The following is a 72,089-nucleotide window of genomic DNA, read 5'->3' on the forward strand; positions in this document are numbered from 1 at the left end:
ATGACACCCGGTCACGCCGATCAGAGGTCACTAAAGTTGGTGTTGCTTTGGTGTGTGAGTTTGCTAAAGCAATGTCGGACTCCGTAATTTTCTCTGGTCCCCTGCCTGATCTGACCAGTGATGACATGTTTAGCCGCATGTCATCATTCAACCGCTGGTTGTCTAGGTGGTGTCCTGAAAACGACGTGGGCTACATTGATAACTGGCGAACTTTCTGGGGAAAACCTGGTCTGATCCGGAGAGGCGGCATCCATCCTACTTTGGATGGTGCTGCTCTTCTTTCTAGAAATCTGGCCGGATTTATTAGTTCTCCTAAATAGTGACAACCCAGGGTCCAGACCAGGAAGCAGAGCCGTAGTTTAACACACCTCTCTTCAGCTTCTGTACTCTTACCCATCCATTATCCTATTGAGACGGTGTCTTTACCAAGGCCAAAACTTAACAGATCAAAAACTTATCTAAAAGGAACAAATCATAAAAACCTAATAAAAATCAATACGGTTCACCTTGAACCTAAAAAAAAAAAAAAAAAAACAATTAAATGTGGTCTATTAAATATAAGGTCTCTCCCTCCAAAGACTTTGTTAGTTAATGAATTGATTTCTGATAAACAGATTGATTTATTATTTCTCACAGAAACCTGGCTACAAGAGGACTATGTTAGTATAAACGAGTCAACTCCCTCCAATTATTCAAATTTCCACATTCCCAGACCTGTGGGAAGAGGAGGAGGAGTGGCAACCATCTTTCAGTCTGATTTATTAATTAGTCCCAGGCCAATTAATAACTACAGTTCTTTTGAACATTTAACCCTCAGTTTCCCTAATCCAAACTGCAAAGCAATAAAACCTCCTCTGTTTGTTGTTTTGTATCGTCCACCAGGCCCTTACTCTCAGTTTTTGGATCAGTTGTCAGACTTCTTATCTGATTTGGTGTTAAATACTGATAAGGCTATTATAGTGGGTGATTTTAACATCCATGTTGACACAGAATGTGATAACCTTAGTGTAGCCTTTAAAACTATCCTAGATTCAATTGGTTTTGCTCAAAATGTGCATAAACCGACGCACTCTCGGCTCCATACTTTAGACCTTGTGCTGACATATGGCATTGATTGTGAAGAATTAACAGTATTCTCTCACAACTCTGTCCTGTCTGATCATTTTTTTAATAACATTTGAGTTTAATCTAACTGAGTTCTCCACCCCCAAAAGAGGGTTCCATTATAGTAGATCTTTATCGGACAATGCTGCATCAAACTTTAAAAAGTCTGTCCCCCTCTTAATATCGTCAGTATTGCAGAAATACCCTGCAGATAGCAGCAATGTTGTTTCTTCCAATTCACAAATAGATGTCTTTGTAAACGGTATGACTTCATCATTGCGTTCTGCATTAGACAATGTAGCTCCCTTGAAAAAGAAGGTGATTATTCACAGGAAGCGGTCTCCCTGGTTTAATTCAGAGCTGCGTTCCTTGAAGCACAATGTTAAGAAATTGGAGAGAAAGTGGCGCTCTACACACCAAGAGGAATCCTATCTAATCTGGAGGGACAGTCTATTGTTGTATAACAAGACCCTTCGCAGAGTTAGAGCAGCATATTTTTCTTCATTAATTGAGGGGAATAAGAATAATCCTAGATTTCTCTTCAGTACAGTTGCCAAACTTACACAGAGTCATAGCTCTGTTGATCCATCCATTCCCTTAGCTCTTAGCAGTAATGATTTTATGGGATTCTTCATAAATAAAATTGATTCCATTAAAAATAAAATAATTGGCATCCTCCCAAACATGATTACCTCGTCCTCAGTAAGTGAGGCAGCATTGGAGGAATCTTTAGAACCTGCGCAGTGTCTGAACTGTTTAAAAGCAGTAGAGCTTTCTGAGCTATCTAAAATTTTAGCTTCATCTAAACCTTCTACCTGTATGTTAGACCCAATCCCAACTAAGTTGTTTAAGGAGGTATTCCCTCTGATCAGTGGTCCTATTTTAGACATGATTAATCTATCCTTGGTAAATTGATATAAGATAAGATAAGATAGTCTTTATTGATCTCACAATGGAGAAATTCACTCGCCACATCGGCTCATACAAAAAGGTGCAGAGTAGGGAAGGTGCATTCAGTTATATACAGTGAATCTTCATATATACAATGGATCAACGTGGGCTACCACAGGCTTTTAAAGTAGCTGTTATTAAACCTTTACTTAAGAAACCATCTCTTGATCAAGATGAGTTAGTAAATTACAGACCTATATCTAATCTTCTTTTCTTATCTAAAATTCTTGAGAAAGTAGTTGCTAATCAACTATGTGATTATTTACAAAGTAATGACCTACTTGAGGAGTTTCAGTCATGCTTTAGACCTCATCATAGCACTGAAACAGCTCTGGTGAAGGTCACTAATGACATTCTCATGGCCTCAGATAATGGACCTGTGTCTATACTTGTCATGTTAGATCTCAGTGCTGCATTTGATACAGTTGATCACAATATTCTCCTACAAAGACTTGAGCAAACTGTAGGGATTAAGGGAAAAGCATTAGGCTGGTTTAAATCTTATCTTATTTGTCGGACAGATTTCAGTTTGTTCATGTTAATAATAAATCTTCCTCAAACTCTAGGGTCACTTGTGGAGTACCACAGGGTTCAGTCCTTGGACCAATTCTATTTACTATATATATGCTTCCGATTGGCAAAATTATCAGACAGCATGGGATAAATTTCCACTGTTATGCTGATGACACTCAGCTATATTTATCCATAAATCCTGATGAATCCAATCAGTTACTTCGACTGCAGTCATGTCTTGATGACATCAAAAGCTGGATGACTTTAAATTTCCTGCATTTAAATTCTGACGAGACAGAAGTTGTAATCTTTGGGCCAGAGTCCTCAAAAAATAAAGTTCTTAATCAATCACTTAATCTGGATGGCATTAACTTGGCCTCTGGTAAAAAAGTTAAAAATCTTGGTGTTGTTTTCAACCAAGACATTTAAAGTCTTAAATAATAAAGTCTTTATAGTCATTTAAATCCCATATTAAACAGGTTTCCAGAGTTTCCTTTTTTCACCTCAGGAATATTGCCAAAATTAGAAACATTCTGTCGAGGGGTGATGCTGAAAAACTAGTCCATGCATTTGTTACTTCAAGGCTGGACTATTGTAATTCTTTACTATCAGGAAGTCCACAAAATGCAGTTCAAAGCCTTCAGCTGATCCAAAATGCTGCGACAAGAGTTCTGATGAAAATCAACAAGAGGGATCATATTTCTCCAATTTTAGCTTCCCTTCATTGGCTTCCTGTTAAATCAAGAATAGAATTTAAAGTTCTCCTTCTAACGTATAAAGCCCTTAATGGTCAAGCTCCATCATATATCAGAGCTCTGATTACCCCGTATATTCCTAACAGAGCACTTCGCTCTCAGACTGCAGGTCTGCTGGTGGTTCCTAGAGTCTCTAAAAGTAGAATGGGAGGCAGATCCTTTAGCTATCAGGCTCCTCTCCTGTGGAACCAACTCCCAGTTTTGGTCCGTGAGGCAGACACCCTGTCTATTTTTAAGACTAATCTTAAAACTTTCCTTTTTGACAAAGCTTATAGTTAGAGTGGCTCATGTTACCCTGAGCTACCTCTATAGTTGTGCTGTGATAGGCATAGGCTACTGGAGGACATCAGGGTCTAATTTTCTCACTCTACTGATTTCTACTGTTCTTCAGTCTACTGTTCTCCAGTTTTGCATTGTATTACATTGAAATGACTGTCGTCATTTCAGCTTTTAACTTTTTGCTCTCTCTCTTTTTCTTCATAGTAGGTACACCTGGTCTGGCGTTCTGTTAACTGTGACATCATCCAAGGAAGACCGATCACCCGCTACTACCATCTAATGTAGAACAGATTACTGGATCAATGTGTGCTTCTGTGCTTTTTTGTCTGTCTTGTTGTGTCTCTGCTCTGTCTTCTGTAACCCCCAGTCGGTCGAGGCAGATGACCGTTCATACTGAGCCCAGTTCTGCTGGAGGTTTTCCTCCCTGCTAATGGGTGGTTTTTCTTTCCACTGTCCCTTCATGCTTGCTCAGTATGAAGGATTGCTGCAAAGCCATGGACAATGCAGACGACTCTTCCTGTAGCTCTACGCTTCTTCAGGAGTGAATGCTGCTTGTCGGGACTTTGAAGCAATCAACTGGTTCCCTTATATAGGACATTTTTGACCAATCTGTATAATCTGACTGATTTTGACTTTGTAAAGTGCCTCGAGATGACATGTTTCATGAATTGGCGCTATATAAATAAAATTGAATTGAATATTTTGAAATAGGATATTTGGGTTTCTTAAGCTGTAAGCCATAATCAGCGATATTAAAATAATAAAAGGCTTGCGATATTTCAGTTGATTTGTAATGAATCCAGAATGTATGACATTTCATGTTTTTTAATTGCATTACAGAAAATAAAGAACTTTATCACAATATTCTAATTTTCGGAGACAGTCCTGTATAGTTCTGGCACTTTTAACTGTTGGGCTGAGTGACTGTCTGGCAAATTAAACTTTCTCTGTGGTTTTAGTATTATGTACTTTGTGTAGTAAATTTCTAATTCCATGAAAAATTACCGTAGGTTATGCATTGAGCCAAATTCAGTACGTGTTCGTCAAATCCTATAACAGAGAGAAGCTTACATAATGTGTGCCTCTTCTCACCGCCACCCTGGAATTATTTTAACAAATGTAAGGCAGAGCTTTACTTACTGATTTCCACCCAACGCTTAGTGCTCAAGGTTACTCCGCTCAACGCAGTCTGGGTCTGAATTGGACGTCCACCATCACACAACTTCCATCTGCTGCTCCACCATTTTAACACTAAACTCTGTGGTAAAGTTATGGAGACAAATCTCCTAAACTCCACCAGTTCTGATGGGTCCTACGGTTAGCTCCCCTCATCTCTAAACGCAGACAAATTACAGAACAACAACGACTTTGTTCAACTCACCCCAGCAAAAAACTTTATGCTGTAAATTAATTACTTTCAATATCACGAATTTCCGTGAAGAAACACGGACATACGTGACAGTCAGTTACCACCGCAGGCGCAGGCATCTGTATTTTCAGATTAAAAGCCCTAGTTTAGCTATGAGCGTTTCAAATTCAGTTTGTTACTATATACTTATACAATGCAAAAATGTTAAACCAATATCTGCTTATGATAAGTTATTCTAACTCAAATAAAAGAAATAGAGACACAGACGATTTTTTAAAAATATATAATAGTTACAGTAGGCCTAATTTCTATGATATGAGCTCAGGGTTTATTCCCCTAAAAAAAGGGCTCTGTTACAGATTACTTTATTTTGAAGGTGTGATATAGGAAACGTCCGACTGTTGTTCAGAAGTCGCAGATTTTTTTCTTGTCTTTTTTTGGAGGAACTGTAAATTATTGAAAGAAAACTTCAGACACTAGATCTACCGATAGGATGGCAGAGAGGGAAGGAGGTGGTAAGTTTGTGTGACTTTTTAAGAGTTTGTTGGTGGAAATCTAAAACCAACGCGTTGTGTCTGGGACAACTTTTAAAACAATCAAAGGCGTTAAGATCCTTAGATAGCTTAAAGTAATATAGCGAAAACCTATTTTCCCTAACAATGTTCAGTTTGTTTGGTTATTATAGATTATTATTTGTCCGTTTGGGGATATTTAGATGTGTGACGCAGTTTTAAGTCGCTGACACTTTCACTTTCACTATTCGGTTACTAATATAGCCTTGATTATTATGGTCGAAGATTATTAAAATGAGTTACGATCCATTACTGACAACCAGGGCTGTCGTGTGTATTATGAATTAAAATATTTAAACTATTGTCTAAGTCCACTTCTGCTCGTTTCCTTTCTTTAGGTGCAGCAACGGGAAGAGTCCGAAGACGCAGCATGGATGAACCTCCTAAAGCAGGGATTCCCAAAGTGTGGTTCGCGCAGCTGCCACTAGGGGGTGCGCGAGGCGAAAACTGTAATGGCGTCTCACCGTGTTTTTATCCGCCACACAATGCGTGTAAACAAGCATTTCTTTTGTAAAGCTTAAAAAACTGTTAATTTAATCAATAAATAAAAATGTATTGTAATGATCCTTATTAGACTTTATTGCTAAATGCTGTTGCACACTTACTGTTCCTTTAAATCAGATTACTTTGGGTAGCGGAAGAAATGTGTGGCTTCCGGGGAGAGGAGTCGTTATTCGGGGGACTGGCGGAGTGAAAGCTTTCCCGTCCTGTTCGTCCTAAAATAGTGTTAGCAGCAAAACCTAGGTGCTTGGGTGTCATAACGGAACGATACATTATTAACACGAAAATGTAGAAATCTTCTTCTACGCTTCTAAAATGAAGGTCTCTGCTTCAATATTTCTCGCAAATATGCTCAATCGGCTGAAATCTGGGAAACAGGTGAGACATCTAAGGTGAAAGTTAGTCATTAAAGAGGCGAGGAAGAGAGTGAGAGAGAAATTGGAGGAAACAGAGGAGAGAATCGCAACGGATCCGGGAGAAGAAAACAAGTTCCTGACTTTACGTCGTTTACGTCAGCAGAGGAAACATTTAATTCCGGCCGAAAGTTTTATTTACGAGATTGAATTGAGTGACTCGGTCTCTATGGATCCCGCAGCGCCTACAAACAGCGCCGTGCTGCACATGGGGCCATGACTTTGAACCGGTGACGCGCATGACACACACACCCCGCTCTCGTTACCGCTGGTCCTGGGGGGGATTAGTGGTGATAGACGCGATTTCTTGACTATGCTCACGCACAGATCTGTAATACTTTTCATTGCGATTCGGACAGGCGCAGACTGCACCGGGCAGTTCATTTTAAAGAGGCAGTTTAAGCGCATATTCAGACAGAAATGAGCTGGTGTTGCCGTGGGCGTGTTTACCTGCTGATGGTACGGCTGTGAAACAATCAGAAAAAAATCTCTGATTAATAACATCTTTATGGAGCGCTAGAGTTATTGTTACTCTGTGCTGCTCCACCAGTTCTCTCCCGCTCGCTCGCTCGTCATCGGACACAAAACAAACTACTTCGTGTTTGTATTTTGCGGCGTAAATTGTGCGGCAGGCTCAGATTTAGAAGCTTTGTTACGACATTTGAGTTGTAACCTCTCTCTCTCTCTCTCTCTCTCTCTCTCTCTCTCTCTCTCTCTATCTCTCTCCTCTACTCTCTCTCTCTCTCTATATATATATATATATATATATATATATATATATATATATTATAAAAAATTTAATCACGATTAATCACATAATGTCGATAGTTAACTCGAGATTAATCACATATTTTATCCTTTTATTTCTGAAAGTGTAATAGCCTGTTTGGGCATTTTAATATGCAATTTTGCAATAAATGACACTAATAAAATACATGCTTGTACAAAAAATAATTTTATTTTGTTATTATTCAAGCACTTTTCAGAATTGGAATGAAAACATCCTGGTGCCAAATGTTAAACTCTGGACTATAATGGCTAAATGACTAATCATGACGCCCTGATGTTTTACAACACCAGGTGTAAACAAATGTGTCAAATAAATACCTGTTTTCATGCCGATATATATTTTTTGCCTCTTAATAACAAAGATAGACAGGGTATTATGCATAACATATAATTAGATAAAAATTGTACATTTCAATAAAGTCCATAAGTTTGTTCATTTCCTTCTTCTCTCCTCTCTCTCTCGCTCTCTCTCTCTCTCTTCCTCTCCTCCTCTCTTCTCTCTTCTCACCCTCTCATCTCTCCGCTCCCTATCTCTTCTCTCTCCTCTCTCTCTCTCCTCACACACACACACCACACCGCACACACCACACCACACACAACATCGTAATTCTGAGCTTTCACACAACCACAACAATAATTTCTTTGAATTTTTTGCTTGCTGTTTCTATCCATATTCATACAGTTTAAGCCTGGAAAAAGGTTTTAAATTTCCAGGTCATTCCAGTCTTACACTTTGCTTGCAACTGGGCAGGAGCTTAATACCCTGAATGAAACTGTTTAGGAACTGATTGGTAACTCCAGGTCCTTCGTTTGGCAACGTAATTAGTTTGTCAGTTACAGAGATAACAAATTAATAAGCATGAAAGTTTGGTTTATGGGTTGGGTTTCTGCAATTTTATCAACGTGTAAAAGCTCATCTTCAGAACCAATCTATGCTTAAAATGGTGATCTGCACCAAGTAATCTACTTTCAGCAGTTATCACCGGTTATTGCACCGTAAACTGCAGAAAATACGGGCAGAGTTGCTCTGTCTGCCTTTACTACCGTCGGCTCCTATGGCGGAGGGATATTTCAGCTCGATACACTCAAATGTAGTGCAGGCAGGTCTCATAATAACCGCTGTTTCGTAACTTATTTTAGAGCCCAAATAAGCGATTTCACTTTCAGAAACCTGCCCAAAAAAACCGCAACCCGTGACTCATGAAATTTAGAAGCGCTTTTAGAAAAAAGAAGCCCAAAGTCGAATGTGTCCGAGGGTAAAAGAAACTTCGCGCTCACTGTTGGCAACAGTGAACAGTGAGCGTAGCGCGAGTCTCTTTTGCTACAGTTTTCTAGCACTCTTGAAACTACGGAAAGCGCCGAGGGTAAAAGAAACACAGTCCGGAGAGCGCGGCGGGGGGAAAAACATTAGGGAACGGTCTGTGGTGTGTGTTGACGCGCGATTAATGGCGACAAACAAATTGTCGGCGTTAAAATGGGTTTACGTAACGCCGTTAAAAACGCGGTTTAACTGGACAGCACATTTTAGATATATAGATATAATATATATATATGAAGATATAGATATAGTATATATATATATAGAGATATATATATATATAGTACTATATATATATCATATATATATATATATATATATATATATATATATATATATATATATATATGATGTATGTATATATATGTATGTATATATATATATATATATCTATATAATATATATGTATGTATATATATATATATATATATATGTGTGTATATATATATATGTATGCAGTGTGCGAAATACCTGTCAATATTTGGGGGGGTCCCCATCCCTCGCTTGTTGCGCAATACCAATCTAAATTTTCTCAAAATGCAAGGACTCGACAAGGACATACAAGGACTCGAGAGGACGTTTCTCATTCACCAACAGTGAAACAGATAAAGTGTACAGGCACAACAGATCTAAAATTTAAACATTCAATTTCACAATAAAATGTACAATAATATAAAATATACAATACTTATGCTAGTGCAAAAAGGCAGATGGTAATGCCAGCAGAAAAAATTCATTATCAATTATATAAGATATATTTGTAACAGTAACAGTGCAAAAGAACAGTAAAGTAGTGCAGGGGGGGTCAGCTTCCTGACAGCCTGGAGGATGTGGCTGTGGGGAGAGAGAGGGAAGAGAGTTTAGCTTCCTGACAGCTTGGTAGCCATTTTTAGTATTAATTGTTGTCAACATTACGTCTTTCTTCTGTTTAGGGCACACACGGCTAATTTTCATACGTGAACAGGATTGGCTTGCTCCACTTGGCAAAAAACTGAACATATTTGTGAATAAATGTTTTGAATTTTAAATACTGGACATGTTGAGCTAAAAACATTTTAGTGACCATTAGTGACAAAAAAATATTTAATTTTTAATTATTTTGATACAATTTAAGACCCCCTTTAAATTTTGCATTTGAGGCTTTCAGGGGGTCTCATAGGTTAATCGGGGGGGTCGAGCCCCCCCGGATCCCCCCCCCCCCCGTATTTCGCACTCTGTTTGTATGTATTAATCTTGGGGGTGCGTCAAACCGGCTGGGACATGGCAGGGGGTGCGTGGCTGTCCCTGTCCTAAAGGTTTGACGAGGGCCTCGCCCCGTTTCAGCTTTTATGAATGCTTTAAAATCACATTTTACATTATTGTTGATATACAATGTTGATAATGTATTCTGTCTTTTTTTCCACCATTGAAGAAAATTCTGTACCACAAATAAGAAAAATTTCACAAATAATAAAACAAAAACATTATTGAACACATTATTGAACACATGAACACATGTGATAAATAGAACATGAGGTATGATTTCTGGTATCATTGTGTGTTTTATCCAGTTTTGTTATCAGGTTTAAACAGTATGTCATGCACTTGTCAAGAAAGCCAGACTTGAGAACTGGAAATTCCATATAGATCGAAACAGCAAAAAGCTTTATTAAGGCCTTACAGGTCGCCGTGTCTTTAAAAAAAGGAATATGTTATGGAAGAATTTATCAATATGGAACTGAAGAGAACAGCTTGATCTTTTAATATTGTCAAGGTTGAATCCTGTTTGTCTTAATAACTGAAATCACGCCCCAAAGAATGATTAGTTCTAGAATGTTTCACTGAATCACAACAAGGTAAAGTAAGGCCAAAGGAACTTTAGTTAAACTACTCTTGGCTCTTACTCTGTTTCTGTGTTTTTCTAAAGGTCTGTTTATAAGACTTCCTAGAAATGGAAGAGCACACACACACCATTTCACACACACACCCCTCCAACTAGGGAGGGAGGGCTTTTGGTCCAGAGCAGCCTGTACACAGTAAGATGTCATGTTCCCATCTACGTCATACTGTATCCCTATAAAGGCTGAAAGTTACCCCATATTGTTGGGATTGTTGGGACTGCTGTGAAATGAAGATGATTGTAAGTCCAGAATAAACGAATCCCCCTGCTGGTCACTGAAGAGAAGTTGTGGTGTCTGGTCTCGTCCGTCTGTTTTTTAAGGTTAAATCCTCTCCCACAATGTCCCCCCAAATGGGGGGACATATAAATTATTCACGCCCTGAACCTTTCCACATTTTGTTGCATTACAATCACAAACTTCCGTGTACTTTAGTGCCACTTAAAGTAGCCCACAAAGTACCACAGAGCAGTGAATCAGGAGGGAAGGATAAAGGATTGTTTTCTTAGTGTCCACGCTTTGATCAAAGTGTGACTTTTAGTTGTACTAAGCCTACATTGAAACTTTTTTTGTAGGAAAACTAACAATGTACATCACATGGTGATAGCGATAAAATGATGTGGGAATTGATGGGATGATGTTAGAATACTGGGACAATCCTGCAAGAAAAACATGTTAGAAGCTCATTCAACCTATAGACTGGAGTGGGGGTTTAACTTCTAGCAGGACAATGACTATAAATATACAGACAGAGCTACAATTAACGGTTTAGATCAATGAATAATAGAATACCAAGTCCAGACCTAAATCCAAATCACAGTCTGCGATAACATTTAAAAAAATTATGTTTACAGAAGGTTTTCATTCAAACTGACTGACCTTGGTGTTGTCAGGATGCAGCTTATTGGCTACATGCTGAACCTCTCTCCCTCTCTCTCGTTCCTGCGCAGCCTGATCGGTTTCACCTGGCAGGCTGCAATTAACCCGCAACTGCTTCCACCTGTTTTCCACCGCTTTATAAGACTCACCTCTTTCTGTTCCCGTCGCCGGTCCATAGCGTTCACTCCCGCTCAGTCCCTGCCAGTATTCTTGTCAGCTCCGTTTGTTACCGTCAGCCTGAAGACTCCTTTCACCTGGTCTTGTTACAGTCAGCCCAAAGACTTTCCGACAGTTTGTTTTCTCCAGAACTCGGCTCTGACGTTCAGCCCTCCACTGCATGGCTCTGACGTTCTGCTCTCCAGCGCTCGGCTCTGATGCTCTGCTCTCCAGTGTTCGGCTCCAGAGTTCCTCCCGGTCAGTCTCTCCACACTCCTCCTGCCGGCCAGCTTCTACACCCTTCACCTCCGTCCGTTGAAAGACTCTGGTCACATCATCCATCTTCCACACTATTCAATAAAACTCACTCATAAGAACTGACTCTGTGTGTGCGTGCTGTGTCCGGGTTCATCCCAGAAAAATATATCATAACAGGTGTATTTTGCAAAGAATATTTAAAATTTTAGATGTGCAAACTTGGTAGACAGAATACAAAAGGCATGCCGTGGAATTGTAGCGAAAATTTATTTTATAGTGAATGGATTATACAGGGCTGTTAACTTGTAAAAACAGTTGGGCTTTACATATACCTTGCAATTGACTTCTGCTTTGTTGTTCCAGTTTCAGATGTTTCAGTTCAAGACTTCAGGCTAGTTCTTGTTGGAAAAACTGGTGCAGGAAAAAGCTCCAGTGGAAACACTATATTAGGAAGAGGCGCCTTTAGAGCTGCAACCAAACACTCCTCAGGTAACACATATATAGGAACCAAATAATTATACAGTAATGGAAAATATTATTGGACAATCATTGCTTTCTTCAATTTCTTGTTAATTTTAATCTCTGGTACAACTAAAGGTACATTTGCTTGGACAAACATACTGATAACAAAAGTAGCTCATAATAGTTTAAGAGCTGACATCTGGCCATTATCGATGGTTTTCTTGATAATCACTTTGTTATGCCATTACGGGACGTGACAAAAACGGCATTAATGCGGTACCGCGCACGTGACGTCACCGTCTCAAGAGCAACGCCCCTTTTGCCGCTTAGGTAGGGCATACAGGAGAGAAAGCATACAGGAGAGAACGCACGGATAACAGATATGACCGACTTTACAGCCGTTAAACTTTCCCAAGACGATGTCCCAGGCACACGGTTTACTGGTCGCACTGTCGAAGAACACACCAACCTTCAGCTCAAACGATGGCTTGAGGTTCGAGGGCTTAAAAAGACTGGAAAACTGGCCGAGTTGATGAACGGTAAGCTTTGTTTTTTTTTTTCCTGCGCGGCGATCATGGCAGCGTCGGCCGTTTTTTTTTTTTTTTTTTTTTTTTTGTTTGCAATCACCGTCCGGGAATGGGTATATGTTTAATGTTTGTCTCATTTGAAATGTTTTTGAGTAAGCCTGGTAGCAGGCTATCATGTTAGCGCCTGCTACCATGATAGCCTATATGCTATCATGGTAGCAGGCGCTACTTTATTAACATGTCGGCCACCAAAATACTCTTACCTTGACTTGATGTCGCTGGAATTGGGTCAGGATGTTCTTCGGTTGGGCCCTTTCCTCCGACAAAATGCTTGCTACATATGTACTTGAATTTGGTAACTTTTTCCGGGTTGAACTGTTGTGTAGGCCGACCGCCCCGGTGTTCCAAGCGCACAGATTTCTCCTTGGCAGTCTTGAAGAAAACATCCTTCATATGCGGCCGATCAGCGTAACTCGAGTCGCTGTTGCACGTTCCATAGCAACAATGTTTAAAAACCATGGTCTTAGATTTGGAAAAAGCAGTCGTTTACCGAGTAAAACCTAGGCTAACGCACGTCTCTTACAGCGAAACAACGTCGGCTTTCCGGAGTTTGCCCAACTGCGTACCACGTGATGTGACGTCATCGTGACGTTGTGTTTCTAAAAATAGCTCGCGCGCGGTACCGCATTCGGGATGTGACGGACCGCATTACCCATGATGCAATGTGGTCAAAATGGCCACCAACTCCCGTCATGCAACGCGGCCCAAAATGGCTGCCGCCCTAACAACGGAGCGGAGAGATAACGTTGCTAGGCAAAAGTTGATAAAACTCGGCCACGCAGGACAATCTGCCTTCTTCCCTGGCGCCCTGCCAACCCGAGAAGACACACAGCTGTTTCACTTCGTTGGGGCAATCCCACGCCACGTGCTCGAGTTTCTCGCTGGACCGAGATTTTTCGAAGCAAAACTATTCCCTGTGCAAACACAGGAGGTCGACTAAAAAAGGTACTTTTAATTCCCTCTGATCAAATACTGGAAGCCGCCTTATCTCCCAGTGATCGAAAGAGGACTACGCTTATGCTGGGCCGAGCAAAGCGACTGTTGAGCCCGGAGGAAGAAACGAAGGAGCTTCTTCTCCGCCCCTCTGCAGCCTGGGGACAACTGCGTTCGTCAAGACGCGTCCAGAAAGCCACCTTACTCGGAGCGCTCCGGACCAGCCCCGAGGCACCTCAAAGTAACGGGGTTCTCCCCTTTTATTTCTGTCTCACCAACAGGGTGTTTAGAAGTGCCCGGGCATACGTTAGAACTTTGTAGGTGCAGGTTAATGCTTTTATTCCACAAGTTGGAATTATTTTGCTGAATGTTTTATTTGTATGTGCATGCATTTTACAACTGATTTTGCTGTGTTGATTTGTGATTCATCAATAACCCCGCCGTGGGTCATTGCTTCAGTTCTTTTCCATCTTCTTCCCTGCTTCCCCCTCTCTCTTTTCGCTTCTTCTTATCAGTTTAATCTCTTTGTCCGAGCTCAATTCGCGGGCTTTGCTTAAACTCCCAGTTAGCCGCGCCCTCTCGAAGCGAGGCATTATCCCATCAGCGTAAGCGTGGTTACATCATTAGGACCTCCCCTCACGCATCACGTAAATTGGTAGACCATACGTCATCGTAGCAGCCATCTTGGGAGGGTGACGTGTATCTGAACTGTAGGGAGCTTAACTAAACTAGCTTTGTAAGACATCAAGGCGTCCAGTGAGATTCCCGAAGCTGTTCTGTCTGTCAATGCTGATACGTCAAATGCCGGTGTTTTGAGGGCGGTGTTAAACAACTGTGAGTTGAGTTAAGATCTGCTAACCGCTCATTTTAATCCATTGTTTATTTTTGTTTTGTTCTTTTATTTCCACATATATATTTTGCATGTTTTAGTTTTAGTAGTGAGTAAGAATTCCAAAGTTGTTGAATCAGAGAATTACTGTAACAGGGAATTGCTTTCGGTTCAATAAAACCAACGACTGCGGAATAGACATTGTTTTGTGTTCAATCTAATTCACAGTTACCTGGCTATTCAGAATTCAGAGCTAACCTCCTTTGGAGTTAACATCAGATATTAATACAGAGACATATCATTGGATGGTGATAAGGAATAAGGATTTAAACTCTAATTGTAGTTACATTGGGGTTCTCACAGCTGCCGGATAAACCTCGTTGGTTAAAAGTCCGACCAGATCATTTATTCCAGCATAAATGAGTTCATAACAGCAAATTAACTAATGCATTAATGGTATAAATTCTTACAAGCTTATAGCTAACATCACCACCATTTGAACTATATTGTGTTATTGCGGAATTTTGAGTTGAATGATTTATTATTTAAATTATAATACCAAATTATAATTAATAATAATAATAAGCATATTCAACCAGCTTCTGGCATAACAACTTAGAACTATAGTTTGTAATCCTGTTCAGAAACACTTTTTGTTATACTGGGTAAAATGGTTCTTTCATCCAGAAAGTATTCAATACATTATGTATTCAAAACTCTGACCCCCCCTCAGTTCCTCAAGTTCCAGGGATAACACCTTATCTATTGAATCAGAATCAGAATCAAGTTTAATCGCCAATAGGTTTGCACTTACAAGGATTTTGACTTGGTGTTGATGGTGCAGACAAAAAATAAGAATACAGTAAAATAAAAAGTAAAAAGGATATATATATACAGAAGCTATATACACTCAATAAACAATGCGTTAATGTAATGCAGAAGCTTGTATTGGTTGTCCCAAGTGGCAATAAAACAGGAAGGTGAAAGAAAGAAAAAAGGAGAGAAACAGAAAGGAGAGAAACAGATGACACAAAATGCTAAAATTGAGAAAAGGTGTAACAGAAGTGGAAAGTGAGAAATGCAACATCCTATGGGTCTATAGCTGCAAATAGAGATATAAAAAGAAAAGCAAAAACAACCAATAAGGTATAACAGGTACAAACAACCAACGCCTTGATGCCATTACTGAAGCATATACAGTATTACTTTATATATGTATGAAGTAACAGCTAAAGATAATAATAAGGGTTTTCTGTATAGAAGTGTTTCTGTAAGTAACTGAATCCAAGCACTTATATGTGTTTTTGAGAGTGTGCTTATATATATATATATATATATATATATATATATATATATATATATATATATATATAAGCACACTCTTATATATATATATGGAAAATCCTGGTTTATTCACAGCAGAATGGCTATGTGGAGAGGATGTCATCTGTAGGCCATTCTTAAATACTTTGTTCATGTTGTGGCTCCCTACAACTGCTATTGAAAAATTTTCTTATAGATAAACCTTATATATATATATATATATATATATATATATATATATATATATATATATATATATATATATATATATATATTAGGGCTGGGCAACGATTAAAATATTTAATCGCGATTAATCGCGATTAATCGCATTGTATTTACAAACTCCAAGAATGAATTCAAAAGTAGTGTAAAGAGCACTTTTATTTTAATGTTCTGCTGCCATATGAACAAAAGTGTTGTAACATTTGTAGCACTTATCAGTAACACATATTTAGTGTAAAGCTCAACTTAAACATGTAAAACAAAAAATAGCAATAATAATAAATTAAAGCTTATTGCCACTGACAGGGAATTCTCTTTATGGGGAAAAAATCTACCAAAAACAGGCAATTTCTGAGGTAACCTCAGGGAGCAGCATTACCATTTTATGTTCAATACCAAAGTTTAACTTGGCAGTGGTTACAACTAACTTGTTTCCGTCATATTCGATGCTGGAAGAACTTTAAACTGAAATGCTTGCTAACTCGATGTGCTTGCGTTGCTTGCGTTTATTTGATGTTGACACGCGGTTTTTTGTTGTTGCTTTCTCGCGTGCATATAGTGAATGGGAGGGGAAAAACAGGCAAAAACACATGGATACTTTGAAACGAGAAGCGACTTCACCGACGGCGTCGATGCAGACCCCCCCGCTCCGCACAAAACTTGTTCCGTTCGCCAACTCACTAGCCTGACATGGTCAAACTCAATTCTAGTCAGAATTTGAGTTTGATACTGCTCCATTGAGCTGTGATTGTGGGGCGTGTTTCGAACGAACCCGGAAAAAAAATTCCTCTGCACTCAATTGGATAGACCTACAACCAATAAAAGCAACGGAGTGTGCGCCGTATGTTAAGCGACGCATACCTACTATGTTTACAACATGGGATTCATATCACGACATTGCGAGTTATTTACTAAGTCAGACAGTCAGATGATCTCTTACCATTTGTAAGTTAGATGAACTTCGTCCACGACGATACCCATAACGTTGGCTTGAAAAACATCGCAGCCTAGCATGTCCCTCCACTTGTTGTTCAGCAGCCAGGATTCCGGGCTTCCGAAAAGGAGCTGGCAACGACCGCTGGCTATATCCACCTCGTCATTCACGCCGAGTTGCATCGCCGTGATGCCTATTTCAGTTGCATCTTTCACGAAACGAACTCAGCCCAAGCGCGCTTTGGTGACGTGGTTGATTACGTTACTGTTGATCATCTGTCTATCATCGTATAAAGCCCGCCCTGACAATTTGATTGGCCCGCCAGATATTGGGCGAGCATACTCGCGCTAGTATTGAGCAATGCCAGACCGAACTTCCCGACCAAAAACATTTTGGGCGGGACTAAGTTCGGAATGGCACCCAGGCTACCAACTCACCCCCTCGCCTAAGCAAATTCCTGCGGGAAACACCGCCTTCCGCATGTCGGCTTTGTTTTTTTCCGGCCAGCACCTTTCTTACTCTGAATCCGACGGTTTGGCTGACAGCGCGGTTATTGGCGCAAAAAAAATATGTTACATCCTTCAATCAAACTCAAACCACGCCTATATTTCACACCTGTCAAAAAGTGACAGCCGGAAGTCCCGCCTTCCATTTCCGGCGGAAGTCCCGCCTTCCTTAACCGGATGTTACGTCACATCCTTAACCGGAAACCCCACCTTCTACTGTAACCGGATGTTCCGCTTTCTACCTCCAGGGGTCGCTGTCCCGGCCCTCGGAAACCCCTCCCTTCAACTGCGCTTAAAATATTATTTTTATTTATTATATAAATTATCATTATATGTTTTTTAAATCATTTTAATTATGTAATTAATTTATGCAATATCTCGATGGTCAGGAAATGTGTTTTTCTGGGGTTTTCTTATAACTAAACGGTATGATGGAATGCTTTTTGACAACCCTTGTTTTATCAATGTGTGTGTGTGTGTTTTACTCAGAATATAAAACTTTCACATTGCAGTATTTCATGCTGCAGTTTAGGCACATTTGTCCCTCCATACAGCAAGTCTCCGTTATGGCACATCCAGCTCTCCATACATCCCAGTCTCCACGCCACTCTGCTAATAACAGCAGCAAGATATTTTTTTTTTTTTTTTCTTTACTTTCTCGCTCTAAGCAGTCGGTAAGCTCTTAACTTAAACAAAAACAAGCATTTTACAGAGCGGACCAGATTCTACGCGGCACATCTAAAAGCAGAGAAACCCGATCTTAACTTAAAAGCATTTACAGAGCGGACCAGCTTTTACAAGGCACATCTAAAAAGCAGAGAAACCCGATCTTAACTTAAAAGCATTTACAGAGCGGACCAGATTCTACGCGGCACATCTAAAAAGCAGAGAAATCCGACAGCTCTCCTCGGGACACTAAATTGAATGTGAGCGGTTCAGCTGGTCTGTTAGGGGAGGAGTTTTGCTCCGCTAGCCCGCACCGCTAGTTCCAGACACCGCCGCGCCTTTTGCAATCCACATCAGATCAAAGTTTATTCGATCAGACTTTCGAGACGGCATGGTCAGTTTAAACCCAGCATGATCCTTCCTGTCTGTAGAATTCAAAGGATTGTTTTCCGCCCCACACAGAGTAAGTGTTGTAACAAGCACCGTTTCGGGTGGCGAGACGGGCGGGGACCGTGACGTGAAAGGATTGCGCCTTTTTCAATCAACATTGCCCAGGAAGCGCCTTATGCAGACAATTTTTAAACACAGCGGGACACATCCTGCCGTCTGTAGAATTCAAAGGATGTTTTTCCGCCCTGCGCCGTGCAAGGTGATATTTCAAACACCTATACGGGCGGTCAGACTAGGCGGGGTCGTGACGAAACAATCTGTAAACAATGCTGAGGAGATGGTCAATTATGCTAGTGTACAGCTGTCGCGACATCCAGGCCTAGTAAACATGTCGCTGGCGGGTTTTAACGATCGGACGATGTGGCTATTGTTTCGGCTACCTGGGGGTACCTGCGTGAAGCCCGCCCTCAATTCAAACATTTGCTATAAGGCGTCCAGTGAACACCCCTTTCAGAGACACAGGCGGCTTAAACGTGCATCATGTCCGGAGGTCGTTCTTCATCTGTTGCAGCAGCCCAGGTCCATAATGCGGGATTGACGTCGACCCAGGAGTTCAACGAGATTTTCACAGGTAAGTTACTGCTTTAATTTTATCTTTAGCCGTTTTATAAGGTATTTTTAACGGAGTTTTATTCTCTGCTGGCTAGCTGGGCTTTGTGTGTTTGAAGCGGGCAACTACAGTCCTCTGCTGTTTTAAGGGTTAGCACAAGTTCAGGGGTGAAAGGCTGTGTTTAGCACAAGGGGCTAGCACTTTTATTGTTCAAGTTACCTGTTTTTTATTGCTATGTGTTTCATTCTTTGCTAGCTGGGCTTTGTGTGTTTTAAGCGGGTAACTCCTTGTCTCTCACGTGTTTTAAGGGTTAGCACAAATTCAGGGGTGAAAGGCTGTGTTTAGCACAAGGGGCTAGCAGTTTTATTGTTCAAGTTACCTGTTTTTATTGCTATGTGTTTCATTGTTTGCTAGCTGGGCTTTGTGTGTTTGAAGCGGGCAACTACAGGCCTCTGCTGTTTTAACTTTAATTTTATCTTTAGCCGCTTTATAAGGTATTTTAACTGTTTTATTTCAGCTGGATGGGGGGCTATGGTTGTCTATTCAAGTTACCCAGTGAAGTATTTTTAAGTATTTTAGCATACATCTGGTGGTGAAGCTAAATGTAGCCAGCATGCAACACATGGTTTACAGATATCTGTCAGCTGTAGTCGCCTTATAAGGTATTTTAACTGTTTTTTTTTCTGCTGTAGGGTCTATGGTGGTCTGTTTAAGTCACTTTGTCGACCTAAATCCAAGTTGCGGACTGTTTTTATTACTGTGTTTGGTGCTGGCATCTGCAGGCCTCTGCTGTTTTTAGAGTTTTAGTCTGAATTCTGAGGTAAGGCTATGAATAGCAGTTTCAGTCATTGTGGCCTGCTTGCAGAAGTATATATCTTCTGTTGCTGTTATTACAATATATTTTATTTATTTGTTTCAGCGCCAACAACGGCTGAACTAGCAGACCTAAATTTTACACTAACGGATATTGGTAAGATTTGATTCAGCCTTGTATTAAAGTATATTGTTATTAAAATCACAGTCTTTAAAATACTAATACTATGTTTCAACCATTGTTATTTTTCTGTATTCCAGATCTTACCGAGAAAGGGTTAATTGACGAGCATTACGGTTGTCCGAACCAGCCAAATCAGAATGACTTCCGCAAAGAGCCAGCGGTGATACAGCATGGACCGACCAGAACGCAAACGTCCCGCGCTGAAAGATTGTGTCCGAAGCCAATCAACCCGAGTGTGTTCCGTGGAGAGCTAGCGGTGATACAGCCTGGACCGAGCAGAACGCAAACGCCCAGTGAAGCAAGATTGTGTCCGAAGCCAGTCAAACCGAGTGTGTTCCGCAAAGAGCTAGCGGTGATACAGCATGGACCGAGCAGACCACATACGCCCCGTAAAGGAAGATTGAGTTTGGCTAAAAGGAGGCTCCCAGCAGAAATAGCTGCTCAGAACACATCAACACCGAAGCGGCAGAGGACTGAAGAACAAAACGGGTCAGTTGTTGTAATAAGTTCTCCAGAGACATCAGAGCAACACGTTCGCTTCCCCGAGGAAGCTCCCCGGCTCACCACGTCACACGGCCTCCCTCGAAACGTTAATCAGGGGACAATGCTTCCTGCAGCACGTAAGTTAACTATTATAAGTCTCAAACTAACTCTGATGGTACATTTTCTGAATTAGTCCGGCTCATTTAGTGTATTTATTCATTTACCCACAGTAACAACCCACCGTGACATTCTTGCGCAAGCACTCTTTACAGCAGGAATACAGCCTCATCCCGATACATTTGGCCAGACGGACGGTAAGCCTGCAAGTGTTCTATGCTATATGTTATTATTATTATTTATTTATCATTTCTTCTTCTTCATGTATTACCTTGTTTAAAAAAGGCTGTCTCTCCCTGCTTACTATTTCTACAGTAACAATTCAGTCTGTACACGAGAATATTGACACCGAGCTAGTAGAAGTGGCGGCAGCAGCAGAAGCAGCCGAAGCTGAGGCAGCCGAAGCTGAGGCCGCAGCATCAGCACATGATCGGCCCCGTCCTGCCTCATCTGCTCAGCACCCTGGTGAGTTGACAATGAGTTTGTGGTGCTGCTGGTAACACATTGGCAGTGAAATGGTAGGGTTGCAGTTCTAAACTGCAGCCCTTGTAGCCCTTAGCCTATTTTTATTTATTCTTTTCTGTCATCTTTTTCTTTCCGTGTATTACCCCCTTTTTAAAACTCTGTCACCGTCTGCTTATTTTAATTTGTAGTAGCATCGGTCATCCGCCGTGACGCAGGAAAACCCAAGAAGAGGCGGAGTCTCAGAAGCCTGTGTTCGTCAGTCCTGAGAATTCAGCAAAACTTCAAGCGGTTAACCATCAAAGCGCGTGCGGCTGGTCCATTTATTGATGGTACATCTTAAGTTCAATGCTTTCAAAGAATTTGTTTGTAATATAAAACTTTTTTAATTCAATACTCATTATGTACGATAAATCTAATTATATATTTTTTCATTCTTTTATTACAGCCGCTGCATGGACAGTAAAGCATATGCCAGTTGCTACGGGACGTCAAGCTACCCTCTACCGCCGGAAAACTGCTGCGCTTCTGAATTACTGCGAGACTCTGATGGTTGAGCTGGTTGACCCGTCAATGCCAGTACCGCTAACCAGCTAAGTTGTGACCTCTGTTTAAAAAAAAAAAAAAAAAAAAAAAAAAAAAAAAAAAAAAAAATGGAAAGTCAACAAATCAGAGAGGCTCTGGATGGAATTGTTGAGGCTGTAAATCAACTCCGGAATCTCCCTGTTCAGCATGCAACCGAATCTGTAAATCTTACCCCAGGATCTCCTGTCAGACTTCAGGGGCAGAGTGATCCGGATTGGGATTTTGAGCGGTTTCTATGGTTAGAACAAACCGTTGGCGAGCTAAATGATTCTTTCTCTCAATCAATCACGTCTTTGAACGACTCGCTAGAATTTCAACAACGAGTTACAAATGTTTTAAGTGATATCACGCAAATGGTTAACGACCTCCGGAATATACCCATTCAGCATAGGGTGGGGGTTGCCGATTTAAGCCGGGGTAATTCACCAGATAGACAGCAGGGTCATACGCACTCGGGTTCGAATTATGAGCGTTTATCATCACTAGAACAAGCTATCCATCAATTAAATGTTTCTGTCTCTCAAACATTTACCTCCAATCCTACAAGCCATCAGTTCCCGCAGCAAGGTGGTCAGTTAAATCAAAGTGAAAGAGGTGAAAATGATCGGTCTGGTTCTTCGCATACTGTTTTGCAGAATCCCTCATCCAGTTCCCCTCAACAGCCATGCTCGAGCGCACCTGTCGCTCCCACGTCCAACCCGGAGGATCAGCCAAGCACGAGTCAGTCTCAACCGGCTGTTAACCCTTGCATTGAACGTGAGCGATTTAATGTAACAGAAATAAGACGTCCTTTCAGCGTGACAGCTTCACGACCCGGTGAAATTCCTAACCCCGCCGAGTTTTACACACAGGTTTATCATCTTCTCACAGAGCTGGCAAACTCTGTTACACATTCAGCATCATGCAATGATGTTGTATAGCTTGAATTAAGCGGCGAAGGGTTTTCCCGTCATACAGTGGTTCAGGTAAATGATGACGGATATTCAGTTCTGCCTGCATTTCTGGAATTTTTAGACGAGTTAACACAGTCTAATGAAGAATTGCCAGGACCTGAAAACTTGGAAATAGTACTTCAGATTGTACGAAACCCTCACGGCGGTGCTAAACGTAAGGCGACAAAGACGTTGGACTGTGAGCTGATTCATAAAAAAAGACGTCACCTCTATATTGTTGAAAATGCTTCTAATCAGCTCTGCTTTGCTGCCAGTCTAGCACATCTTTGTAACCCTGCTTTTACAGACGCCCAAGCCATGCATCAAGCCTCGCTGTGGCAGCGGACAGCCGGCCTCACTGAGCAAACTCCTGTGACTTTCAGCGACGTGCATAAATTTGAAGAGATAGTCAATAGGAAAATTGTTGTTTTCTTTAAAGACGACAAGGAGGCAGTGCTTCGTAAATTTCAGACAGGCTTTTCAGATCGTTCAAATCCCCTTTTCCTGCTTTTGTTCAAAAGTCATTATTATGGAATAAAGAGTCTCACAGGTTTCACAGGCTCGAGGCACATTTGTGGGTACTGCTTTAGCGGTTACGACAACATTGGCACGCATAGCTGTAAGGGTCACTGCTCGGTATGCCTCGACTCAAATTGTACTCTCCAGCAATACAGCCCTGTGCAGTGCATAGATTGTAAACAAATCTGTCGTAATTCCATCTGCTTAGCTAAACACAGAGAACCCACACTGAGACCTAAACTCGGTAAGCTCGTAAGTAACTGTGACACGACAAAGTTCTGCCCTGTGTGTAAACAGCTTTATTTTGTAGCCGCAGGTGGACAGAGCAAACCCCACGATTGTTCAACAAAGTGCACGGTCTGTCGTCAGAAAGTGCCTCACGGTGCAGATGTCACGTTAAACCAGGGGTCGGGAACCTATGGCTCGCGAGCCAGTTATGGCTCTTTTGATAATTTCATCTGGCTCGCAGATAAAACAAAATATCACCGCTATTGTTTTCATCCGGGTTTTTCGCGCATGCGCGCCGGACTGGAAGACAGAAGGCGGGCGCAAACAAAGGAAACGACAAGTTCTCGACGTATTTTTCTTCTTTAGATAACGTATCACAAGATCGTTTTAAGAGTAAGTTGATGGTTGATATCGCGACATAGGCACCAGAAACCCCCGCAACCCCATGAGGGATTAAGCGGGTCAGAAAATGGATGGATGTTCACGGACACAGACCGCTCATCAACAGAGAGGAAGACCCGCCCGGTAGGTTAAAAAAAATTGTTCACAAAGGATTATTTAGGTGTTTTTGTCTTATTAAAATGGGTGAAGGTGTCGGCAACGTTGCAGCGGAAACACAGAAGTACTAGCGCGCGTAAACCAGGGCGTAATGCAGCCGCCGGGAGAAGCAGAGCCGCAGACTGCAGCAGGCTGCTGCAGTCTGCGGCTCTGCTTCTCCCGGCCCCGTCTAGCGATCGCCACCTCCCCACGCCGCTATTTCAGTAAAACAATGACTAGTGCAAAATGAAGTTGTATTTACCGGAGATGAAGTGTAGACTGCACATTCTGTCGGGGTGTGATGGCTCCCCCAGTCGACTGGGATCGTGTGCCTGGGTCTTTCTTCATTGAAAATATCCATTTCTTTTGTCTTTCTTCCTCCTTCGGTAAACGACAGAAACGTACATCCAACGAATTGGAATGCCTCTGTGTGCAACCGGGAGCACAACAAGTCGTAGGCATTGTTTACATTTCGAAAATAAACTAACTAAAAGCACGCTCTAATTCACCCGTTTTGTAATGATAGAATGCGAGAACAGTCCTGTGTTTGCCTACAAGCGGGACCCGGAAGTAGCGCGGACGTCGTGACGCGTGACGTCACATGTGACGTCACGCGCGAACTACCCTATTGGCTCTCACTGAAATGAATTTCCAGATTTTTTGCTTTCATGGCTCTCTGAGTCAAAAAGGTTCCCGACCCCTGCGTTAAACGATCATCTGTGCTATATTCAACCGACCCTGACTGATGCGCAACTCCGCGATAAGCTAGTTTTTTATGATTTTAAAACTTTTACAGATCAAACTGGAAAACACATCCCGTATCTTGTAAGCACAAAAACCTTGGCTGGGGATGTTTGGTGTTCTTATGGTTTGAACTGCGTCAGGGATTTTCTGCTTCATTTTAGAAAACCTCGGTTCAGAGGTCATTCTTTTCTTGCCCACAACAGTCGTGGGTTTGACTCATACTTGATTCTAAGTGAGATGGTTAAACTCGGCATCAAACCGTTCTTGATCACACAGGGGAGTAAAATCCTTTGTTTTACTGAGCCTGATTACAGTCTCAAATTCATAGACAGTCTCTCGTTCCTTACAATGAAACTCAGTCAAATGCCAAAAGCGTTAGGTTTCACTGATCACTGTAAGGGTTTTTTCCCTCACTTGTTCTCCTCTGAGAAGACATTGAACTACATCGGCCCGCTTCCTCCACCCAGCTTCTACGCTGTGGAGCATATGAGCCCTGCTGAGCAGGAGCGTTTTTCCATTTGGTACAACGAGGCCTGTAAGAATCCCTTTGACTTTAAAAAAGAAGCTCTTTATTATTGTCAGAATGATGTGGAAATTCTCTTCAGGGCTTGTGTGAAATTCAGAGAAGAGTTCTTTAAAGAGACAAACGTCGATCCTTTTAAAAGCATCACCATAGCAGCAGCCTGTATGAATGTTTTCACAGCAAATTTTCTTCCGCCTAACACACTAGCCATACCTTCCCCAGTGGATTATCCGCGTCAGTGCAAGACTTTTTCAGACGCCTCCATTCAATGGCTGGAGTGGGTAGCTGGCGCATTATCGCCACCTACTGTTCTGATTCAAACCCCTACACCGCAGCAACAGACCTTCACAAAATAAAAGCATGTGAGCAACATGCGTTAACGCGCGTTAAAGAAAATATCGCCGTTAATAGTTTAATGAGTTAACGCGAAATTAACGCGTTAACTTGCCCAGCCCTAAAATATATATATATATATATATATATATATATATATATATATATATATATATATATATATATATATATATGAATAAACCAGAATTTTCCTCAGAGCCTCAGATCCTCCTCCTCTACGTATCACAGAACACTCTGGTACTGAGGAACTCCAAATTACTTCGCTGTGATACAGATTGGGCCCTGGCCGCACGTTTATCAGACATGACAGTTTCCAGCATCAGCCTGGGCCTTTTGCCAGAGATTATGGAATATCTGTGATAATACGTGGCAGAAATAAGAAAAACAAAAGGATAAACAGGAATAAATGTAATATTCTAGGTTCTGTTTTGGTTTGTTTACTCTCCTGCCTTAGGTTCTCTGGCTGCTTTGAGTTTTGTCTTGTCTAGGTTCCTGTTTTGCTTGTTTACAGTTAGTTTATCCTGTTTTGGTCATCCGTGTTAGACTTGGCTTTATCTTCTGTTTTAGTTTTATACTTCGGGGTTGTTTTGTTATAAGGTCTGGTGTAGTTTGTTTCTGTCCACTTGTCCTCCCAGCTTTTTAGGTTTGGTTTCTGATCTAGTCTTGTTTTGAGCCTCAGCACTGATGTCTGGTCTAATTACTTACTCTGCACACCTGCCTAACTCCACCCCTGCTGCAATCACCTCTCACCAGTTTCACCTGCCTCCACCTCCATATATACTGTTGAGACCAGACATCAGTGCCAGGTCGTCTTGTTGGTCTTGTCATGTTTTTTGGGTGAGTCAATCCTGATCTGATGTTTGTTTTTGGAATTTTGACCAAGTTTTTCCCTTCCAGAGAACCTGAGTTATTTTGTCATGTTACCAGTCAGTTTCTGTTCCTATGAAGTTCTGGATGTTTTTTATTAGTCTTTTTGATTATTCAGTCCTTTTTGCATTTCTCTGCTTTTTGTTAAATAAATCCCTTTTTTAAGAACCTCTGCTGGTCTAGGTGAATTCTGGGTCCGCTGCCGTGATTCATTACAGTACGACCTCGCCAGTTTTTGGACCCATCGCCAGATCAGTAAGTTTATTTATGTTTTGCCTTTTTCCCGCTCTGCTTTTTAAGTGTTTACATAAGTCTGCAGCATTCAGAGGGCCCTGTTCCCTGCAGAGCTGTAATGAAGGGAGCATTTGAGGGTTCTAGGCTGGTGCTCTGCCCTCCCGGGTATGGTCCCAGACGTCACCTCCTTGGCAGCAACACTCCCCCGCAGCGGTGCCATCCAGACCCGGATTTTTTTCTGGAGGTCAGTGCGGAGGTGGTGCAGGAGCTTCGTCCTGACCTTTTCCCGGAGCCGACCCCGTATCCTTTTCCTGATACTGAGGCACAGGGATCGCCGCGGGGCCCGGCGGCTCCATCCCGTCAGGAGGGATCAGCATCCCCGCAGTCTTCACTGTCCGGCTGCCGGAGGAGAAGACGACGGCTTGTCTGCAGCTCCTCCAGCAGCGGTCAGCGGTCAAACGGGCCAGTCCAGCCACGTTCTGCTGTTGCATCTCAGTTCCTGTCGGCAGCCTCCATGGCCCCTACTGCCACTACATGTCCAGCGGTTCAGTTTCCTCCACCTTCCAGCCCTGAGACGTCTACTGCTCCTCCTAGTGGGGTCCCAGATGCCGACTACAAGGCTTTGGAGGACAAAATAAGAACTTTTGCCCCCATAATTAAATGCCTCAGGGAGGCTCTTCACTGTAGTTATTCTGCAGAATTGGAGGCTAAATTAAGGGACGTTGAGGGCCATTATAGGGCAGCTCTCACGACTTTCTACAGCCGACCCGCTCCTGAGGCTGTCCCCGAGGGTCCGGCCGACGCCTCGGCACCTGTGTCTGTCCCCGAGGGTCCGGCCGACGCCTCGGCACCTGTGTCTGTCCCCGAGGGTCTGGCCAACGCCCCGGCTTCTGAATCGGTTTCTGAGGGACTGACTGACGCTTCAGTCCCCGAGCCTGTGCAGGATGGCCCGCCTCTGCCCAAGTCCCGAGAGGGGGCCCTGGAGGACCTGCCTCCGCCCAAGCCCCATGAGGGGGTCCTGGAGGACCTGCCTCCGGTCTGTGTCCTCAAGCCCTGTGAGGAGGTGGTCCAGGAGGACCCGCCTCCAGTCTGTGTCCTCAAGCCCTGCGAGGAGGTGGTCCAGGAGGACCCGCCTCCGGTCTGTGTCCTCAAGCCCTGCGAGGAGGTGGTCCAGGAGGACCCGCCTCCGGTCTGTGTCCTCAAGCCTTGCGAGGAGGTGGTCCAGGAGGACCCACCTCCGGTCTGTGTCCTCAAGCCCTGCGAGGAGGTGGTCCAGGAGGACCCGCCTCCGGTCTGTGTCCTCAAGCCTTGCGAGGAGGTGGTCCAGGAGGACCCGCCTCCGGTCTGTGTCCTCAAGCCCTGCGAGGAGGTGGTCCAGGAGGACCCGCCTCCAGTCTGTGTCCTCAAGCCCTGCGAGGAGGTGGTCCAGGAGGACCCGCCTCCGGTCTGTGTCCTCAAGGCCCTGCTCCGACGCCGGCCGCCCAAGGCCCCGCTCCGACGCCGGCCGCCCAAGGCCCTGCTCCGACGCCGGCCGCCCAAGGCCCTGCTCTGACGCCGGCCGCCCAAGGCCCTGCTCTGACGCCGGCCGCCCAAGGCCCCGTTCCGACGCCGGCCGCCCAAGGCCCCGTTCCGACGCCGGCCGCCCAAGGCCCCGTTCCGACGCCGGCCGCCCAAGGCCCCGTTCCGACGCCGGCCGCCCAAGGCCCCGTTCCGACGCCGGCCGCCCAAGGCCCCGTTCCGACGCCGGCCGCCCAAGGCCCCGTTCCGACGCCGGCCGCCCAAGGCCCCGTTCCGACGCCGGCCGCCCAAGGCCCCGTTCCGACGCCGGCCGCCCAAGGCCCCGTTCCGACGCCGGCCGCCCAAGGCCCCGTTCCGACGCCGGCCGCCGAAAGCCCCGTTCCGACGCCGGCCGCCGAAAGCCCCGCTCCGACGCCGGCCGCCGAAAGCCCCGCTCCGACGCCGGCCGCCGAAAGCCCCGCTCCGACGCCGGCCGCCGAAAGCCCCGCTCCGACGCCGGCCGCCGAAAGCCCCGCTCCGACGCCGGCCGCCGGAAGCCCCGCTCCGACGCCGGCCGCCGAAAGCCCCGCTCCGACGCCGGCCGCCGAAAGCCCCGCTCCGACGCCGGCCGCCGAAAGCCCCGCTCCGACGCCGGCCGCCGAAAGCCCCGCTCCGACGCCGGCCGCCGAAAGCCCCGCTCCGACGCCGGCCGCCGAAAGCCCCGCTCCGACGCCGGCCGCCGAAAGCCCTGCTCCGACGCCGGCCGCCGAAAGCCCTGCTCCGACGCCGGCCGCCGAAAGCCCTGCTCCGCTTTCTGATGTAGGGTTTTCCTGTAGAGACTCTGCCACGCCGGGGTCGGCCTCTGTGACGGCCGCACAGAGTTTGGCTGGTTCGCCCTTTTTGGGTTGTTGTCTGTTTGGAGTTGTGTTTTTTGACCTCATTAACAGCTTTCTGTTTCAGACGTTGGCCCTCCATCCTGGAACCCTCTCCACCCGCCCAGTATGTCTTGTTTTCTTTGGACTCCTGTAGATGTTGGAGGGCGTCTGGAATCCGCCCTTGAGGGAGGGGCTCTGTAATATTCTAGGTTCTGTTTTGGTTTGTGTACTCTCCTGCCTTAGGTTCTCTGGCTGCTTTGAGTTTTGTCTTGTCTAGGTTCCTGTTTTGCTTGTTTACAGTTAGTTTATCCTGTTTTGGTCATCCGTGTTAGTCTTGGCTTTATCTTCTGTTTTAGTTTTATACTTCGGGGTTGTTATGTTATAAGGTCTGGTGTAGTTTGTTTCTGTCCACTTGTCCTCTCAGCTTTTTAGGTTTGGTTTCTGATCTAGTCTTGTTTTGAGCCTCAGCACTGATGTCTGGTCTAATTACTTACTCTGCACACCTGCCTAACTCCACCCCTGCTGCAATCACCTCTCACCAGTTTCACCTGCCTCCACCTCCATATATACTGTTGAGACCAGACATCAGTGCCAGGTCGTCTTGTTGGTCTTGTCATGTTTTTTGGGTGAGTCAATCCTGATCTGATGTTTGTTTTTGGAATTTTGACCAAGTTTTTCCCTTCCAGAGAACCTGAGTTATTTTGTCATGTTACCAGTCAGTTTCTGTTCCTATGAAGTTCTGGATGTTTTTTATTAGTCTTTTTGATTATTCAGTCCTTTTTGCATTTCTCTGCTTTTTGTTAAATAAATCCCTTTTTTTAAGAACCTCTGCTGGTCTGGCTGAATTCTGGGTCCGCTGCCGTGATTCATTACATAAATACTTAAAAGTCATAAACTGTCAGATGCAACCTGTCACAGAGACATCCTCAACCCCTAACTCATATAAACTGGGTTCATTAAATATTAGATCTCTGTCAGGAAAATCCCTTTTAATTAATGACTTCATTATTGACAATAATCTTGATGTAATGTTTTTAACAGAAACATGGTTGCATGAATTTAGTGAAGCAGCTATACTGATGGAGTCACCTCCAAACTACATTTTCCTTTGTGAGAGCAGACAGCAAAGGAAAGGTGGAGGAGTAGCAACATTGTTTAATGATTCCCTAAAGTGTAAAAAGGTGTTTTTGGGAAAATTTGACTCTTTTGAACATTTGGCTCTCCAGGTAAAGGGCCCGGTACCAACTGCTTCTGAATGTGTACAGGCCTCCTAAGTCCACATCAAACTTTTTTAAGGATTTTAGTGACCTCCTGTCTGTGATATGTGTTGACTAGGACTGTTTAATAATTGTGGGAGACTTCAACTTTCACATTGACAACCCTGAAGACAGAACTGCAAAAGAACTGTGTGATACACTTAGAAACTTTAATTTAACTCAGCATGTTAAACAGCAACACACAAACAGGGACACATATTAGACTTAATCATCTCTAAAGGTCTAAAGATTTTTAACGTCAATGTAACTGATGTTGCCCTATCTGATCACTTTTCTGTTACCTTTGAAAGCATCATTTCCAGTGACTCATTTAGCCAAAGGGACATCGTAAGAAAACGCACCTTTAAGGACAATGCCACAGAAACCTTCATCCAAGCTTACTCTGCTACTTTAACCTTGGGCTGCAACTCAGTAGATGAGCTAGTAGATAACTTTCAGTCTAAAGTCTCAGACATCATTGACTGCATTGCTCCAGTTCAAGTGAAGGTTCTTTCCGGGAAGAAAAAATCTCCTTGGAGAAATGCTCCAGCAGTTAGAGGTGAAAAAAGGGAATGTCGAAAAGCTGAACGCAGGTGGAGAAAGAACAGACTCCAGGTTCACTATGACATCTATAAAGAGAGACTTTACAGATATAACTTACAACTGAAAAATGCAAGGGAATCTTTTTTCTCTGAGATCATCAAGAAAAACATTAATAATGCTCGTGTTTTATTTTCCACATTCGACAGGTTAACAAATCCTCCTGTGTCCGTGGCTTCTGAACTCCACTCCACCAGGGCCTGCAATGAATTTGCTAACTTCTTTACTGAGAAAATCCAAAAAATTAGAGGATCACTTTGTACTACCATATCAACACCAGAACCAATGCCGTATTCAGCTGGAACTACTTCTGACGAAATGTCCCAATTCAGCCAAATAAACTACAAAAGCTTAGAGCAGATCACTCAGCAGCGAAGTTCCTCCTCCTGCTGTCTTGATGTTCTACCCACAGCTTTCTTTAAAAAAGTTTTACCTGTCATAGCATCTGATTTGACTCAGATAATAAACACGTCTCTTCTGTCAGGTGTTTTCCCCCAGTCCCTAAAAACAGAAAATATCAAACCACTGCTGAAAAAGAACAACTTAGACAAACTTCTACTCCAGAACTATAGGCCAATCTCAACCCTCCCCTTTATCAGTAAGATTATTGAAAAAGCTGTATTTCAACAATTAAACACCCTCTTAACTACGACCAGCCGCTTTGACGTATTCCAGTCTGGCTTCCGTGCTCACCACAGTACAGAGACGGCCCTTATCAAGGTGTTTGATGACATCCATATAAATACAGACTGTGGAAGGAACACCGTGCTGGTTCTATTGGATCTCAGTGCAGCATTTGATACTGTCGATCACTCCATCCTGTTAGAACACCTGGAGAACTGGGTCGGCTTCTCTGGTACAGCTCTCAACTGGTTTAAACCCTACTTAAAGGACAGGGACTTTTTTGTATCAGTAGGTAACTTTACATCAAAGATGACAAAAATCACATGTGGGGTTCCCCAAGGGTCCATCCTGGGTCCCCTCCTCTTCAATATCTACATGCTCCCTCTAGCTCAGATCATAAAAAACAACAACATCAGCTACCATAACTATGCAGACGAGACACAGCTTTACATCACCATGTCACCAGGTGACTATAAACCAGTTCAGGCACTGAGTAAATGCCTAGAAGAAATCAATGCCTGGATATGTCAAAACTTTCATCAATTGAATAAAAACAAAACTAAAGTAATAACTTTTGAACCAATATAGGAGTGATCGAAAGTTAGCACACAGCTTCAGTCACTTCAGCTAGGAACCACTGATCAGGCCCGAAACCTGGGTGTAGTGATGGACTCAGACCTGAACCTTCAAAAGCATCTAAAGACAATTACAAGGTTGGCTTTCTATCACCTGAGGAACATTTCTAGGATTAAAGGACTAATGACTCAGAAGGATCTGGATAAAACTAATCCATGCGTTTATATTTAGTAGAATTGATTACTGCAACAGTGTTTTCACAGGCCTGCCTAAAAAGTGGATCAGACAGCTGCAACTGATCCAGAACGCTGCTGCCCGCGTCCTCACTAAGACTAAGAAAGTAGAGCACATAACCCCAGTTCTAAAGTCCCTACACTGGCTCCCTGTATCTCAGAGAATAGACTTTAAAATACTTCTGTTAGTCTATAAATCCCTAAATGGCTTAGCACCTAATTACATCACAGACTTGTCATCAGTGCATCAACCCTCCAGTCCACTAAGGTCTTCTGGCTCCAGCCTACTCTGCATACCTAGAACCAGAACCAAACACGGAGAAGCAGCATTTAGTTCCTATGCTCCACTTATCTGGAACAAACTTCCAGAAAACTGTAAAAGTACGGAAAGCCTGAGTTCATTTAAATCGAGATTAAAAACACATTTGTTTAAAATTGCCTTTGAATGTTCCAGTTAAACTGTTTTACTGTTTTTAATGTTCTTTTTGTTTCTACATTCTATCCCTACTTGCTTTTATTCCTATATTTTAATCATGTAAAGCACTTTGCATTGTCTCTGTACTGAATTGTGCTATATAAATAAATTTGCCTTGCCTTGCCTTGCCAAAGACCCACCCCCAGTGCACCGAGGCATACGCCAGGGGAACCAGAACCCCAGATGCCTGAAGGGACCCCCCGAGCAAAGGTGCCCAAGAGGGGCCAACACAGGGAAAGCTGTGTCCCCCATCCAAGGGAAGACCACAGTTGGGCCCCAAGAAACCCCCCAACAGCCACAAACTCAAAGCCCCTGGGAGCCACAAGGACGAGCCGGCAGGCTCTGCCGGCAACCAGCTATGCAGATCCAGCCATGGGCCCAAGGCCCAACGGTGCTCTCCGGTTGGGGCCCCAACTGAGCCACAGGGGCCCAGGCCCTGCTAAACAGCTGCCAGCGCCCGCCCGAGTACCCGTCCTCGGACACGAGGACCACCAATGCACCAGCCAATAGAGGAGAGTAGGACAGGATGGATGGGCGTCATACTTAGGGGAGACCTGAGATGTCATTTACACGTTCTCACGCTAGTGCCCCTGGGAACATGCGACAACTCCGTCCACAAAAAGAGGGGGATACGCAATACATGCACTAGAAAAAACTTCTCCAAATACTTCAGGAGAAGTTCCCTCATGCTTAAATACTCCACAGTCATCCCAGTCCCTAGAAACGCACCATCACACGGTTGATTCATGACAGGCCTGCCACCCTGTCTGTGGTCATGAAATCCTTTGAGCACCTGGTGTTGAAGCATCTGAAGTAAATCACAGACCCCTTCTAGACCAACTGGAGTTTGATTACCTTTGGAACAGGTTGGCAGATAATGAAGTAAACCTGGACTACACTCCATCCTGTACCACTTCAACCACCTAATGTGCACTGGTATGCCTGTGGACTTCAGCTCGGCCTTCAACACCAGCAGCCCAGTCATTCTCCATCAGAAGCTCACCCAGATCACACCTGTCAGTGCAACCATCTTCTCCTGTACATGAACCATCAGCACTGGCGCCCTCCGGGGGTTGGGTTCACTACCAACTCCTTTCTGTACACAAATGACTGCATCTAAGCAGACTAGCGTGTGAAACTCCAGACGTTTGAGGATGGCATCAATGTAATTGGTCGGATCCAGGTCAGGAATGAGGCTGCAAACAGACGGGTGGTGACTGGATGGTCCGCTGGTGTTGTCAGAACCATGTTTATTATTATATTTATTTAACCAGGTATGCTTCCTTGACATTAACAATCTAGATTTTAACAAAGAACTGCCCAAAAATGGCAGCAGCACCCAGTCATTACAAATCATAGAACCACAGATAACAATTGAAATACATGATGGTAATTGAAGAAAATAACAAAAGAAGCACACTCATGAAAGTAAAGATAGGGCTAAAATACAATTTGACATTTTTCTACCTTTAAGTAGTTACATCAATAACTGTGACATTATACTGCTAAAAACACTGCCTTTAGGTAGTCCACTTTGTTTCGGTTTACTTTCTTTACATGATACATGGAGAAGTTAGTAGTTGCTTACAGAACTTTGTTTTTGATTGTTTTTGATGACTCCTGCGGAGAAATTGAAGACAATAAGGGTGGTGAAATAATTTTTACCAAGACTCAAAAAATGTCATTTAGTTCTGTTTCTCTTAGGTATTTCATATAAACTTGTGTTTTCCATTTACAGAGACCACTGAATGCTCCAAACAACGAGAAAAGGTGTTCAGCAGGATGGTTTATGTTGCTGACACGCCCGGTCTCTTTGACACTGATCAGTCTGGCGAAACAGTGAAGAGAGGAATGTCAAAATGCATCAACATGACAGCTCCAGGACCCCATGCCATTCTGCTGGTTATCAAATTTGGAACCTTTACAGCAGAAGAAAGAGAGGCGGTGATGAAGGTGGAGGAGATCTTTGGAAAGGAGGCCTGGAAGTACACCATTATCCTCTTCACCCATGGAGATGAGATCAAGTCAAACTTTGAGCAAAAGCTTAAGAATGCTCCATCTGGCCTGCAGGAGATATTAAAAAAGGCTGGAAACAGATACCATGTGTTCAACAACCTCCAAGCAAGTGATTGTCGACAAGTTATGATTCTGCTGGAGAAGATCCAGAAGATGGTAGATGACAATGGAGGACAGTTTTACTCAAATGGTAACTATGAAGAGGCTAAGAAGATGTTGGATCAGTGAGAACTTGATATGTAGAATTACTATGAAAAGGTGCTGGAAGAGAAACTGAAAGCTGTGAAGGCAGATTATAAGAGGCAGTTGAGTGAAGCTACAGAGGAACATGAGCAGGTAGAGAAAAAGTTGGAGTCTGAGTTGGAGGAGTTGAAGCGATACTACAGCGTCCTAGAGAGCGGAGTCTGTCAGTTTTTAGAGCAGATAGACAAAGATGATGACTATAGTGAACTTTGCAAGCGGTATGAGGAAACCCTGAAACTGAACTGAAGGACACGTGTTATGTTCTGAGAATCTTATTCAGTCTCATTAATGTCATTGACTAATTTTATATAAAATTATACTGTAAATGTTCATGTAATCTGAATAACGGTACTCTAATAAAACTAACCAGTTTCAGACAGGATTTTCACAAGGTCTTTAGATATTGTTTTGGGGTATTTTTAGATAATTTGCACAAAACATGTCTAACTCTGGGACTAAGAGCCTGTGTTTTTCCTGAAGTGAACAGTATAGTTGCTGGAAATTCTTGTGTATTATTGTTTGAACAGCTAAACATAGCATCTCCAGGCATCTGGAAAATGTACTCAATGATAAACCAGGTGTGGGCATTCATGGTTCTCCATATACCATGTTTTTATCTATTGGAGCAGATTACAGTGAGAAGACAGCTGCAAAATTACCCGAAGTAGCAGCCACAGCAGCAGGAAAAGATGCCATAGGAACAGTAAGCGAAACTAATAGGAGGAGGTGCTAGTTTTTGCAGGAGGAAAACATGAACCTCAGAGTGGGTGAGCTGTAAGTGCCCACATGGGTGACTAAGTAGAAGGGGTTATTGTATTTATATCCCATAAAAATCTAAAACAGTTTAGTGTCCTACTCCTCATGTATTTCTGTTGTACCATGTGCTCCAAAGGTATGCAAGGTTCTTGAGCTCTTCTTAAAGATTAGCCCTTTTTCCTGGACCCAATTTTATAGCAAGAGGTTTAGGGTTTTAAAGACTTTTAACTGGGCTTTGATGGTGATAATTATGATTTTTCTCATTGTACATTTTCGTTTCACAATGGTTAAACATCAGTGGGATATGTACTTCACAAGATGTAATATTCCACCTGTTAAAGATCTAAGTCATTTCTTTTGCATAACAAAAACCAAGACAAATCGAGAATATCAAAATCAAAAAACCAGACATTTGAAAAATGTATGTTTAAAGTGTTCTCTATGGGACAATGCCGACTAGGTGTCTATTATCAGAAATTGATGGAGGCGTGAACCGTCCTTTGCTTCGTGTCAAACAGTTGCTTCTGCAAAGTCCATTAATTTCTGATAATGGACACCTGGTCGGGCATATTCCAGCTTATTCCATGGTCACTTATGAAAGAAGTAATATATAGAAATATTAACACTTGAATGATTTTTTTCACAAGAAGTGGCTGAGAGAAATATTTAATATCTGTCGTCTTGATGCGTTGCCAAGGTAACCAGCATCAGCTGTCTTGCTAACGTTTGTGGGCTAACGTTTGAGTCTGCGCAGTAATTTAGAACAATCAGGCTATTTGTCTATAAATGTTTTTAGGTGTTCTTTAGCACTTTTTTCCAGACACAGTGCAGCCAATCAGAATTGAGTTTTCACTAATACCATGGTATGAAATAGGGCAAATGAGACACGGATGGCTTAACACCTTTTAGGAATAATTGCAGCTAAGGTCATATTATCTCTCAGTCAGAATTATAATCATGGAAAATTACCTGGTGTTTTTGTGACTGATAACTATAAAGAACTGAGCTTATTCATAAGCTGCGTCTCAATTCGCAGGCTGCGTCCTTCGAAGGGCGCATTTTAAGGCCGGTTACGTCACAACGATGCGCGGAGGCTGTGCCATTCTGAGGATGCTTAAAATGCAGCCTTCGAATGCGTCCTCCTTTTCCCTGAATTCTGAGGATGCACCGCTACCATCCGTAGTGGCCTTGCCTCCCATAAGATTTCCCGAGGTGCATTGCTTGCTTTTTTTTAGCAGTTGAAGAAGAAGAAGAAGAAAAAAGGCGGATTTTACTCAAGACAATGGAAAGCAGCAGCAGCACTGGCAGTAGTGCTGAGTACACCTTTAAATGTAAGTAGTTTGTTTTTATTTTTTTAACTGAATATCTATTAAAATACATGACATTAACGGAGCCACCGGAATTTGTAGGTCCAGGTAAAGCTAAAGCTTAGAGCTAATCTGTTGATACGAGATGTTCATCAACATTAAAAGCCTTCATACAAATGTCACAATTTTTGATTTTAACCTACATCTTATTGTAACTGTGCTGATAGCCGTATCCCTCACAAATCTGATCAATTCTCATTCTCATGCAATTCTCATACAATTTATTACAAATGATTAGAACTGTCAAAGCTTAATGCAGCTGAAGAAATAACATTAGTCCAGCTGTACTGGGCTCTCAATACTGCAAACGTTTTGTTTGAATACTCAATAACATACAGTTAATTTACAGTACAGTATAATAAGGTTTAAAGTATAATTCACTTGAAGAACAATACCGGCGTAATTATACAGAACAGTCATTTTGCCTGCTGACATAACAGAAATACGCTTTACTGTAATGACCGGGGTCCGAGCCCGAATTCAAACCACACACAGAGCCGGATATTTAGGAGCTTTATTGCCACAAAGAAGGTAGGATATCAGGACCGGGCTGAAGAAGACTGGAGATGGTGGAGATTTAGCAGGCAGACGGCTACGGTGGTCCTCAGAGCCACCGCAGACGGGACGCAGGAGCACCGACAGAACGAGCCTGATGAGCTCCGGAGCTGGGTCCAAAGCGTACTGACGAAGTGGGACAGGTGGTGCGTCGGTACAGGGACCAGGATGTGAAGGAGGACTGTGGCTGTGGTGCGTCAGGGTGAAAGCCAGGACGTGCTGGTGGATCGAGACAGGAGGGAAGACTGGAACACAAAGTAAAGAGGTGAGTGGGAGGCAAGATCCACTAACCTGGGATGGCGTGAGGTAGCAGGCTGGCTGGCGAGGAGTGCACAGGCTGGGGAGCAGAAGGGAAGCTGGACATCTGGTGATTGAGGGAGTGCAGAGTCTTGGAGATCAGACAAACCAGCAAAGACAAACTGAAAGAGGAGTGCTTATATAGGGATGGGCTGACAGGAGTAATTAGAGCAGGGAATTAGTTGCAGGTGACGGTGATCAGTGGGGAGGAGGTGATCAGGTGAAAAACTGAGGTAGAATCATTACATTTACATGTCATTTTGTTCTAGGGAGCAGGGAGCATACAGAGGAGTTGATAAAACTCCGTGGGCAAAATGACCACCTCTTTACCGGGGCCAAAAATACTGCCGCAGTTGGATGGAGGTAAGAGTTGAGGCATAATTCCATATACATGTTGCATTTGTATGTAAAAGTCACACAAGTTAAAAAAGTCCTGTTCAAACACCAACGTACAAATATAATGTTTTGATCACATCAAATGATGCCCAGATGTCACTTTATTAAATCTTATATTTGTGATAGTAGTGATCTTTGTGTGTTTATCTCTTCTCATTTCTGTTGTTTTGAGCAATCCTCCAAAAAATGGGCCTGGCGGGTAAAGTTGAGCCACAACAGGCCAAAAAAAGTGGGACAACTTGAAAAAAAAATACAAAGTATGTTCAGGTTTGGCTAGTGTAATGAAACACACACACACACACACACACACACACACACATACATATATATGTGTATATATATATATATATATATATATATATATATATATATATATATATATATATATATATATATAAATCGACGGTTGCGATGTTACTTATATATGTGTGTGTGTATATATGTGTAGGGAAATGACATATTACATGTATCATCAGGTTAATTTACACTTTGAGTAAGCTTGAAAAAAGTCATCTCCAAATTACCATTCCAAAGTCGTCTCTTTTTCTGTAGAATTTCATGAATCTATTCAATTCATGAAACACTCCTTTTTTCTAGCTTTAAAGATACACTACAGAAAATTGCATCTGTTGACACAAATTGTTTTCCTCTACTATAGGAATGCAAAAATCAAGGGACAGGGAAGAGGGTCAGTGGGAAGCCTACTGCTGCCACCTGGCCATGGTCTGTCCTCATGGATGAGGCATTAGGACTGTTAGGATATCAACAAGGTCAAGTGGAACGAGCTGTTTATCCCAGAACTGCATGACACACTTAGATGGCACCGACCCAAAAAGATTTGCACATATCTATCAGATACTACCCTGGAGGTGACACAGTTTCTCTGCTGATGTCACAGTTTGGATGTGTACAGTCCTTGCATGGGTGTGTACCTAGATACCTTATAATGTTTGTGTGATGAGCAATCGGGGCTTCCTGCCGATCAGGAGCCCATCAGCGCTGGTGTGACTGTAACTGTTTCTCTGTCTTTACGTAGATAAAATATAACTAAAAGTATACTTGTCTGTTTTATGCGTCCTACATTCAAGGTAATAAGTAAGTGGGGGTCGCCTGATTGGGTAAAACGAACTGGGTCCACCGAGGGTGTTTCACCGTAGACGGGGCACGGTGAAAACAATAACAGACAGAGGCCCTCTATTGCTCCACCTGTCCTAATTGCCTCCATCCCCGAGGACACACCAGGGCCAGGTGCTGCAGAGGCTGAGCAGCATCAGGGGGAAGATGAGGAAGAGGATGAGAGGCCAGGAGAGAGGAGGGAAAGGAGCAAGAGAAGTAGGAGTGACGAGTTGGTGGATTTAATTAGGGAGGATATCAGATGGCAGAGGGAGGCAGAGGAGAGAAGAGAAAGAGAGAGTCGGGAAAGGATGGACAGATTATTTAATTTATTGGAGAGGAAGGTGGACAGGCTGGGTGCGATTTGCCGGGGGGGATTTACCCCCCTCTGTTTGTGACGTCCCCCACCTCTGGTCATTCATGTTTTATCCCTGGGGGGGGGATACATTCCTCCCCCCCTCTGGTCTAAATAAGTAATTTTATGGATTTTTAAGAATGTAGATAAAGTAGGACTGTCCGTTTTAAGGCGTGAACTTTGTTAACCACAACGCCAAAAAAATTTTTGTCGCTGTTAATTGCGTGTCAAAACACACACCGTTCCTTAATGTTTTTTCCCCGCCGCGCTCTCCGGACTGTGTTTCTTTTATCCTCGGCGCTTTCCGTAGTTTCAAGAGCGCTAGAGACTGTAGCAAAACAGACCCGCGCTCACTGTAGCACAGTATTTCATGCGACTTTGGACTTGTTTTATTCTAAAGGCATTTGTAAATTTCATGAGTCACGGGTTGCGGGTTTTTTGGGACGTTTCTGAAAGTGAAATTGCTTATTTGGGCTCTAAAATAAGTGACGAAACAGCGGTTATTAAGAGACCTGCCTGCATTTGACACTTTGTATCCAGCTGAAATATCCCTCCGCCATAGGAGCCGACGGTAGTAAAGGCAGACAGAGCAACTCTGCGCGTATTTTCTGCAGTTTACGGTGCAATAACCGGTGATAACTGCTGAAAGTAGATTACTTGGTGCAAATCACCATTTTGAGCAGACATTGGTTCTGAAGATGAGCTTTTACACGTTGATAACATTGCAGAAACCCAACCCAAAAACCGCACTTTAATTCTTATAATTTGTTTTCTCTGTATTTGACAAACTAAGGCTGAATTACGTTGCCAAACGAAGGACCTGGAGTTACTAAACAGTTGCTAAACAGTCTCTTTCAGGGTATAAAGTTCCTGCCCAGTTGCAAGCAAAGTATAAGACTGGAATGACTTGGAAATTTAAAACCTTTTTCCAGGCTTAAACTGTATGAATATGGATATAGACAGCAAGCAAAAATATTCAAAGAAATTATTGTTGTTGTGAAAGCTCAGAATTAGATGTGTGAGAGAGAGTGAAAAAACGAACAATAAAACTTATGACTTTATTGAAATGCAAAATGTTTATTAATTTATATGTATATGCCTAATACCATGTCTATCTTTGTTTAATAGGCAAAAAAATATATCGGCATGGTATTTATTTACAAATTTATTTACACATTGTGTAAACATCAGGGCGTCATGATTAGTCATTTAGCCATCATAGTCCAGAGTTTAACATTTGGCACTAGGATGTTTTCATTCCAATTCTCAAAAGTGTTTGAAAAATGACAAAATAAAAATATTTTTTGTACAATCATGTATTTTATTAGTGTCATTTATTGCAAAATTGTATATTAAAATTCCCAAACAGGCTATTACACTTTCAGAAATAAAAGGATAAAACATGCAATTAATTTGCAATTAATCTCAAGTTAACTATCGACATTATGTGATTAATTGATTCAAATTAAAATTTTTAATCGTTTGACACCCCTAATATGGAGCTTAAGCGAAAATTCAGACTGAAGAAACTCTATTGCCTACCTCCATCAATCAGAGACTCATCTGCTTTCGACGCAAGCCAATCAGCTTTGAACTGCTCCTCCTCGAAGCCAATCAGCATCCTGGGTTCATCTTAAAAGAACTCCACATCCTCGTCTCGGCCTTCTGCTCAGCGAGCAAGCAGTGGCTGGGCGTGTCCGGTTTGGACTCTGTTGACTGGTTTCAACCCACCTCCATCCCCTTCTCCACCATCGTAGCCAAGCTCCGTCTGGCTTTCCTACGGTCCTCCTTCAACCTCGTCCCTATCAGAGTGTAATTCCTCCTGGACTCTTATGGAATTCCTAGTCACTCCTTAAAACGGTCTGGCAGAAGACCGCTATGTTGAGCCTGGTTCTGCCAGAGGTTTCCTCCCAAAGGGGAGTTTTTCCTCTCCACAGTCGCTTCATGCTTGCTCATCATGGACAGTTCATGCAAACCTGTGTTTATCAAATTGGACATCTAGCTCAAACAGTTAATCATATGGACTGAACAAACTTTATTTATCTCCACTCCACCACCAGTTTCAGACCTGGAGGGAAATATCCCTATTCTCATACGCCTGCTTATGCATATTGAAGTATAATTCAGCGTGAATTTTTCCTGCCGAGGTCTGAGCGCCAAACTCTTAAAATATTGTATCAATAAAATTATTTTAATTGCCTTTTCTTTCTGTGTGAGTTTTTCAGATTGAAATAAATACACGTCTTGTGTCCTTCACATTTGTTAATTTAATTTTTTGTTGTCTGTTTTTAAAGAGTATTAATACGTTTTCTGCTCGAAGCGGTACACCCAAAGTATTTTGTCATATTTCGGCCTGAAAAATCAACAGAAAAGGTCAGGAGTAGATGACTGGACAAACAGCCATGGTAATGTTACAGGACGAACTTTGGTGGATGATGAAGATTTGCAGGCAGCGTCACAAGACAAGAAGCAGCAGCAGCAGCCGATTTCTCTACCCTCCCGCCCAGGACAGGTTACATGCTGTCTCCAGCCAGACAGCATGCAGGCCACATAACCTTGTTATTATGTTCATTTATAAAACACTTGAAATGATCCCCCCTGTTTTTTTTGCAAATTCAGTTCAGGTGTTGTTGTTTTTGTTAAATTAAATTATTCAATTATTTATAAAAGTTATTGTTGTTGGTGTGTTCCTAAAGTGTTTTAACCTTTTTACATTATCTGTTTCATCACTTCTTTACAATTTAAGTAAACTTAGAATAACTTCTCAGTGACAACATCAATTTATTTTTAGAGAAGCAAGTATTTACAATAAACTATCAAAAACATTTTAACTATTTACCTTAGATTTTAAAATTAACTACTACAACTATTTACAGAAGATATAAAATAAATATTATTAAAGAACACATATATATACAATTTTGACTGAGCAGGAGTCCCTGGTGGTGCAGCAGGACTGGATCGGATGCCACACAGATGACCTTGGAGTCTTCTGACTGCGAATGGGACATCATCTGGGGGGTGGGGGATGCCTCTCTGCACTGTTCACCACATCGTCCATCAGGGTTTGCAGGGCTGACCCAATCAACGGCTGCCATGTTACTAAAAATGTTTAAGAAGACGCAGAAAATGACTTTACTACAACTGTTTTCATAACCCTTAAATGAGAACAGCTAAAAAGTGATTATACATGTCATCTAAATGTAATCCTCCAGGGCCACTGCCTCCAACACGTTCTCCCCCTCCTCATCCTCTGGTATGTCGTCCTGCACTTCATCCTCTGGGGCCATGATGTCACCGGCTCCCAGGCAGATGTTGTGCAGGACAGCACATGCCGTTATGGCCTGTAGAAAAAAGAAGACAAAAAAACATTTAATATTAGACCAGTAGGTGGTGATGCAAGAAGTTAAACCAGAGTTTACTTTACTATGGAGACAGATCACAAACCGTTGATCTCAATTGTAAAAAAATAAATAAATCTGAATGAGATTTCTCCTCGAATCCAGCTGCTTATGATTAAGTTGCAAAGATATGATTTTGAGCTTGTGTACACCCCAGGAAAATACATAGTTGTGGCTGACACACTGTCCAGGGCCTCCTTACCGGACACTGATGCCAAAGTATCGTCCAGTGCTGCCGATGTTGCAGTACACGTGGACACGGTGATGTCAGGTTTGCCGGTGTCTGATGTCATGCTGCAAAAGATAATACAGGAAACAGGAAAAGATGCTACTCTGAAAAGAGTGATGGACAACCTAAGAAATGGCTCGAAGAAGGGCAGCTGTCCACAATATTATCCAGTCAGAGCTGACCTGAGTGTCAGGTCCTCCGACACAATAGAATGGTGATCCCACAGTCAATGAAACAAGACATGCTGTGCCGCATTCATGAGGGACACCTCGGGGTTGAGAAATGTAGGAGAAGAGCCAGAGAGGCAGTATACTGGCCGGGGATCAATAATGACATTGATAATATGATATCCACATGTGCCACGTGCCTTAAACATCACTATAAACAGACCAAAGAGCGCATGCTGGTCACTGATGTACCCACAGGACCCTGTTAAAAAGTAGGAACTGACTTATGCCACCTGAATGGTAAAGAATATCTTGTGATGATAGATTATCACTCTAACTATCCAGAAATAGCCCAGCTTTCTAACACATCAGCTGCTGGGGTAATTACTCATATGAAAGGTGTTTTCTCCATGCATGGGATTCCCTTATTTGTCATCAGTGACAATGGACCACAGTACAACTGCAGAGAATTCAGGAAGTTCTCACAGGACTATGGGTTTCAACACATCACATCCAGTCCACTGCATCCACAAGGGAATGGGAAAGCTGAAAAGGGTGTCCAGATCATTAAGAGACTGTTAAAGAAGTCAAGTGACAGTGGATCTAACCCTTACCTTCCATTGCTGAGCTACCGCACTGCACCCCTAGCGTGCGGATTCTCCCCAGCTGAGCTCCTCATGGGTCGCAAGCTGCGCACAACGCTGCCACACCTATCACTAAAGACTAACACAAAACAGCTGACAGGAAAGCAGACAGCGCTCAAACAGAAACAAAAAGAGAACTATGATAAAACAGCCAGGAGGCTGAAGGCTCTGGAAGAAAATGACACAGTGAGAGTTGAGGATCACGGCACTTGGGAGCGAAAGGCCACAGTCCTCAAGGAAGTGAGCCCCAGGTCATACGAGATACAGACAGATGATGGACAAGTACTCAGGAGAAACCGGAGGAGTTTACTCAAGACTCAGGAACAAGACTCACCGAAACAGGGTCAGGAAGAGAGAGATGCAGGCCATCAGGCCAGAGAGACTACTGACCCACAGTGTGGGTAATGATGCTTTACCAAACAACACTAGTCCTACACAGGTCTTAAGAAGGTCAACTAGGACATGGAGACCACCATAGAGACTGATTGAACAAGGTTAAGACGGTGAAAAAAAATGTTAGACTGTTCAGTGTGGAGTTCTGTTATTAGGAAGTTCTGTTAACTCCTGAGGTCTGTATGTTGACTCTGTTGTTACTGGTGATGTTGTTACTGGTGACTCTGTTAGTGAAAGCAGTTGACATGTTAAAGGAGAAGTCCGGTCAAAATCAGAATTCAAACTGCTGAAAGTACTTTAAATATAAAACTACTACATACTGTGCAAAAAATTATATGTTTTTTTAATTAAGAATAATTCTTATTTAATCATGTTTATGTGGAGGAATCCATCTTGGTCAAGAATAGTACTGTCACCTCCCATTTTTTTACGTCACTCTGCGAACCCGCTGATGAGCAAGTTTCAATGCTCTGTTGTTTGTCACGACGCACTATTTTCCAAGATGGCGACGACTGGTGCTTTGTACAAAGCAGAGAGTGATGAAGTACTTAGTGACAGTGATGAGAGTTCCGTGGAGTCATCATCATCTGATAGCGATATGGATTTTTTAGAAGAGTTTCTTGACAGAAACCGGACTTTTGACGGAATCCAGCCGTACCTATTTCCAGTGCAAACTCTGTCGGGTCCCTCAGTATATATGTATAAGCACGCGTGTGTGTGTGTGCGCTCCGCCGCAGCACGGCTTTGCCAGCGCTGCAGCGGAGCGCACACACACACACACACACACACACACACACACACACACACACACAGCGGAGGAGAGATCGCGCTGAAGTGACTTAAGTTATATATTTGCCCCCTAGTAAATAGGGCAAGTGGTCATTATTGTATAAATAATAAAATATAAAAGCGTTCCAGCACATGCTGGGCGGAGGGATACCACATCACATGTGGTATCCCTCCGCCCCTCTGGTCGGTAACCATCCCCATAAATTCTAAATTAAAAATTAAAAATTTAAAAATAACTTACCGAAAATCCTCGCCCTCATGTCATGTTCAAAACATTCTTCTTCAAAATGGTCACTGCATATGACGTGTTTTCTCTCTGGCCAGAAGTTAGATGGCAAATCCGCTCTCTTCAACTTGGCAAACCAGCGCCGAGCCCGGTGGCTCATGAATCGGGAAGTTGAAATAAGCAATGTTTTTTCCACTTTTACCAGTTGTGTTGGAACATCCGATGGCCATGCACGTGGGCATTGTTGCTTCAGCAATAGCTCTTGGGAATGTCAGCGGTGAAGTCCTCTGGAAATCCGAAAAAATTATTGATGATCGCAGCTGTGTAGAATGGCTCCTATTGACTGCATGGAAAGCGGAGAGAAATGCTGTCGCCGCTTCCGCTTTTCCACGTCGTCACAGGATGTGATGTCATACGCCCCTTACTGCCCAAATATGGGCAGTAATGTCAGCCCCCATACACAGTGATTCAGACAACAATTTATGTTTTTATTGTCTTATTGATTAAAGATAAGTTCATTAAATAACCATGAACGTATAAGTTTTAGTTATAGCTAATGATACCCTGATTTTTCCTTGTTGACCAGACTTCCCCTTTAACAAACAAGCTTGAAACGGGGATGTAATGATATGCAGCACCAGTAGGTGGTGATGCAAGAAGCTAAACCAGAGACGGGAGCTGTAAACCCGAGCGACAATGTCTAATGCTGTTAGTTAATAAACTAGATAACTTTTAAAGACGTGGCTTTCTTTATGTACTGTAGTACAAACATTACAATGCTCACACTCAAAACATATGCTTTCTCTCAAATATATTCTCTTCTCCCTCAAATCTTTGTTTCTGGTCTCAGATTTAATGCTTCTTCACAGATATTTTCTTCTCTTGCCTGCCTCCTTCTCTTTGCACACAAACCGCTCTCTGCTCGAGTTTCAGATACGCTCGCAAACTGTAGGCTCTGCTTGTGGATTTTTTTTGCTTTCTTTCAGATTGCAGTCTGATTGTCACCTAGCAACCTTTCCAGCCAATAGAACAACAGCCTCAGAAATGGTGTGCTTGTTTAACTCTACTGAGTGTGCCTGTGGTATACACCGCTCATAAGAGCGTCAGCTGAAACTGCTATTAATAGTCCGTCCGTCCGTCCGTCTTCTTCCACTTATCCGGGGTCGGGTCGCGGGGGCAGCAGCTTCAGTAGGGATGCCCAGACGTCCCTCTCCCCGGCCACTTGGGCCAGCTCCTCAGGAGGAACCCCAAGGCGTTCCCAGGCCAGCCGGGAGACATAGACCCTCCAGCGTGTCCTGGGTCTTCCCCTGGGCCTCCTCCCGGTGGGACGTGCCCAGAACACCTCACCAGGGAGGTGTCCAGGAGGCATCCTGACCAGATGCCCGAGCCACCTCAACTGGCTCCTCTCGACGTGGAGGAGCAGCGGCTCTACTCTGAGTCCTCCCCGGATGACTGAGCTCCTCACCCTATCTCTAAGGGAGAGCCCAGACACACTACGGAGAAAACTCATTTCAGCCGCTTGTATCCGGGATCTCGTTCTTTCTGTCACGACCCAAAGCTCGTGACCATAGATGAGGGTAGGAACGTAGATCGACCGGTAAATCGAGAGCTTCGCCTTTTGGCTCAGCTCTCTCTTCACCACAACGGATCGGTACAGCGCCCGCTTCACAGCAGACGCTGCACCAATCCGCCTGTCGATCTCCCGCTCCATCCTCCCCTCATTCGTGAACAAGACCCCAAGATACTTGAACTCCTCCACTAGGGGCAGCACATCCTCCCCAACCCGGAGAAGGCACTCTACCCTTTTCCGGTTCAAGACCATGGACTCGGATTTGGAGGCACTGATTTTCATCCCGGCCGCTTCGCACTCGGCTGCGAACCGCTCCAGTGAGAGAGGGCAAAGGGCAGCCTTGGCGGAGTCCAACTCTCACCGGAAACGAGTCCGACTTACTGCCGGCAATGCGAACCAGACTCTGACACCGGTCGTACAGAGACATGACAGCCCTTATTAAAGGGCCCGGTACTCCATACTCCCGGAGTACCCCCCACAGGATCCCTTGGGGGACACGGTCGAATGCCTTCTCCAGATCCACAAAGCACATGTAGACTGGTTGGGCAAACTCCCATGCCCCCTCCAGAATCCTGCTGAGGGTATAGAGCTGGTCCAGTGTTCCACGGCCAGGACGAAAACCACACTGCTCTTCCTGAATCTGAGATTCGACTATCCGACGGACCCTCCTTTCCAGAACCCCTGAATAGACCTTACCAGGGAGGCTTAAGAGTGTGATTCCTCTGTAGTTGGAACACACCCTCCGGTCCCCCTTTTTAAATAGGGGGACCACCACCCCAGTCTGCCAATCCAGGGGAACTGCCCCCGATGTCCATGCAATGTTGCAGAGCCGCGTTAACCAACACAGCCCCACAACATCCAGAGCCTTAAGGTACTCCGGGCGAATCTCATCCACCCCCGGGGCCTTGCCACCGAGGAGCTTTTTAACAACCTCGGCAACCTCAGCACCAGAGATGGGAGAACCTGACCCAGAGTCCTCAGGTTCTGCTTCCGCAATGGAAGACGTGTTGGTGGAATTAAGGAGGTCTTCGAAGTATTCCGCCCACCGAAACACAACGTCCCGAGTCAAGGTCAGCAGCACACCACCCCCACTGTAAACAGTGTTGGTACTGCACTGCTTCCCCCTCCTGAGACGCCGGATAGTGGACCAGAATCGCTTCGAAGCCGTACGGAAGTCTTTCTTCATGGCCCCTCCGAACTCTTCCCACGCCCGAGTTTTTGCCTCGGCGACCAGCCGAGCCGCCTGCCGCTTCGACTGCCAGTACACATCAGCTGCTTCCGGAGTCCCACAGGCCAAAAAAGCCCGATAGAACTCCTTCTTCAGCTTGACGGCTTCCCTCACCGCTGGTGTCCACCAGCGGGTTCGAGGGTTGCCGCCGCGACATGCACCGACAACCTTGCGGCCACAGCTCCGACTAGCCGCCTCAACAATAGAGGCGCGGAACATGGTCCATTCAGACTCAATGTCCCCCGCCTCCCTCGGGACGTGTTTAAAGTTCTCCCGGAGGTGGGAGTTAAAGCTCCGCCTCACAGGGGACTCCGCCAGACGTTCCCAGCAAACCCTCACAGTACGTTTGGGCCTGCCCGGTCGGACCGGCTTCCTCCCCAGCCATCGGAGCCAACTCACCACCAGGTAGTGGTCGGTGGAGAGCTCCGCCCCTCTCTTCACCCGAGTGTCCAAGACATACGGCCGCAGATCAGATGAAACGACAACAAAGTCGATCATTGAACTGCGACCTAGGGTGTCCTGGTGCCAAGAGCACATATGGACACCCTTATGCTTGAACATGGTGCACAGAAGTCCAACAACAAAACACCACTCGAGTTCAGATCAGGTGGGCCATTCCTCCCAACCACGCCCCTCCAGGTCCCACTGTCATTGCCCACGTGAGCGTTGAAGTCCCCCAGCAAAACGAGGGAGTCCCCAGGAGGGGCACTCTCCAGTACCCCTTCCAAGGACTCCAAAAAGGGTGGGTAATCTGAACTGCTGTTTGGCGCATAAGCGCAAACAACAGTCAGAACCCGTCCCCCCACACGAATGCGGAGGGAGGCCACCCTCTCGTTTACCGGGGAAAACCCCAACGTGCAGGCACCGAGATGGGGGGCAACCAGTATGCCAACCCCAGCTCGGCGCCTCTCACCATGGGCAACTCCAGAGTGGAAGAATGTCCAGCCCCTCTCAAGGAGACTGGTTCCGGAGCCAGAGCGGTGCGTCGAGGTGAGTCCGACTATCTCTAGTCGGAACCTCTCAACCTCGCGCACAAGCTTAGGCTCCTTCCCCACCAGAGAGGTGACATTCCACGTCCCAAGAGCCAGCTTCTGCAGCCGAGGATCGGAACGCCAAGGTCCCCGCCCTCTACTGCTAACCGTTGCACAATGCACCCGACCCCTTTGGCCCCTCCGACAGGTGGTGAGCCTGTCGGAAGGGGGACCCATGTCACCTCTTCGGGCTGAGCCCGGCCGGGCTCCATGGGCAAAAGCCCGGCCACCAGACGCTCGCCAACGTGCCCCACCTCCAGGCCTGGCTCCAGAGTGGGGCCCCGGTGACCCGCGTCCGGGCGAGGGAACACGAGGTCCAATAATTGTACTCATCATAAGGGCATTTTGGGCTGCTATTAATAGTAATAGTAGTTTTGTGGCAATTCATAGCTCGATTCAGCAAAATTCAGTAACTATGGATAACCCAAACGAATTTGAAACAATCAGTGATTTATTATGTACATAAGCAACTGACATATTAAATTATTATGGAGCTGTAGCAATCTCTTGAGATACTTTGTCAGTATAACGAGAAATGTTTACGTTTTAACCAGTCAGTGAGTTATGGATGTTTTAAAATGTTGGATTACTGGACAATTTGGTCCGGAAGAGGAGTCCGATAGCAGCTTAAGTAGGACATTACAAGGAAAGGAAACACCTTATGTCATCTGACAGCCACCCGCTGTTATCATCTCAAGGGAGCTTTTCACTGGACTAACTATATGCGGTTTGTTGGCTAAACAGGTATTTATTTATTTTATTATCATTTTTAATGAACGACCTCCCCCACTCCTCATGACAAGGGCGAAGTAACCATAGATTCCTCCTCAGTTGGTGCTGGAAACAGGAGAATATGGACTTGGTTGATAGTTGATAGCTGATAAAAAGCCAGGGAGACAGCAGAGCAAATTGAAAATATCTTCCAAGTTGTTGTCCCCCCCGGCCTAAAAACAAGCAGAGCTGTTCCACCTGACAGTTTCTAAAATAAAGTTGCAATGCTTGTGACTTATCAAAGAAAGTCACGTACAAATATTTGCATTGTCAGCTGTTCCAACAGGTGAAAACATTACTGATTGATGAAAGCAAATCTGTGAACTAGGTTTTGAAACATTGTTCAGCTAATTAAGTTCCATAAGTGAAAAAACTTACAATGTGAATTTGTTGAGATTTAGTTACAGTTGTCAAGATGACTGCTATAGTGCCTGTTAAAACCATGAAAAGATCTTCTCTTTAAACCAGGGGTCGGGAACTTATGGCTCGCGAGCCAGTTGTGGCTCTTTTGATGATTTCATCTGGCTCGCAGATACAACAAAATATCACTGCTATTGTTTTCATCCGGGTTTTTCGCGCATGCGTGCCAGACTGGAAGGCAGACGGCGAACACAGAGCCGGCGCAAAGGAAACTGACCAGTTCTCGACGTATTTTTCTTCTTTAGATAACATATCACAAGATCGTTTTAAGAGTAAGTTGATGGTTGATATCGGGACATGGGCATCAGCAACCCCCGCGACCCCATGAGGGATTAAGCGGGTCAGAAAATGGATGGATGAATGGATGTTCACACATGTTTGTGTAACAGCAGAAAGCGGAGAGAGCTGGACAGAGACCGCGCCTCAGCAGAGAGGAAGACCTGCCCGGTAGGTTAAAAAAAATTGTTCACAAAGGATTATTTTGGTGTTTTTGTCTTATTAAAATGGGTGGGGGTGTCGGCGACGTTGCAGCGTAAACACAGACGTACTAGCGCGCGTGAACAAGGGCAGCAGCTGCTGCTCCAGACAGCGGCTGCTGCTGCTGTATCGACTCCGCTTCTCCCGGCCCCGTCTAGAGATCGCCACCTCCCCTCCGCCGTTATTTCAGTAGAACAATGACTAGTGCAAAATTAAGTTGTATTTACCGGAGATGAAGTGTAGTCTGCAAATTCTGTCGGGGTATGATGGCTCCCCCAGTCGACTGTGATTGCCTGCCTGGGTCCTTCTTCATTGAAAATATCCATTTCTTTTGTCTTTCTTCTTTCTTCGGTAAACGAAGGAAACGTACATCCAACAAATTGGAATGCCTCTGTGTGCAACCAGGAGCACAACAAATCGTAGGCACTGTTTATATTTCAAAAATAAACTAACTAAAAGCACGCTCTAATTCACCTGTTTTGTAATGATAGAATGCGAGAACAGTCCTCTTTTTGCCTACAAGCGGGACCCGGAAGTAGCGCTGACATCACACGTGACGTCACGCGTGAACTACCCTATTGGCTCTCACTGAAATAAATTTCCTCCGTTACTGGAGGTTGCCACTTTCTGGTGACGCCCCTCTCCCCAATTTTATCATGCATCTTAGACACTTTCACTTCAAACATTTTTCACATCGCACACTCATATAGGCCATGGTAGGGGGGGGGTGGGGGGAAGACGTCTGGGGGGGGCTTATGTTGTGTGGGCCTCACCTCGGACGGCTCCCTTCACCTCCTCTCCCACTTAGACATTGAGGGTTCTGGGCAGTCACACGGAAGGGGTGCGCTGGCAACAGCTACCTTCCGAAAGGGGGGTGGGCTGTGCCGTGCATCCCCTTCGGCACTCCCAGTTTTTAAACGCACTTGAGAACAACATGCAACAACACAACATTTGAGCAGGCGTAGGGAGGGTCGGGGTCTTCTGCACACCCCCGTTCTCCGATGGAGGCAAGGAGTCTGGGGCCTGGAGGAGGTGCGGGCCACTGTGTCCGGGGTCTTGGCGGGGGGCTGCGGTGTGCAGTCAGCGGCCTGCCAGGTCTGGGACTGATGCCTCCGCTCCCCCCAGGGGGCGGGGGGCAGGGATGGCAAGGGTAAGGTGGGGGGAGGGAGGGGGTTTATTAGGTATTTAGGGGGAGGGGGGGGCTCTGGCCGGGTGGCTCGTGCGGGTCGTGTTGGCCCGCCCTCTTGGGGGGGCCCGGTCCGGGGGGCGTCTGGTCGGGGGCCGGGGCCGGGGGTCGGGCACAAGCAGCCGTATAGTCGATTTGGGGTGACCCCCCCCCCCCCCCCCCCCTTTGGTCAGTGTTGGATGTGAGTGTTATGTGGGAATGTGTGTACAGCGTCTTTTTTTTTTTTTTTCTGTGTGTGGCGAGTGGGGCACAAGGGAGGGATGGGGTGAATGAGGTTTTTTTTTTTGTTTTTTTTTTTCAGGTATGGGTGTGGTCTGCTCCCTCTCCCAAGAACATCTCAAGTCTCCGATAGGTGCGGAGCCCATCCCCCCACGTCCTGCCCTCCTCCACTTCGTTGGCGGGCGCCTTGGCCCCCTGGCGCATCGGTTGGCTTCGGGTTTGGGGCGGGTTCCCGGGCGTGCGCCGGCCCACTCCTGGCGGCCTCTTCGCGGGGCCTGGCCCCCCGGGGGACGGCCGGGGCCCTCGTCGCGGGGGCGGGGCGCCCCTGGGGCCTCTGGCCCTCAGGGCCCATGGCCGGGACCACTTCAGCGGGGCTGGCTGCCGGCGGAGCCCACGGGCTCGTCTCCGCGGCTCTTGAGGGCGTCGGCATTGCGGTGGCTGGGGGATTTCCTCGGGGTCGTCTCTGCTCCTTCCTTGGGGGGGGGGGGGTTGCAGATATCCTGTGTCGGCCCCTCCTGGGCGACCTGCTTTAGGGACCCCTTTGGGAGTCCGGGGTTACGGGTCCCCTGACGCCTGCCTCTGTGCTCGGGGAAGGTGGGTCTTTGGTTCTCCACAATCACTATCAAGCTATTTCTGGATAATCTTCACCTAAACTAGTGCACTTTCACATCTCCCACAGGTGCTGGGTCCCAGGTATTAAGTGTTCACTTATATACAGTAATCTTATAATTTATTTATTTATTTATTTATGTTGTGTCACTTTCTTTTTTCAAATATCACATTACACATGTCAGCTTACATAATAATATATATGATTTAGCAATGGCATCTAGGTGTTATTCGAGTGTATCTGTTGCTTTATGTCTGTTGGTTGTGCTGTTCTTTTTGTGTCTCTTTCCAGGTGATGGAGCAGACAGAGGACGTTTTATCATTCTCTTCCTTTTATCTCCTCTTTCTTTCACCTCTACTCTTTTTTTTTCTTTTTTTCACTTTTTGTTCTTCCTTTACTCTCCCATTGTCATGTCCATATAATTTGAAATTCTCCTTGCAGGAATCATAATAAAGCTATTTACAAGCATAAATCAAGTGGAGCACTATGGCGGAAGCTGTTTGCTCCACTTGTAAAAGCAAAATCTGTCGAGCTCCATCTGGCATTGAGATATCAATTCCTATTGCCATAGTGCTAGACAGGACATTGGGAAAAAAAAAAAAAAAAAAAAAAAAAAAAAAAAAAAAAGAAATAAATTTCCAGATATTTTGCTTTCATGGCTCTCTAAGTCAAAAAGGTTCCCGACCCCTGCTTTAGATCAAGGAAATTGTCATTTTTATGATATAGTTATCTCATTTTAAGTGTTAATCATCTAACACTATTACTCTTAGCAAGTTACAGCTCCATAATAATTTTAGATCATGTTTTAGTTACAGTTTTATTATTATTATGCACATCTAGGCTACCTTTAAATATAAAGTATGGCATGCCAAAATATTTTTTCAACATAAGGAAATTTTAGTAATTGCTTTGCAATTTTATATCTAAGCATTCAAAATTATAACATTTCTACGGAAGAGAATTAGGGCCACTAAAAAAAAAGTCTATTCAATTCTGAGTTTTTTCTCAGAATTCTGACTTTTCTCTCAGAATTCTGACTTTTTTTCCCAGAATTCTGAGTTTAAAGTCAGAATTCTGATGGGGGTAAAATCTTCCCACCTCATCGCCTCAAACCGATATCATTACATATAAATTATGCTGATACCAGACGTTACCAAAAAGGTGTTTTTTTCTACCGTCACTTAGGAACCAGTGATCGCAGATTAGTGGGCTAAAAGTGAAGCAGAGAGTCATTTTTCTGTCCGCTCCAACCACAAATAAAACATGCTCAGAGAATAACTTCAAACTCAACCTGCAGCTTGCGTAATTATGCACCAGAGCCCGCTGGGGCATAGATATTTGTCTGGTCAGCGCGGAGACTGAGATGAGAAACCTGTCGCTGTGAAAGGTGATGATAGTGGTTATAAACTGTAACAGGCTAGAAGTGCATGTGTGGGAGATTTTTAACTATTAAACTATATAAAAGAATGATGACACGGGAAACAAGGTCTTTCTGCTTGCCAACTGGAGAACCCTTTATTTCAGGCTTTACCTCTCAGCACGTACGAACGGGTGTGAGCTAGAGTTCTAATTACAACATAGTGTAAATGCATTTTATATCCCACAGATGGGTGTGAGTTACAAATAAGATTCTCTGTGCATCCATTGGTCCGCGCTGTGACCCAGCAGTGTCCACGTGCTTCCAGCCTCCTTTGGCAGACATTGGTCATATTTCTGGGAACAGCTCCACAAACGTTGAAAAACAGACAACCTTATCTTGTCAGTTGACCTCTGTTTGGGTCACACAGGATGTCATGTCCTGGTCATATTCTGGACTTGTGCTCCCTTCGCCTCGCTTTCAGGACAAACAGACTTCAGATGTTTTTCAACCCCCTGCATATGGAGCTAAAAAGAGGGAAACACCAGCAGCTGGATCAGCTTAAAGATGCAGCGTGAACCCCTGTGTGCTTCAATTGTTTCACCTGAGGGGAAAATGTCAGACAATATAGGCTGGATGAAACTCAGCCTGATTCACCAATGACGTTATAGATCTACACTAATAAACAAACCCGTAGATTAATGTGTAACAGTTTAATAACAGGGTCAAGAACTTAAAACTACTGTATTTTATTCAGTATTGTTTTAACAATTGTGTGTTTTTTCTGTTTTAGCCCACTAACTTAACAATAACGTGTTAACACTTCTTTATCACTTTTTAACAAACATATCTTCTTCCATGTCTGGTCGGGTAAAAATGAGCCTGAGTTGAGCCTAAGGCCCTAATCACACTCCCAGATTCGCTCCACTCCCGAAAATATGCATAATCTCACTTAACCTTTGATAAAAGTTGAGAGGTCTGCTGATGAGTTTTGGGTGTGCTTTTAAAGTTATGATAAACTTTATTTCTATAAAGAGTTTGTACACCAATGGGACATTAATGTTTGTGTTTGGTCCGGTCAATATAACAAAATATAACTTAAAAGTCTTTTTAAATAAACTCCGAATGTCTGTTAGCATTAGCCACTATTAGCCTTGCTACTAACTCGCCAATATCCTTTTTAAGCATAATTATTGTAATGATTTGAATAAGGAGAACCCAAATGTTAGCCGGACACAGAGCTGAAGCTTTAAAAAAGGGGTTTATTAGCAAAAGGTCCAGGGGACAAAAGACTTGGCTCCAGGCAACACAACGAGGCAAACTCAAAAAGCAGACGAGCCGAAAGTAAAACGGGCAAGCGGACAGGCAGGCTAAACAAAAAACAGAAGGGAAAGAACTCTTACCGGGGAACTTGGACATGGGGAATAACACAAGACGTCCTGACAACAAACCAAAAACTAAAGCGGGCTTAAATAGATGACCGGAACAAAAGAGCAGGGCGGGACTAATTGACCAACACAGGTGGAAATAATAAACGGAGCACACTGACTAAACCTAAGGTAAAAAGCAAGACAAAGACTGGACCAACACTAGCTGAAATAAAGACTAATACCGGTTAAGGATAAATCCAATACAAAACGACACAACACAGAAATAAATCCTAAAACAGAAAAGTCGACTAACTGAAAATAACCAAAACCACAACAGAACATTACAGAGCCCCCCCCTCAAGGGCGGATTCTAGACGCCCTTACGTCTCTACAAAGAAACTAAATAAAAGTCTGACCGGGCGGGTGGAGGGGGCTACAGGCAGGAGGGTCAGAAAAAAAAAAGACAAAACAACCAAAACAAGAGTCCAAAACAGAAAACAACCCACATCGGGCGAATCCAAACTAACAGAAAATCTCCCAAAACAGTTCCCCCAACAGAGAGTCCGGCGGTCTTCCCGGCGGACGACCCCAGCGAATCAGGTTCTCCGGCGGACGTCCCGGCGGACGGCCCAGACGTGACAGGTTCTCCGGCGGTCGTCCCGGCGGACGGCCCAGACGTGACAGGTTCTCCGGCGGTCGTCCCGGCGGACGGCCCTGACGTGACAGGTTCTCCGGCGGTCGTCCCGGCGGACGGCCCAGACGTGACAGGTTCTCCGGCGGTCGTCCCGGCGGACGGCCCAGACGTGACAGGTTCTCCGGCGGTCGTCCCGGCGGACGGCCCAGACGTGACAGGTTCTCCGGCGGTCGTCCCGGCGGACGGCCCAGACGTGACAGGTTCTCCGGCGGACTGCCCCGGCGTGACAGGTTCTCCGGCGGTCGTCCTGGCGGACGGACCAGACGTGACAGGTTCTCCGGCAGATAGCCCCGGCGTGACAGGTTCTCTAGCGGACGACCCCGGCGTGACAGGTTCTCTAGCGGACAGCCCCGGCATGCTAGGCTCTCCGGCGGACGTCCAGGAGGCCGTCTACGGAGCAGGAACCTCGGAGACCGGCGGCGGAGCAAGAATCTAGGAGGCCGGCGGCGGAGCAGGAATCTAGGAGGCCGGCGGCGAGGTCTGGAGAGAGAGAAGACAGAATCCGGCGCCGGACTACAGGGTAGGGAAGGCGTCAAACTAAAGACTACGGGAGGCGGCGCCGTGTTAGTGGCTACAGGCGGCGGCGCCGTGTTAATGACTGCAGGCGGCGGCGTCTGGTTAGTGGCTACAGGCGGCGGCGCCTGGTTAGTGGCTACAGGCGGCGGCGCCGTGTTAATGGCTACAGGCGGCGGCACCTGGTTAGTGGCTACAGGCGGCGGCGCCTGGTTAGTGGCTACAGGCGGCGGCGCCTGGTTAGCGACTACAGGCGGCGCCTGGTCACTGGTTCCCGGTGCGGGAGCCTGGCTACAGGCGACTGAAAAAGGAGCCTGGCTACAGGCGACGGACGAAGGAGCCTGGTTACAGGCGACGGACGAAGGAGCCTGGCTACAGGCGACGGACGAAGGAGCCTGGCTACAGGCGACCGAAGGGGGAGCCTGACTACAGGCGACCGAAGGGGGAGCCTGACTACAGGCGACCGAAGGGGGAGCCTGACTACAGGCGACCGACGAAGGAGCCTGACTACAGGCGACCGACGAAGGAGCCTGACTACAGGCGACAGACGAAGGAGCCTGACTACAGGCGACAGACGAAGGAGCCTGACTACAGGCGACAGACGAAGGAGCCTGACTACAGGCGACAGACGAAGGAGCCTGACTACAGGCGACCGAAGGGGGAGCCTGACTACAGGCGACAGACGAAGGAGCCTGACTACAGGCGACCGAAGGGGGAGCCTGACTACAGGCGACAGACGAAGGAGCCTGACTACAGGCGACCGAAGGGGGAGCCTGACTACAGGCGACCGAGGGGGAAGCCTGGCTACAGGCGACCGAAGGGGGAGCCTTACTACAGGCGACAGACGAAGGAGCCTGACTACAGGCGACCGAAGGGGGAGCCTGACTACAGGCGACCGAAGGGGGAGCCTGACTACAGGCGACCGAAGGGGGAGCCTGACTACAGGCGACTGAAGGGGAAGCCTGGCTACAGGCGACTGAAGGGGAAGCCTGGCTACAGGCGACTAAAGGGGAAGCCTGGCTACAGGCGACTAAAGGGGAAGCCTGGCTACAGGCGACTGAAGGGGAAGCCTGGCTACAGGCGACTGAAGGGGAAGCCTGGCTACAGGCGACTGAAGGGGAAGCCTGGCTACAGGCGACTGAAGGGGAAGCCTGGCTACAGGCGACTGAAGGGGAAGCCTGGCTACAGGCGACTGAAGGGGAAGCCTGGCTACAGGCGACTGAAGGGGAAGCCTGGCTACAGGCGACTGAAGGGGAAGCCTGGCTACAGGCGACTGAAGGGGAAGCCTGACTACAGGCTGCTGAGGTGGGAGCCTGGCTACAGGCTGCTGAGGTGGGAGCCTGGCTACAGGCTGCTGAGGTGGGAGCCTGGCTACAGGCTGCTGAGGTGGGTGCCTGGCTACAGGCTGCTGAGGTGGGGGCCTGGCTACAGGCTGCTGAGGTGGGGGCCTGGCTACAGGCTGCTGAGGTGGGAGCCTGGCTACAGGCTGCTAGGGTGGGAGCCTGGCTACAGGCTGCTAAGGTGGGAGCCTGGCTACAGGCTGCTAAGGTGGGAGCCTGGCTACAGGCTGCTAAGGTGGGAGCCTGGCTACAGGCTGCTAAGGTGGGAGCCTGGCTACAGGCTGCTAAGGTGGGAGCCTGGCTACAGGCTGCTGAGGTGGCCACAGGACTACAGACTACAGAGGCCACAGGGCTACAGGCTTCAGGAGACCCCGGGCTACAGGTTTCAGGAGACCCCGGGCTGCAGGTTTCAGGAGACCCCGGGCTGCAGGTTTCAGGCACCAAAGTCAGACCCTTAGCCACCAGGAGTCTCAGAATCAACTCCTTTAGGGTATCAGAAAGAGACGTCCAATAAAGTCTCTCCCAGAGCTGGCTGTCCATGAGGGCTATCTGGGGTCTGGACTTGTAAAGAACACCATGAGGCTCTAGGTCTCCAGGGGGTCCCGGTTGTTGCACCCCCTTCTGAGGTCCTGGATGACCGAAGAGCGAAGGATCCCCCTGGGTTCCAACGTCACAGGTCCGCGACGGACCACTCTGGGTTCCAACTTCGCACATCAGCGCCGGACCAATCTGGGTTCCCACGTCGGACGCCAGCGACGGACCCCCCTGGGTTCCCGCGTCGGATGTCTGCGACGGACCCCTCTGGGTTCCCGCGTCGGATGTCTGCGACGGACCCCTCTGGGTTCCCATGTCGGACGTCAACGACGGACCCCTCTGGGTTCCCACGTCGGACATCTGCGACGGACCCCTCTGGGTTCCCACGTCGGACATCTGCGACGGACCCCTCTGGGTTCCCACGTCGGACATCTGCGACGGACCCTTCTGGGTTCCTACGTCGGACGTCTGCGGCAGCAGGTTCTGCTGGACCCCCTCCTGTGACTTGGGTGACGCCAAGTCCTCCTGGACCAATTCTCGGAACTTGGGCTTGATGGGAGTCGAGGGGTTGGCCAGACCCTCGGAGAGAGACTCAGGTCGGCTGTAGAAAGCCTGTAGTGCAGTCCTATAATGACCCTCAACTTCCTTTAACTTCTTCTCCAGCTCCTCAGAATATTGGATCAGTAGAGCCTCCCTGAGACGTTTGATGATGGGGGCAAAAGTTCTTATTTTGCTCTCCAATGTCAAGTACTCCGAGTCACGGACGCCAGCAGGGGGAGCTGTAGGCCTCTCAACTCTGGGAAGCGAGGAACTCCTGTCTGCTGGACCGGAAGTGGGTCGAGCCAGAGACTCGGCAGTCGGGTGAGGCCGGACTGGCTCATCGGGCGGCTGCCCGCCATTGCTGGATGGGGGGCCGGCAGACGAGCGCTTCCTCCTTCGGCGGCGAGACGGCGGGGCTAGCGGGGATGCCGGTTCCTCCCGACGGGACGGAACTGCCAGCGAAGACTCATTCGCCTCCGCGTCAGGAGGGGGAAACGGGACCGACTCAGGGAATAAGTCGGGACGGAGCTCCCAGATCATCTCGGCGTCGACCTCCAGAAAAAGGTCCGGATCCGGGATGAACGGCGATGAGGCGGACTGACAGGGTAAGTCCAATGAACAACAGCCTTGAGAGTGGGAGGATAGTGGTGCGCCGGGCTGAGTGAGCTTAGCTCCTCCAGAAAGGAGATAACGTGTCGGCTTTGGGTTCATGTTGGTCAGGACGTAATGTAATGATTTGAATAAGGAGAACCCAAATGTTAGCCGGACACAGAGCTGAAGCTTTAAAAAAGGGGTTTATTAGCAAAAGGTCCAGGGGACAAAAGACTTGGCTCCAGGCAACACAACGAGGCAAACTCAAAAAGCAGACGAGCCGAAAGTAAAACGGGCAAGCGGACAGGCAGGCTAAACAAAAAAACAGAAGGGAAAGAACTCTTACCGGGGAACTTGGACATGGGGAATAACACAAGACGTCCTGACAACAAACCAAAAACTAAAGCGGGCTTAAATAGATGACCGGAACAAAAGAGCAGGGCGGGACTAATTGACCAACACAGGTGGAAATAATAAACGGAGCACACTGACTAAACCTAAGGTAAAAAGCAAGACAAAGACTGGACCAACACTAGCTGAAATAAAGACTAATACCGGTTAAGGATAAATCCAATACAAAACGACACAACACAGAAATAAATCCTAAAACAGAAAAGTCGACTAACTGAAAATAACCAAAACCACAACAGAACATTACAATTATGGCTTGTTTAAATGTAATCCTTGTTCTTGTTTACCTCTGCAAATATTTGATAGTCCTACGAGTATTAGTACAGCATTTATGAGAACCATTGATTTAATGGTGTTTTGTGTAACTTGAGAGAAACTATCAAGCAAACGCGCCACATAACCTGGATGTGGGCCCAGCAACTAATTTCCAATTAATCGTCCACCACGGTGCCCTAGCCTCTCAAGTTACAAATTTGACCCTTAATTATTTCTGGAGAACAGATTATGGTTTATAAAATCAAGTTTACTAAAGGTTATTGTTTTTCTTTTTTTTAGCAAATCATTCTTGATAGAACGACGGGCGACGGATTTGCTTCAGATCGGATTTGGACATCTGTATTAAGCATCTCCGTTCGATCTCCTTGCAAGATTATTTGAAAATCAATCTCATTGTTGTCTCTCCTTCTTGTGTTGTTAATGAATGTTTTAGGTGTTTGAACCTGACATTTAATTGGTCCTTCGAGCCGGATTCCAACATACAGGAGGATTTCCTCTGGGTGAGGTGAACCGGGTGAAAAGTCAGTGATCACTGCATTCAGATCCTTTTCCAAGGGCCTAGTCCATCTCGCCTCTGGGTTTCTGACTGTTGACGGGAAGTCCGAGGGAGGTTTGACAGCAGTGGTGAGTGGATTTGTTTATTTAAAGGTATAAATGAGTACCTGAGAGGTATTGCGCATAGAAGGGATAACGGAGTCCGAGAAAGTCCGTGATAACAAACCCTATCATCCTTGGCACTGATAGGTACACTAAGGGGTAACAGAGCCCAAAAGGTCTGTGAATCGAAGGGGTAACAGAGCCCAAAAAGTCTGTGTAGAAAAAAAACAAAATAGGATAACGGCGTCCTGATAATAGGCCGTGTAATTCGAGGCACGGCGGCAGAGTCCTACAAAACTAACGTCTGCATTGTGTGTTTGTGTGTTTGTGTGTATGACTGGAAAATTAAATACCACTAGGTATTTTCTTTTCATTTAAAAACAGTGGGATTGTAAGTAACAAGTCTTTGTGGAGGTCTAGCAAGAATTCTCCACTCGAAAGAGTTGAAGTGAGAATTACCACAACAGGTATTTTATTGTTACCTCACGGTGTAAAAATTCCAACCTATAGAACACCCTATGTGTTACAGGACTGGATCAAATTTATAAAAATGGGAAAGGGACAAAGGAAAACGTTGAAACAGCTCCAGAGTAAAGACTGGAAATTCATTGAACAGCAGGACCCTGATAAAATAAAACCTTTAGCTTCATGGGTAAAAGAATACAATGCAGGTTTAAGGGGTGATTTAACAAACAAAAAATATCTAAAATTCCAGGAAGGTATTATTAATAAATGAAGAGATTTAAAAGGGAATCCCACAGAAACAATTTGGGAGTCTTTGAAAATACACCGGTTAAACAAGGAGGTATTTAAAGGTCCCGTAGAAAAAAGAAAAGAAAAACAAAGTGTCGCAGAAGACTCTTTTCGCGCAAGCTGTCTGTCTGATATGTTTTGTTTTTGTTATATCTTGTCCAACGTAATGTGTTGTTTAATGGGATCATTGCATGAAAGGAGAGAATGTTTGAACCCACAGCGCTTGAGAGTGTGTGTGTGTGTGTGTGTGTGCGCGAGTGGGTCTGTGTGTGTAAATCTGCGTATATGTGTGTGCATATGTGTGGCTCAGAATAGCGTCTGAGTGGAGAGATTTACAGTGGAAAAGAACTGTGTGGAATTGATCTTCGTGAAGGGAGAATTTGGCCAGAATAGTGGTGAAAAGTTATTATAGTTGATATTTGGCAGGGGATTAAACATTTCTTTGAGACAACTGAAAAAAAAAAGAAAAATATATATTTTTTTGTACAAGCATAATTTTAACTAGTGTCATTTATTGCAAAATTGCATATTAAGAATCCCAAATGAGCTTTAATACATTGAGTAATAAAAAGCTAAAATACAAGATTAATTGAAATAATAAAATTAATAGTTTGACAGCCTTAGTTTAGAGATAATACACCAGACTTATATCTGGTTGAAAAAAGAAAAGCGAAAATTGAATAAAAAAGGGAAACGGAAACGGAACTAAAAGGACGTTGCACCGGGGAAGCGTTTACATGGGGGGACTGACTAGACACTTTCGTTGTGGATAAAAGTGTTCGGAACTGCTAATAGCGACGTATAACTTTCACAAATGGATAAGCGTCCAGGTGTCTGCAAGACAAAGAGTTGCACCCTTGCGGGACTGAAGCGTAAAACCGTGTGTGGACGAAACACAGGGGGGTCTTAGCCAGCGCACGCTTTCCACTTTTTAAACTAAGCGGGAACTTAACACGTTGAAAACATCTTTCAGCGTTGCCATAGATGTTTTGAAAAATATTAAAATCTATCTGTCTGTGTAAGATAATGAAAAAACAGGCCTTCGTCTGTTTGTTTTTTCTGAATGTCATCGTTTCTATGTAACCAGACCTCTCAACTTTTATCAAAAGTTAAGAGTGAGATTATGCTAATGTGGGGGCGGGGCTTGTTTGGGGGCGGGGCTAACCGGACCCTGGAAGAGCCGGTGGAGTCAACTCCATCCCATTTTTATCCCACCAGACAATGAAGTAGATATGTATTACTTTTGTTAAAAAGAGAAAGAGACGTATTAATACTTTATTGTTCAGTTAATCGATTAAAAGATAAATAATACCCAATTGTTCAAATAATACTGAATAAAATTAAGTAGTTTTAAGTTATTAACCGAATTATTATACTGTTACACATTCATCTATGGGTTGTTTATCATTGTAAATCTATAACCTGATTGGTGAATCAGGCTGAGTTTCATCAAGCCTTTATGGTCAACAATTTCCCCTCAGCAGCAACACTGAAGCACACAGAGGTTCCCGCTGCGTCTTTATGCACGATCCAGCTGCTGATGTCTCCCTCTTTTCAGCTCAATGCACTTCTAGACTGTTACAGTTTATAACCATCATCACATTACACAGCGACAGGTTTCTCAGTCAGTCGCCGCGCTGATCAGACGAATTTCTATTGCTCTCGTCAGTGCGCTCTGGGCGCCCAGAAAGCACCTGCTCCGAGGGAAAGGAGGGGAGGGAGAGGAGCAAGCGCGGAGGCACAGAAATACGGTGCATGTAGTTAAAAAATGCAGAATTAATAAAAACGAAACTTATAAACAGACCAAGTGGCGTTTTAAACTGCATCTGGTTAGCAGAACTGTTTTATGATCCAGCGTGCAGCCATGACTGGTTCTGAATGAACCGGTCATCTGGCAGCAGCTCTACCCCCGCCCCCGCCTGTGTACGCGGTACAGGACCTTACCGGCTCACTTTCACCACTGTTAAGACTAAAATCATTCATAACTCTGATCACTCTTCCTGCTGCTCTGTTAAAAAGAACTGCAGCAGGAATTACTGATGGCCACAAGCTGTGAAAGAAGCCGAAACAGCTCAGCAGAAGGCGGAGTTTTGTCGTCTGCAGCCCAGATGGGCTTTGTAATTTTTATGCGTGAGAAATTCCATGTTTGCGTGTGAAATGTCATGTGCTGCGTGTGAGCGTGTGAAGTTAGTGAAATGCATGTGTCACACGGTCAATGCGTGAGAGTTGAGAGCACTGTATGTAACTGTATGTATGTATCTATTTAACTAAACGTTCGTCTGGGTGAACTAATTCAGTTTAAATTATAAATCATGGTTTCAAAGATGTTAATTTGTTTTGGGAGAACTGCAGCTCCCTAATCCAAAGGACATTTTTAAGCATGGACTATGTTAAATAAAACTAAAGAAGGAAAAAGAGACTTCAAAAACAACGTTTTTTGTTTTTTTTCCACATTAAATATCTGGGCCGAATTCAATTGATAAACGGAGAGATTAACATGGTTTAAACGAAAATATTTCAGCTTTGTTAGAAAATTGTAACAGGCAATGAGCTGTACATAAAAGCTTGTTGGTTTTACTCCACTACAGAATTAACCAGTGACCCCATCATTTGTTTGAGCCCTAAAGTAATACAAACTCACTGAGATCTTATTGCTTATAACAATAGTGATTCATCACAAACCAGTCCATTTGAAAGAAGTTTAGAAATACATGATCTTTGATTTAAATAGATGTAAAAAAAAAAAAAACTGTGCTTTGGCTTTGATCAAACCTGTATGGAACTACATATGGTTGCTTTTCTAAGGGTTCTCTATTAATTTATTTTATTTCTTTTTACTTGGGATTTGAATGCAACTAATGAGAAATTTTGAAAAGTGTCAAATTATCAGAAGGCAACGTTAGACGCGTCATCAGTTACAAAATCATCTGATGTTATTAGTTATGCTGAACTGAGGTGAACCTCAGAGGGACAGTATGACCTGAGAAGGACAATAGATATGATAAACAACTCTGACCATGATGTAAACATCTGAATGTTTATGGCAAGGCTGGGTCTGTGTGTTCTGGCCTGGGAGCACGAAAACTATGTCAGAGGGAAAAATAAAATAAAGACAGCTTCTGAAGGGTTAAATTCTAATTCTAATCTTGGGTTGTTTTGGGTAGCCTTCTCAATGTGCTTACTGGGAAAACTCTTATCATTTATAGAGAAACACTAGAAGCTCAGAAACCTAAAAGACAAAATCATTGCTTTAAGGTTTAACGCTTGACCAATTGAGATTTGGGAAGTTATGTATAAATAAAGATATTACTAACAGCAAATACACATGGTCAATGGACCAGAAGGATATCAAAAGTTTGTAATAAGTCAAAAACCTATGTCCAGGCTCGTATTAAGACAATGTGGTGCCCCTGGGCACTATACCTCAAAGCCCCCCCACCCATCAGACATAATCAAGGGGATTTCTGTAATGTAATTTACTATTTACTAACTTACACAACTACATGTAGGCATATGAGCAGTGAGCAATATTCAAATATCTCATTTTAAAATGTTGAAATCAAAAAGCTCAGCTTTTGATGTCTGTTAATTTTGGATTAATTTTCTGTAGCGTTAAAAAAGACGATACATTTGAACGTACTTGTGGACCAGCTCAACTATGACAGATTGGGAAGGGGGAGTGATAGATCATGTAGCCTAATCTTGATTTATTTATCATTTATTATTATTGTGACATCAGTTTTCACAAAATGAATAATGCATGGTCTTTCAACAATTTCAAGTAAATAATATAACAATTTATGAAAAATATATTTTTAACACACAAACACACAAAACATGTGTCATGTGGTGCCTTGGGAGACAATTTTGTTTTTTGGTTATTTATTTTGGTTTGATCTTTTTTTTCTTTTAGAGGTGTTTTGAACAGAGTTTCAAAAAAAAGGTGGTGTCTTAAAAATATTTGTTGGTTTATGCTATTAACAGTTCTATCTTTCTGCTTCTTTTTCTTTGCAAAGAAACATGGTCAATATGATAGGAATGTGCTAACAGAGAGATTTAGTCTCTTTTTAGACATTCTCAGATGCGAGTGAATACCAAAACGGTGCTGCAGTGACATGAGGGCTGATCCATGGGACAAAAGAGAAAAGGTGATGTCATTGACTTCAGCCTGATCCAGTTTTGAGTTTTATTTTGTCAGAGGCAAAGTTTGATTTATTTTTTAAATTATTTTATTTCTTTTATGTTTGTCATGTTAGAGGGAACACAGCGGTTAAAATGTTTGTGACTGCTTTGCTGTAATTTCTTTTCAACCTATGGAGCATTTCTTTGGCAAAAAATGCTGGCAGAATTCATTCTGTTTGCAGGCGTGAGGACTGGAGGATGGACTCTTGAAGGGAAGGAGAATGTTGTGCTTAAGTCCGACATTGGACTGAAAATGGACAATGAAGGACTATGACTGAAGCATCGGACAACCTTCGACAACAAACACAGATGAGTTCTGCAGACACGACTTCATGCATTTCACTTCAGATTTTCTTGTACACAATTAAAACAAAACACACATTACGAAACACATTAAGATTATGCAAAGGTGAAAACTATTAAAGAAGCAACTTGATGGAATCATAGAGCAACCTAATAAATTAAGTGGGTATTATATCAACAGTTGAATAAATTAATTAATTAATTGGTTTTCACTATATAAGCAGAGTAACCTGAACTTTTAAATTGAAATTTAATTTAATGAACATCTTAGAGTAAGCAGATTTCTGCCAATCCGGCAGGCATCAATAAAACAGTAACAAAAGGTTACTGGCTAAAATGGATAAGGTTGCAATAAAATTAGCATAATGACACATCCTACTAACTAACATGGGTAGATTTAGGATTAAAGCATCAGTGTAAAATGGTTACAATATTTGTGGAGATTTAATATCTCTCGACTAGAACAAATAACTCAATAGTTCTTTTAACTGGTTGTTAAAACATCCTAAGGGGAAGAACACATAAAACAGAGGTTAGCTAATTGTTAACCTGAGGGCTTTTAGATCAGGATATGGTTATCCTCTTACATACAGAAAAGAAGTAAAATTTATTTAATTAGATTAAATTATGGAGACATTTTGGATCTGGTCAGGATTGCTGGGAATGAATGAAGGTTTTCTCTGAGGAACATTTAAAGCAGCAAAAGACATCCCACATTGGAACTCCTGTTGTGTAAAGAACATCTTGAACGGGACATAAGGTGAGATCCTTACAACAAGAGACGTTCCACACAGGGGGGGTGTGGAGACCCCTGGGGCATGGCACCCAGGGACGAGCTGCTGTGGTCTGGCCCTGTTGTAAACTTGACACAGCTGGTGGAACCAGGTTGGAACCAAGGGAGACTATGACGTTGTCCCACAGGTTACCTGACACCTAACGCTGACTGTAAAGGGTTTGGGGTTTTCAGAGTTGCTGAAAACAGAAAGCTTCAGAGAACCTTAACCTTTCCTGACCAGGCACTCAGAAAACATAGATCAGATTACCGAGGCCTAGACAAATAGGAACGCAGAGACGAATGCATCCAAGAACTTCTTAATCAAAGTCCTTAATCCTCAGTTAAATAATGGCAAATAATCACATGTGTGGTTTACTTTATTTTAGGATTAAATTGGGAACTAATTCTGATTTGCTTAAGTAGCTTTGGTTGTTCAACAATGTTAGAACATTTTCAAAAGCTCCTATTCTCTCCTGCTCACTGCTTTGTTATGTGGAACCTTGGCATTTTTGAACAGTAACAGAATGGTATAAATATTTTGTCTTCTCGGTGCAGAACAGCACCTCACTTTCTTTCTTTAAAAAAAAAAAAAAAAAAAAAGAGAGAGAGGGAAAAGGCTTTCACGTGGAAAGGCTTCCTTTTTCTCAGTTGGGGTTTTAAAATAAAATGGGAAATGACATGAAACAAATATGTTGATGAAATTATGTTGCACAGAACTTGCAACTGTCAGACAAGTTAAGGCAAACATTGGATGCATTCGGTTAAGAATTATTAGGAAACTACTGCAAATACATTTGAACTTAAAGATTACTCTTTTAATTAATAATTAAATTGCATAATTCTGGGAGCTAAATAATTGTGCACGGAAATATCTTGAATGTGAAAGTGCTTGGAGGATGTTTTAATAAATGACACATGAATGGGTTTTTTTTATAAGAACACTAATTACATCTTGTTTCTGTTCCCCAATAGAAACAAGCTCTCGTGTCTGCAGACCATCTTCACAAAGTGTTTTATTAGAGAGAAATGGAAAATAAAATGCTAATGGCCCAATTAAGAACGGAACATTCGTTACCATCCAGCTCAATCGTCTAGCCTGCGAGGGGGAAACAAGAAGAGGACTGGGGATGAACAAGCCAGAGAACTCTGATTTCTTATTCTTCAACGGGAGGAGTTGCCTGAAGAGACCCCAAGCGCGATTAGATTAATTTCTGCCTTGTGCCTGAAAGGCCTGAAGGCTTTCTTAACTTTGCGTTCTTGACGTTTTGGACTCGTCTCATATTGTGTTATTGTTTGTTTAACTGCTCTGTTCCACTGACTTACATGTTTGATTTTTTGCGGGTGTTAAGACATCTACACTGTGATGTCGCATTATGTTCAATATCATTTTATGGTAAAGAATGGAAACTGTTTGCTTCAGACACACAAAGACCTACGGTTTATGCAATTTTTTGCTTTGATATAGGAAGAACCAGGGTCTGATTGGCTCTAAAGATCCTTTAATCTTAGCTGGTAATGGTAACTCCTAGTTTCAATACAGGGACTTCTCGCTCAGATTGGCCGAGAGCGGGAGTTCACCTGGGGTCAAATCAGTTTTTATCATCTTTTAGATAGGATGAATTTTTCTGATGACAAAGACCCAGCCTGCCCTCTGATGCCCCTCAGTGGTACTCCTGGATTTGTAAGGTATGAAAGTGATGGATGATTGTCCATGGGAATGGTAAATGGAGAACCAAGTAAGGGGTTTTACAGGGTGGGGGGAGAGTAGATGGATTCGACCTTGGTTACTGAACAGTTTTTTCTTATCTAGTCTAATGTAAAATTCAAATAATGTGCGCATAGGGACCTAAAACAGGCCTTACTTAATTAGATGAACCCTAAATTGTAAATAAAAGCTAAACCTTTCGTCTTGTGTGATACAACTCTATGAAGCATTCATGTTGATCTGTACTAAAAGTTACAGCACTGCCCGGTTCCAACACGGGAACCTTCAATGTTGTGGAAAATATTATTCAGCTGTACGAAAGATCGTGGTTAAACCAAAGGACTGTATTAATAAGCTGCTACTTTTTAAAAGAAAGAAGACATCATGAACGATTGAAGTGAGATGAGGAAAAGAGTATATTAAATGATAACAGGGGGGAATGATAGAATTATTATTACTATGTCTACATATTTTATGTTATTTACTATTTTCATTTCATTTATCATATACATTTACTCTTTACTACTAAGAAGTTTTAAGGTTTTAGATCTCTCTCTTATATTTGCAGAAGGCCTGCAGAAAGCAGAGAAATATGTTGTGACTATGATAAGTGTTTTTATGAACTCTATTCAGCCATCTGGAGTGCTGCACTGTGTGAACTGCTTGGTTTTATCTGGAAGGTCACAGTTATTTTGCTTATCCCTACCCCTTAGATTCAAAATGGAACCAGGGATTCCCTTTCCTAATAAATAGAGAGGGGGCGACGGATTTGCTTCAGATCGGATTTGGACATCTGTATTAAGCATTTCCGTTCGATCTCCTTGCAAGATTATTTGAAAATCAATCTCATTGTTGTCTCTCCTTCTTGTGTTGTTAATGAATGTTTTAGGTGTTTGAACCTGACAATTCTTTAAAAATGTATTTCCTCAAATTATATTTTTTCTACCTTGGAGTTGCATTGTGAATGCATATCAAATACAATACAAATGAAATAATAGGACATACAATTCAAATGTTGTTCTAAATTAGTTTTTGTCATGATATTTTTCTAGGATGAACCCGGACACAGCACGCACACACAGAGCTAGTTCTTAGGAGTGAGTTTATTGAATGGTGTGGAAGATGGATGATGATGAACCCAGAGTCTTTCAACAGACGGAGGTGTAGGGTGCAGAAGCTGGCTGGCAGGAGGCGTGTAGAGAGACTGACCGGGAGGAACGCTGGAGCCGAAGACTAGCGACCAGGACGGAGCATCTGAGCCGAGGACTTGAGACCAGAACATCAGAGCCGAGGACTTGAGACCCGAACATCAGAGCCGAGGACTTGAGACCCGAACATCAGAGCCGAGGACTTGAGACCAGAACATCAGAGCCGAGGACTTGAGACCAGAACATCAGAGCCAAGGACTTGAGACCAGAACATCTGAGCCGAGGACTTGAGTCAAACAAAAAACAGAACACAGGGGAACCAAAAGCCTAGGAGAAACACTGGGGAACCAACGAAACACGGCGCACGACAGCGCCAAAGGGAAGGAACGGGTGCACGACAGCGCCAAAGGGAAGGAACGGGCGTACTTAACGCCAAAGGGAAGGAACGGGCGTACTTAACGCCAAAGGGAAGGAACGGGCGTACTTAACGCCAAAGGGAAGGAACGGGCGTACTTTACGCCAAGGGGAAGGAACGGGCGTACTTAACGCCAAGGGGAAGGAACGGGCGTACGACAACGCCAGAGGGAAGAACAGGCGTACTGAAAACACCAGGGCTCAACAACACACGCTGGAGCACGACTGGCATACAGAAACGCCAGGGGAAACCCGTCGGGGCGTGGGAGAAACGCGGGGGCGCGAGGAAAGAGAACACCGGGGCGTGAGGGAAACGCCAGGGCGCGAGGAAGGAGATTGCCGGGGCGCAAGGGAAACGCCGGGGCACAAGGGAAGCAGGAACTTCTAAAACACCAGGGAACACTAAATCTAAACGCCAGGAATCTAAACACCAGGGAACCAAGAAACCTAAACACCTGGGAACTGAGGACGTTCTAACATGCCGGGGAACCGAGAACAGAGGACGTCTAAACACGCCGGGGAACCGAGAACAATGTAAACACCAGGAACTAGAGGGTGAGCTAGGCAGCAACAGGCCAGGCGGGCCAGAGGGCACAGACATCGACTTCTAAGCACTGGAGGGCTCTGGCGGCGACCTGCATGCGCTGAGCAGCGACAGGCTGGCGCACCAGAGGGCTCAGCCGGCGACTTTGGAACGCCGGAGGGCTCTGGCGGTGCCTAAACACGAAAACAACAGGAACTAAGAGGGCTAGGTGAACAGAACAGAGACACTAGGGGAAGACAGAAAAATAAAAACTACTAAAGGCTAGAGGAAACTAGTCTAACCTAAACAGGGCAAAAACAAAACAAAGAAAACAGGAGAAGTAAGGCGTAGGGACCTTAGAAAGCGCAGGGACCTTTAAGAACGCAGGGACCTTTAAGAGCGCTGGAATCTATCCAGCGCAGGAACCCAGACGGCGCAGGAACCCAGACGGCGCAGGAACACACACACATAAACACTAAGGGAATTTAACAAACAAAACTAGAAAAACTAATTCAGAACTAAGACCAGAACTACAGGGCTAGGACAGGAACTACGAGGGGCTAGACTGGAACTACAGGGGCTAGACAGGAACTACTGGGGCTAAAACTGAAAAATCAAAACAAGACTGGTAAACTAGGAAAGGAACCAAACGCTAAAGTAAAACTATGAAACAAAGCAGAACAGGGAGTC

General features: G+C 44.4%; 1 pseudogene; it reads left to right on the top strand.

The window, feature by feature from the left end:
• Positions 1-5,464: 5,464 nt before the first annotated feature.
• Positions 5,465-35,423, top strand: LOC118565949 (annotated as a pseudogene).
• The last annotated feature ends 36,666 nt before the right edge of the window (positions 35,424-72,089 follow it).

Source organism: Fundulus heteroclitus, chromosome 14, assembly GCF_011125445.2.
Source record: "Fundulus heteroclitus isolate FHET01 chromosome 14, MU-UCD_Fhet_4.1, whole genome shotgun sequence".
Classification (NCBI taxonomy): domain Eukaryota; kingdom Metazoa; phylum Chordata; class Actinopteri; order Cyprinodontiformes; family Fundulidae; genus Fundulus; species Fundulus heteroclitus.